General features: G+C 42.0%; 1 non-coding gene across 1 annotated transcript; it reads left to right on the top strand.

The window, feature by feature from the left end:
• The first annotated feature begins 33,619 nt into the window (after positions 1 to 33,619).
• TRNAT-AGU lies at positions 33,620 to 33,692 on the top strand. The gene has a single exon. It is a non-coding gene; the product is annotated as a tRNA-Thr (tRNA).
• Positions 33,693 to 72,089: the final 38,397 nt, after the last annotated feature.

Below are 72,089 nucleotides of genomic sequence, written 5' to 3'. Positions count from 1 at the left end.
AAATTCCAAGTTTGAACTCTTTTTGCATACAAGCATAATTACACAAAATGGCTACTACACAAATGTTCTGCACTTGTTTGCTTTGTGGAGCTATGTCCTTGATTACCAAAATCTTCCACTAGACTAAGAGGCATAAACAGCACAGTACGGTAGAAATGTTGATTTTTATTCTAATATTTAAACTGTAAATATGAAGAGAAGAACCTAGATTTACTTTACATGAGCATCTGTTTCAAGCTTACATTTAAGATATGATTTGCTTTTTCAGCTCTGCACATTTATAAATTAAGCTTTCTTTGCAAAAAAGAAAAAGTGTTTCTAAGCTACCATGTGGAAAATGGAATGTGCAACAAATGGAACACCAATATTTCTGATCAAAGCAAACCTATATAACACAATGATGGAAGATAAAAAATTAAAACTACTGCATGAAAAATACTTATTTATGTCTGTGCTATTCTTCACAGCTCTGCCAATCAGGAATTCAACAACTCCTTTCAATGTTTTACAGGAAGTCAATGAGACTGTCTCAGCACATTCATCAAAATGGCTAGACTGCCATCCCAGAATCACAGAATAAGATTGCAATCTGTGTCTGTGTGTCACTCTTGGAGTTAGATGTAAAACTAAGCTTTGTTTACCGATGGCTAAAAGGTTTTATTAAAGCATGCTTTGTAAGCTAATTAGTCAGCAGATACTGAAGCAGCAGAAGGGGTGAAGTGGATGAGAGCTGCACTGTTTCAATCTCATAACTGCTTGACTGCAATGCAGAATGGACATGGTATAGCTGGAACTGGACTGATACATTAAGGGAATGTTATCAGTCTCTGGGGACAACGCTGGGCATGCTGACAGTACAAATTTGAGGATAATATATTTTGTATGGATTTGAGTACTGGCTGAATTTTCAAGACTCTCCCCGGGATTCACGAAGCTTGCACCAGGTACAGGAGTAGCGTTGGTGTTCCAACACCAAATATGCCCGGCGAGCGATCCAGGTACGAGCTGTTTTCATGTGCACCACCTGTGTACGCTACACCAACACATCTCCTGGCTCCTGTATGCCAATCACCCCATTTGCAGCAGTGTAGCATGCAAATGAAGGTATTTAGCGATCCATGAAGTGGTGCAGGCATAGCATAAGCATGTATAAATGTAAACCGTAAAAAATGGTTTACATTACTGCAAACATAAAATCGAGCCATGTCAGCCAGCCAAACCCATGCATTATAATGTTAATATATGCCAATGGCTAAATATATAGCCACTGGCATAAAAAAACATGTACAAAATGTAAAAATAAACAAAATGTTCTTTTTTTTTCGCACTACCGCAAAGTTTAAGCGTAGGAAAGTGGTGCACAAACGGAGTCGTAAGAAAAATAGAAAAAAAAAATAAAGGTGCATTCTAACACAATTCATGTTTTCCCCATAATAGTCAATGGCAGGCATGTTAAACTACACCATGGTGCAAGGGCTGCTAAGGGGCTGCGTCAGTGTTATGCACGGTTTCTAGGAATTAGTAGGCAATCCTATGCAAATGAGAGGAGTAATACTGAATCACAGATTCCCCCCTGGTGTAAGGATGCACCTCACAGCATAATAACACCGAGGTATGACCATGCGATCACATCAAGAGAGGGATGTGTCACCTTTCCTGTAAGTACATTGGAGCATTGCTACCCCAGTTTGCCCACAGCTAAGCAAAGCTGAATGAAAGGGGTCTTGAACTGGCTTTAGCTTTGCTTAGGTAAGAGCACACAAGGTAACCAAGTATGCATGTGAACAAGATTAAAATGCACTTAAACTCGGTAAACGGGTTTGTGTGGCGTGCACCGGAGCTGAAACAGGAAGGATATAAGGAAAAAAAAGGAAATGCTGCAGCAGTGAAATTGGAGTACAAATGAGTAATTAACACCTAGGAACCTAAAGTGAGCCACTGACAACAGCTAAGAAGGCTGCTAGCGGCTACCTGCGGAACAGCAAAGGGGAGGGGCCGTACTGCAAATGAAAGCAGTAAAATGTCACAGCAGAACAAAGCAGAGCTGCATTATATCAGCTACATAACACATTTTGCAACACATGACTCGGTAGGGAAAGTACAAAACAAGAAAGCTGGCAGGTGGATGCAAGCCTGACAATGGCAGGGGATCCAGGTTTAAAAGGGAATTAAAGGGCAACAGATTAATCAAGACAGGCAAGCATAACTCCACACTTCAGGCCCTACACTTGCAGTACTCACTGTAAAACCCATAATTAAGATACCTTAAAGCTGGAATTGCTCATACACAGCCAGTGACATCAGCAGCATCTATACCGCAATAGTATAAAGTGTGAAAGCACCTCACACACACTTGTGTATTCCCATACACTCTGCACCATTGGTGTATACATACAGGGAAGTTTTAATATGTACATGTTAGGGGCTGCCGTAGCTTTGATCCACCAGCATGTGTTGGAGACTGAAGGTGGTGTGGAGGATGATGCTGACAACCACCTCAGGCACCAGAGGAGGAGAAGACTGTTCAGACCCAGGGTAACCTACCATGGGCTACATGACTTGGAGATAGTACAGCGTTACAGGGTAGACAGAGACACCATACAGCAACTTGTGGAGCTGTGTCGGCCACACCTCAGAGCCAGAACAAACAGAGTGGAACACATCCCAGTGGATACAAAGGTATATGTAAGCTTGAGAATACTAGCCACAGGTACCTTTCAAAGGCCAACTGGGGATATCATAGGGATCTCACAGGCATCAGCATCCAGGGTACTCCACCAGTTCCTGGATGCCATGTTACCACATGCCAATGAGCACATATACTTCCCCCGAACACAGGAGGAGTTGGCCAGCAATATGAGTCTCTTCCACCATATGGCAGAATACCAAGAGGTACTGGATGCAATAGACTGCACGCACATACACATCAAGTCATCACCTGGTGAGCAGGGTAGGCGCTACATAAACCACAAGGGATAACCCTCCATCAACTTCCAGGTCATGTGCAATGCCCAGGGCATTATCATGGATGTGTGTGCTGGCAGCCCTGGAAGCTAACACGACTCCCACATCTGGCATGCCTCACAGCTGTATCAGGTATTTGCCAGAGGGGACATCCTATATGGCCACCTGGTGAGGGGTGCTGACTATGCACTGGAACTGTGGATGATGACACCCATCAGAAATGCACACACACACATGCAAGAACGCCATAATGAGGCACACACGCAAACCAGAATCATCATACAGTGTGTGTTTGGGATGCTTAAATCATGGTTCTGTTGCTTGGACATATTTGGTGGAGCCTTGCAGTACTTTCCAGCCACATGTGCCCACATCTTCATAGTATGCGCCATGCTACACAATATGATCCTGTGGAAACAGCTTCAGCAGGAACAGCATGGGGTAGGGCCACACAACCCCCCCACCATTGCCAAGGCCTGCACAGGCACAGAGTGACTCAGATAAAGAACAACCTGAGCCTGCCTCAGTAGGCAGAAGGAGGTGTGCCCAGTATGCCCTGGCCTTGGCAAAGAGGCAACGCATAGCACATGCACTGACACAGTAGGGACCCGGGGAATGACACCTCTCTCCAACTCGCACATACAGTAAAAGGGATGCCAAACATGACACTACATGTGCTTAACCATGTATAGAGAGTGTACTATGTACATCTGACATAGGCAGCCCTGCAGCACCACCCTCAGTACTGGGACACCCACAAGGTAAGTGACTCACACATGCCAGTTGGGGGGGTCACATGCCCAACAATAGTTACAGCCAGCAGGATAGGTGTAGACAAACACAAAGAAATGCTGTACAATGGCCTCTGAATGAGTCCTATGGGTAACCCCACCCACAGGCCTACACAGACGGACTAGAGCAGGCCAGGAATTTGGATGTAAGATGTGAAGGCTGGGAAGTCAGAAACCAATATGTAGGTAATTAAAGGTAGGATCTGTAGTACATCGGTATGGTTCTAGCCAGCACGATAGGCATGACTACAAACTGAAATGGAGTACCCAACATACCAGTTCAGTCATAGCATATGTGTATAACTGTCAGGTGTACCACCCCCATTCTACGTACACTTATAGTAACAGTCAGGTGTGCCTTAACACTCCTGTGTAGAAATTTCGAATCAGTCAGGTGCCCCCCCCCCATTATGCAGAAATGTAGGAACAGTCAATGCCAAATGACTGATGGATACCTGTAGACACAGCATGCTACCTGTTGGTGTACAACACAAAGGTCAGCACTGCAGTACAAACTACCTGGACTTGATCCACACATGCAATACAGATGGCCATACTGGGCATGCTCACACACTTAGAGGGATGAAGGCAATGTCAGTCAACAATATACTGAAAGGTCATACCGAGCATGCTCACACACTTAAACACATGAAGACATGTCTGCAAACACTAGTGGACCTGACAAATCTGGCAGTCACAGTTCTTTGTGCAGGCACAAGTCAGTATGCACCTGTCACTGCCTTGCACACACAGTGGATAGGAATACAGAGATATATGTAAGGAAAACACACTATAATAAGCCAAAGGTAGATGGACATAGATGTGTGGCAGAGGGTGACTGTGACAAGGAGCCATCTGGGCCTGTCCCACCCAGCTCACAGCCAAAGGGTCCCAAACACATGAGGTGCAGATGTCTCTCACTGCAGATACTAGCCACCAGTGTCTGTCAGCTTGACAGACTATCGTGGTGCACGTGTCAGCTGTACAACATGACTGTACAAGGAAGTGGTTATCTAGTAGCTGTATACACTTACTTGTGACATATGACCCTGTGTGTGTCCACATGTGGCATGTCAAACCCTACATGAATGGGATATGGGCCATGCACACCGCCCTCCACGTAGCAGTATTATGACATGCCTGCTGAGGTCATCCAATGTGAAATACACCTCTGGGAGAGCTGTAGATCAGTAATCTCCATGGTGCGTCTCATAACTGCGTAAGTCTGCAGTGATAAACTAGTTAGGTAGTAGTGCTAACCCCAGACTTGCCAAATGTGTGAGTGCGTTTGTGTGTCTGTCCGTCTGTCTCTGACTGTGTAGAGAGAAATGCTTAGTTGGCTACTCACACTCCATACAATTCATATATTCAACATTGGCAAGGCTGCTGATGTCACTCACCTAGAAATACACCTCTGGGAAAATCATAGCCTACTAATCCTTGTAGCTCATCTTGTAACTGTGTACTCCTGTAGTATGATATAGTAGTTAGGTAGGTGTTCTAACCCCAGACTTGGAAACTGTGTGTGAATCTATGTGCGTGTGTGTGTGTGTGTTTGACTGAGGAGAAGGCAATGCTTTTTAGGCTGCTCACACTCTGGACAATTCACATACCCAACTTTAGCAAGGCTGCTAATGTCACTCACCTAGAAATACACCTCTGGGGAAGTCATAGCACAGTAATCTCTGTAGTATGTCCTGTAACTGCATATTGCTGTAGTGTGATAAGGTAGGTGTTCTAACCCCAGACCTGACAACTGTGTGTGTGTGTGAATCTGTGTGTGTCTGTCTGACTGAGTAAGGAAATGCTTTTTAGGCTGCTCACACTCCGTACAAATCACATACTCAACTTTGGCAAGGCTGCTGATGTCACTCACCTAGAAATACACCTCTGGGGAAATCCTAGCCCAGTAATCTCTGTAGTGCGTCCTGTAAATGCATACTCCTGTAGTGTGATAAAGTAGTTAGATAGATGTTTTAACCCCAGACTTGGAAACTGTGGGTATTTGTATGTGTGTGTCTGACTGAGTAGAGAAATGCTTTTTAGGCTGCTTGCACTCCGGACAACACATACCCAACTTTGGCAAGGCTGCTGATGTCACTCACCTAGAAATAAACCTCTGGGGAAGTTATAGACCAGTAATCTCCATAGCACGTCCTGTAACTGCATACTCCTGTAGTGTGATATCGTAGTTAAGTAGGTGTTCTAACCCCAGACTTGGAAAATGTGTGTGAATCTGCGTGTGTCTGACTGAAGAGAGGAAAATGCTTTTTAGGCTACTCACACTCCGGACAATTCACACACCCAACTTTGGCAAGGCTGCTGATGTCACTCACCTAGAAATACACCTCTGGAAAAATCATAGCCCAGTAATCTCCGTAGCATGTCCTGTAACTGTGTATTGCTGTAGTGTGATAAAGTAATTAGGTAGGTGTTCTAACTCCAGACTTGGCAACTGTGTGTTTGTGTGGGAATCTGTGTGTTTGTCTGACTGAGTAAAGAGCAATGCTTTTTAGGCTGCTCACACTCCATACAAATCACATACTCAACTTTGGTAAGGCTGCTGATGTCACCCACCTAGAAATAAACCTCTGGGAAGGTCATAGCTGTGTACTGCTGTAGTGTGATTTACAACCGTGGTAGGGTTCCATCTCCACCCATGGGAGTTCTAGGTGTTTTGTGTGTGTTTCAATGTCTGTGTAGGGAGCAATGCATTGTAGACAAGTCACCTGCAGTACAGATAAAACACCCTTCTTTGGTAGTCCTGCTGATGTCATTCATCATGAAATACACCTTTGGGGAAGAAGTACTCCAGTAATGCCCATGGCATGTATTATAACTGCATTGTGAAATATACTAGTTAAGCAGGAGGTTCTACTCCCAGGCATGACGTGTGTGTGTGTGTGTGTGTGTGTGTGTGTGTGTGTGTGTGTGTGTGTGTGTGTGTGTGTGTGTGTGTGTGTGTTTGCAACTCGTATCCTGTGTAGAGGTGAGTGTGTGACACCTGTGGAGGGGGTTTTGCTCATCACTTTTATGGTGGCCCTAATGTCAATCATACAGGGATAACAGATGTAAATTAGCTGAGAGGCTGGGGTGCAAAGCCATATCTATATATGTGGCATCAAGACCAGTCAATCACAGTTAGCAACCCTACTATTATCCAGAGCACACACATAACCCATGTGTCATACACACACACACACACATGCCTAGGCAACAGCCAATATGTCGGTAGTACCCTGCATATTGGCCACTGAAAGAAACTATACAGTGATAGCAGTGGGCTACAGAGGCCATGTCACCCTGCCCATCTGTCCAATGTGCACATACATGCAGACAGTGCACCTCCACCTTGTTCCCCAAAGGACACCTGCACCACCTTTGGTGCCTTCACATGTGATTCACAATGGACATACCATGTGTGACACCATGCCCTGTATGGACAGATGACACTGGCATCAGGGAATGCTGTTAGCATGCTATCAATGTAGGTGCAGGGTAAACCTGATGCCCATTACCAGTTCCTGCCACAGGTGGCCAAGCCTGGCACATCTGATGATAATCTGTGTTCACATGGGCCAGACACCCCCAGGTACACTTCCACATGTCACTGTACATGCATGTGGGAGGTGTGCACATCCCAGACATCATCCATGTCATGGACTAAGGAACACATACATGGCAAGTGATGCACAGCATTGGCCGCACACAATAGTCACCCAAGTGACTGAATGGGGGATGCAATACCCACCTGTGTGGGCAAATGCAGAAACTACAGGCCTGGCCCACAATGCAGACCATTGTCATGTGGCCTGATGCCTAGATATAGCCATCACCTACCCTTGTATACCCTGCTGGCACGGATGACCACCACACATCCGTGCAGACATGCACCCATGCATGTCAGAACTGGCACCCTGTGTGTTCGTGTGTGTGTTGTATGGTGCGTATGTCCACATCCACACTCACTACAACCTCCCAGGGCATACTGAAGCATGCTGTCTGATGTCTGACACCTCCTCATACTCCTTGCCCATATGACCTCCATATGGCCCGTGGGGTGCATGTGATACCTGCACATTGATGTGGTGTGGCAATCCCACTAGTGATGAGTTGCACTCCTGGTCCTGCTAAGTGTGTCAATGTGTGTGTGTGTGTCCCTGTGTGAGTGTGCCTGTGTTGATGCTGGCACCTGTTCATGCAGACAGGCACATGTACATCACGTACCATATATCTACCATATCCCTCTTGCAGATGTCACTCACCATCACAAATATGTTCTGAGTGGTCCACAGCAGGTAACCTATGTGGCGCATCCAATAACTGCATCACACTGTAATAGCACTACATAGTTGTTGAGGGTTTGATACCCTGTGCTGGAAGGTATGTGACACAAACATGCTTCTGTTTTACTCACTCACCCCTCCCTGACATGTATTCGCCTCAGTCTGCTTCCCCCACTCACTCTCTGGTGGATGTGGAGACCCATACCTGCGATGCTTAGGCATCAGCATGTGGATTTCAAGTGATGCTCATGATTAGCTGATGGCCTCTGCACAAATTGCAACCCTCCCCTAGCTGATTGCATGTGGAACAGCTGTGGTAACATTCACATAGCCAGTTTGCTTGGAAACACACTCCAATACCTAGGAACATCATGGTGGTGTTGGTCCATTTCACTCACTGTGAGCAGGAACTAGATCTGTTGTTTGGCAAACAGCATCTCAGATGGATTGGGGATTTACCTCTAACAACATACACTGTGGAAAGAGGCCAGCAAACAGGAGGGGGATGTGCCTGACCTGACTACAGACTGTAAGTGCTGCCATACTGCATTTGGAGTAATGTTGGTTTAACAGTGTTTGTCTGGCTACACCTGTTGTACTTGTTGCAATACCTACCATGTCAGTTCCATGTATATGAGGAATCCCTATCTGCAGGGTCATCTGCAGACTGGGCACTGTTGTGCCTTTGGTTTCATGTGTTAGCCACAGTGCATCTATCTGTGGAATGCAGAACGTAGTGTGAGGATTGCAGTCTGTAGAAGGTGAATGCCGTGACATTTACTGACTCCATATCCCTCCTAGGACATATGTTGCAACAAACCCCGTTACAATGGTAAATGTACAAGGTTATCACAGCAACATGTCTATGGTGGCCCTGTGTATGTGCTGTCAGACACACCTCTGTCAACCATTGTACAGATGATGTACACAAAGTGGTGTATATGCACTTTACACCATAAATAGTGTCATCATCTCTGCTGACAAGGCAGTGATATATCAGACTGCTACACATGTCATGTACAGTAGGGGTCATATTACATAACATAACCTGGACAATCTGTGGAGAACCTGCACACTCAGAATGGCCACATATTTATAGGAGGAGCAGGAACTACACACAGACTGTTGGCATCACCACACCACACAGGCCCTGTGTCAGATATTACACTGGCAGTGTGCGCTTTGCATGCTATCAGTACATGGCTACTGAGGGCTGTGTAGTGATGGTGAATGTCAGCAGTGTGTGTATTGCTAATATGTACTTTAGCCTGTGTACAGAATGTGGTGGATGTAATTGTTCTAGCTTCCCTTCCATGTGGTGTTACATGCTGCCCCACTGTATGGTACTGTTTTGCTGTACATGTTTGTATGGCCACACACACACATCCCATACCACAGACAGCCATCAGACCAAACTGTGTAGCAGCCCAGTATATGTAGGGCATTGTTTGAGTGGCACATACGAGGATGGTGTAAAACAGATACCATGTGTGTCTGTGTTCACATTGGTTGTGGTTATGCACTGTCATGCAGGTGTATCTTACCCTGTGCTGTGACATGGCTGTTGAGCCTGCTATATATGCAGGTACATGTGCATTCCCCCATAGGAGATGTAGGCCAGTGTTGAGTCAGTCTGCATGCAGCCAGCACAATGCATTGTGACATGCCTAGCAGCATAGTGTACTTACCCAGTGAGATGTCATGTGCAAATACATGCCAGATGTACTGCTGCCAGTCCTTCCTTAAAGGTCATGTATGTCAGACAGAGCAGTGGGATGCTGTACAGATGTATGTCAATATCTAGTGGGTAGTATGTGTCCATGGCACCCCTGTACCAGCATTCATTATGTGTCAGGCCACACAGGAGTGTGTGAATCCAAAACCTATGGTGGCGAATGTATATATGTCGTTATGTCGTCTACCCATCTACATGGTTGTCTACATCCATAACATCAGGCCTGGTACACATGTACAACATGTAAACCTGTGGACTGTACAGGGTGTGTCCAAAGTTCCACATATTACATGCTAGCGGCGGTACTGTACAATGAGTTCCTTAGGATGTCGGTCACTAGGCAATGGCACACATGTTACGAGCAGATACCACCTTCCACACACACCATGTCTGTGAAGACAATCCCAATGACAGTAGCAATAGTCTAGTAATGTACCTGCTATACATACTTGACATCCCCTTGCACTATGACTTTGGGACTATAGGGGCTGGGGTATGGCTACACATCAAGTCCAGGACATGTGATGGAAATATATGTACATAGACTTATCCAGATAGCCATATATATAGGTTTACACATGTTTAATGCTTCCAATTAACACTGTCATGGCAACCACCCACTATAAATCCTTACAGCATGTGGATGTTGTCCCTTTATATATCCTTTGTGATGGACATCCTTCCTGTTCGTGGGCATCAGTGTTACAGCCAGCAGGTAGCAATACCTCTTACAGGAGAACCTGCACACTCAAAATGGCCACATATTTGTAGGAGGAGCAGGAACTACACACAGACTGTGAGTAGAGTTGTATTATGCTTTGCATAGTACCGGTGTTACAGTGTGTGTGTGTGTGTGTGTGTGTGTGTGTGTGTGTGTGTGTGTGTGTGTGTATGTACATACTAGTGGACCTTGGAGTGCAGTCTGTCTGCACAGCTCACTACTGTGGGCCTATCCTCTTGATGGACAGAGGTATGCCTATCATGTGGTGTCCGTCCACCACACAGGTCCTGTGTCAGATATTACACTGGCAGTGTGTGCTTTGCATGCTATCAGTACATGGCTACATCCATTTCTGTGTCTAACCTCAATTCCCTGACTAAGGGTATGCTGCAGACTATCCTGTAAAACCAGCACCTTGCTTAGTGTATGGCAACAGTGTTCCACATATGTGCCTGTGTTCCAGCCTCTGTCCTCCATCTGCAAACCAAGCTATGCACATATATGATGCTGCTTGGGGTTGTTCTGTAGTAGGCTGTGAGTATATCACACTGCCATTGCTGCCATTAGTCCACTGCTACTGTATCCCCCACACATGCAGTGGGGCTGGGGCCATATATGTGTTGGCATCACCTACACAATACATGTGCGCCTGTATGCACTCCAGAGGCCAGTGTATGTAACTGTGGTATATGGGCCTCTATTATTGTGCGTAGGTGGGGAGCACCATAAATGACCTAGGCTGTTGCTAAATGTAAGGGTAGCAGGGGTGAGCTGCAACAAGGTAACTGGATGTACAGTACCGTATACTTCACCTATAGTGACATTACTTACATGAATTAGGGTACTGCAAGCCTACTGTCCCCTGCCATACAGACTGTCCTGTTTGTCATTGTGCTCGTGATGGTGTCAGTTATGCCTTGTTAAGTACCAGTTGCAACCCATTAGACCACAAAACGTCTTTACCTCCCTCCTAGTGAGTTTGTACAGAGTGTAGATAGAGGCTGCTGAACTATACACCTGCAGTACATACTGTTGATTGTATGGTATCCTGTCGGCCAGTCTGTCTTCACTATTGTACAATTTGAAGGGATTGGCCAGGACAGCAACATTTGTGAACCTTTCCAGTCTACTGTAGTAGTTGAACAGTTTCACACTTGCAGTACTCTGTTAATATGGTTGTCAGTATCTGAGCAGCTATATGACATGGCATATAGAATTGTTATAGTACACAATTAAAGGATTCCCATGTCTGCAAACCTGTGTGTGGTGTCTTTCCTATGGTCTTTCTATGGGTATATGTTGCAGGCAATGATTGGCAGTTGTATGGGTGGCACATACAGTGTCCAGTTGTTCAGGTGTTAACAGTAGGCATAGTGACTGTTCCATATTGTGTGCACCTTATACATATGCATCTTCCTGTACATATGTCTGCATGTCTATGTGTAGTCACATGTAGATTTTATATATATATATATATATATATATATATATATATATATATATATATATATATATATATATATATATATATATATATATTTGTATCTGCATATCTGTGTATGTGTATCTGTATCCTGGGGATGATGATGGCTTCCACATAGTACATATCCTATGGGAGGCAGACTGTACTTGGTAGTGTATTGCAGGGCACACGTGTTTGGCTGTGGGGGGATGCCTATCCGTACAAGACATATAGTGTGAGGGGCCTCTCAACCCCAAAAATGGTGCATGTGCACATATGTGTATTTGTTAATCTGCCATTGCTATGTACAGATGTATGGCTATATATATATATATATATATATATATATATATATATATATATATATATATATATATATCTGCTAACATATATATGACTATATCTGTATATACCTACATAAATACATATCTGCGTACATATATGTAACATGCTGTGCATACGTAGACATATAGGTGTAGACACAGATATGTGTCGATTTAGGGATATGCATGTATATTATGTGCATATATATTGATACATATGCATATAGCTTTAGACATTACTATATATATATATATATATATATATATATATATATATATATATCTAGAGAGAGAGAGATAGCTACATAGCTAGATATGTTGTATCTGTTTAGAATTTTATATATTTACACACATATACACCTAGATGTTAATATACATTCTCTGTACTGTTGCATGACTGAACTGGATGATATGTTTCTGAAAATATAAAATATCTTTGTATCTGTGATGGCTTAGTGGTAAATCACTTTGGCTATGGAGTGCAGGGTCCTGTGTTTAAGCCTAGCAGAGGCTGTTTATTTTGTTGCTAGGCAGAACAAAGACCGCTGGATAAACACTTTTAAGCAGTTGTGAGCAGTTGTGTGTGGGTTTGCGCGATGGTAAGCATGGTTAACCCCTGGTTAGACTTCCTTATACTCAGTTAGCATCTACTTTGCTTAATCTGTGTAGGCGATGCTTGCTCAAATGCAAACACACTTAAACACACTTACCACTGCTTGTATAGCTTACATCTAAGGGTTAAACTTATATCCAACCTAGGTAAGCCTCGATGCATAATTAATTACCCATGGTTCAAAGCTCCCCAAACACCCACTCCTACACTTTACTGACGCAGCAGTCATCCATTCTCCAGTTGGAAACATGGTGTAACCACAACTCTACATATTGGCCACTCCCTACTCCTCTGGATCCATCCTATAGGTTGACTCACTCCAAGCATCCTTAGACATCCCAACCTTTTAGTCCACACACATTGGTGAAATGAGTTACCACTAAGACACTATTCCCAATTTTTGGGTTGTCCCACCTGGGACAAACATGTCTTTGTTTCAAGATTAGACTTAGCAGATCAACTCTGTTGCTCCTATGGGTGGTAATACACCAGTATTTCTAGAAGCAGTGTTTTGGTCAGACCTCTGCCCATCCTCATTCCCCTGTTCTGTGGTACAGATGACCCAGGGTGGGCATTTTGATTCAACTGCTCTTGTACTACCACCCGTGGGACAGTGTTATAATGGTTGCTTTTATTAATGACAAATGTCTTTCTGAGCAAGTCTTGATATAACCTAAGACAAAAGCAATACAGGGGTTACCAGTGTTTTCCTTTTGATAATGTTTTACATGCTTATTTTGTCAAACCATTCATTCTTGCTTACATATATTTATACATACATATATATATATATATATATATATATATATATATATATATATATATATATATATATATAAATATATATATATATATACACATCTGTATCTGCATGAACACACATACATGTAAAAATGTAAATGCATTTTCTGTACTGTGGCATGACTGTGCGGGATGCTATATTTGAGGTAACATCGTATTTAGTTCATGTCTGCCATGGCTTAGAGGTAAATCACATTGGTGGTGGTGTGCCGGGTCCTGTGTTTGAGCCTTGCAGGGGCAGTTTAATTTGTTGCTGGGCAGGACAAGGGGCGTTGGATACAGAGTGGGTAAGGCACTTTTAAGCAGTTGTACGCCGGTGTGCATGGGTTTGCGCTATGGTAAGCAGTGGTAACTTTTGGTTACAGTTCCTTACACTCAGTTACCTTCTTGATTGCTTAACCTGTGTAGGCTGTGCTTACCCCTGCGCAAACAGGCTGAAACCCGCTTACTGCTGCTTACAAGTGCTTACTCCCACTTACCTCGCACTCATTTCTTTAAAAGAAATGAAAAAAGGAGTGATAGGAAAGTGGTGAAAAAGGGGCACAAAGAGGGAAGGACAGTAGGCAAGGTAGCTAGGGATGTGCAAGAAGGGTGTAGGGAAGGTCCATAGCTGTCCATTTCTTCCACAGCAATGGCTGTGCATATGCAATGAATTTGAATTACATTTGGACACTCATACCCCTGAGATAGGGGTGAGGACAACAATAGTATGTTGTGATGCCAATTAGAAACGTTACATGTGTCCAGTGGACATGTGTGCGAAATGGACACCTATGTATGGGGCGTGCTTTTTTTGGGGGAACAGATTGCCCTTTTCTTCTTTTAGTTTTAGGTGAGAGTGGGATGTTGGGAAAGGAGATTAGGTATGATCAGGGAGGATAGGTTAGGTAGGATGACAGACAAGACATACAGGACGCATACAGGGGCGGTATATGACACGTGGGGGACACCTTGGACGGGGAGAGGTGTTTGGAAGTCGCAAACCCATGAGCCCACAAATGGATACAGTGGGACTGAGGTCCCCACCCATGGACAGTCACCACTGCACCTTCACAGCCCAGAAGGTGGCTGTGCTGGGGGCTGTGGAGGAGGGGTCAGCCTCACCCTCTAGTTTCACCACTCAGCCCTCAAGCTGGAGTAGGCGGTCTCAAATCTCCCTGTTAAGCTCTCTACACACCACGGCCTGGACCATACCACGGGTGACAGGCTCCTGTCCACTCCCGCTCCCAGGGAGGGTGAGCCCCATCCCCTGTGGCGGTTCCACCCAAAGGTGGTGCAGGGCCAACGGATGAGGAGGTCCCAGGCTGGGCCCCAGATGTGCTGGTGCCCAATGTCATGGCCAGCTGAGGTGGGACAGGTGGGTCCACTGGGACCAGCCTTCCCATACGAGCTATGTTGTAGCATGTTTAAGGTAGATATGGGTTAGTAATAGTCAAAAGCATTCAGGATTAGTTATGACAGCATGCATAGGTATTCCATTACCCAGGGCACCAGATATAAAGTAGTTGCAGAGCAGGCAGAACACATGCATATTTAGGACAATGGTGGCCATTACAACAACATACAGGTTTCACTGATGGCAACAGGCCACCAGTATGGGAGTATTTGAACATGACACATGCATAGAAACAGATGTGAATATTTATAAACCAATAGGACATATGTCCCAATAAAGGTTAGGAGTGTAGACATACCAAATGAGTTGTGTAAATCAGTTATTTTTGCACATATGGTAGGGGTGAGAGAGTTCAATTAACAACTAATAAATCCTTGTAGTTTTCACAACATTCATAGTCACTGCAGTGGTCTGTCCCTTACATGTATTATTACACTACCCAATGGCCTTATATTGTACGATGGTTATGTTTTGTAGATTAGTATGTACGGGACCTATGTCTTACATACAGGCTTGACAAGAGGCAGGTGTTAATGCAACATGTTTTGAGATTGCTCTCATACACTTTGGGTGAGATGCTGGGATGACAGGTTTGTTTGCATGTACAGTCTCTGACTATGTACAAGTCTATCAGTTATATGTCATTAACAGCTGCCTACATTTCTTGGATCATCACACTAATTTGTCAGGGGAGCAGGGCAAAAGGCAGGTGATGTGGGCCATTTATCTGGACATACTGGGCAGATTGGAACAGTTGAGGAGTATGAATATGCATACCACTCTCTATTTGAGCATTCTAGCAAAATCTGTACAGTTGTTAAGTGTTAATATGCATACAGCTCTCTCTGAACATTCTAACAAACACAGTTTGTACAGTTGTGTGGAATGATTATGCATACAACTTACTATCTCTCCTGGGATTCAAAGCTCTGCTATGTTTGACAAAAGCATTACAGTTAAGATCACTGTACACTATGCTATCAGGCAATTGTTGTGAAGCTTTGCAATGTTTTCTGTCTAATATGACTGACCTGTTTGCACTTCCAACATTGTTGTACAGAACTTCATACACATTTTATCTGCATACCACAGTGTGGGTAACACTGCTTACTACAACGGTACTATTTAATAACTGCAACAGTACAACAACATATGACTGCAGAGTAAACAGAAGCAATGCAGGGGTTATACCTTTACTTGCAGCATATTACACAATTCTGTATACTGGCACAACACTTTCTGAGGCTCTTACATTTATTTGTCATGACAGTACATGCAGGCAATTTACTAACCTGCCTCACAATGTATCATTTGCAGCCTAGCAATATAGGCTTGCTGGCTCACAGCACGCTCATCTGCAGCTGTCAGAGAAATAAAGTGATATTTAGCCATACCTATCCATAGTATACACAAGCTAGGCAATTATTAACTACTTAGTGGAAGGACTACTTACTCAGTTCTGGGGCATTCTGCATCTGCCTTGCTTCCTGGATCCACTTTTCCAGGACATCCCCCCTCCACCGCTTCAGGTCTGCATGGTGATGCCTGACCTACTCACCAGTCTGGGAGATATCTGTGGCACTATATTTGCCATATGCAGCATGTACTAAGATGACACCCAATCAAGCTGCATACCTTATTTATTATACCGTTGTAGTCAAAACTGCAGCTAGTTGGGATCATGCTAGGAAATATCTAGCTGTTTCAGAGGCTGGATACACCTGCATTGCATCTGTGTGCCACCTTTTTCACAAAAGAATGAAAATAACTATATAAATATATATATATATATATATATATATATATATATATATATATATAGTGACATAGTAATTATCAGTGTGTGCCCATAGTGTAGGGGTTAGCGTCTATCAACCCATTCTCGGTTCAAGCCTCACCAAAGCCTCTGAATCTGCATGTGTTAGGGCTAAGGTAGTTTGCAATATTTTGTGATAGTGAATGAAACAGGCTTAAATACAACTGACTCCTATTTTACTTTGCCTTATCTAATGGCAAATGTTATTAAAACAGGTAAGAAGTAGGCTTAACATAAGTGTGATTAATAATAGTTAATGCTTTGAAGAGGAATGACACCAGTATCATGACAGCCACGTGGAAGTTGTCACAGTTGTAATCCTTATCCTGCAGCTAAGTGTTGCTCCCACAGTGAGAATCAATGAGTGTGCAGTAAGTATATGTTGTATCAGTGCCTGGTGCATAAGGCCTTTGCAGAGTTGCCTGAGGAAGTGGAAACAATATGACTGCATATGGACTGTATAATCCATGTCAGTATTATGAAACTAGTGGAGCATTAATTATAAACAGAACATTAATTTCCCTATAGCTGAATAAAGTATTGATTAATTCACAGATTGTTATTACAGTACAAAGAAGAATTAAAAGACGCAAGTGTTGTCAAACCCAAACTGGGTAAACTAAAACAAAAATAAAAATAAAAAACACAGTTCAAAAAGTACTCACAAGAAAAAACAAATAGTAAATTTAATAATCACTAAGATAACTAAGAAGTATTAAGTATAATATGAAGATAGGTCCACTGACAAGATGCATATGTACTGAAACTGCACAGATGTTACAGGTTGTAAAACTAAAAGGAGGTCAGCCTGTGGTAGGAAGATAAACACTTAAGTGCAAATCTTTGTTGAAAAGAAGCCCAGACTAAATGTGTAAAGCTAGAGCTAAATTATAGGAAGTGGTGATTCTGTTCAGGAAAGGAAGGACCATAAATTCAAGACCTATCATAACCTGAGCCTGGGGAGCTTCATTACAAAAACTTAGTGGTAAGAGTCTGGTTGGGTGACTATGCGGAAGTAAAGGAAAATGTATAATTTGGCCTTGAGAAAAAAAAAAAAAAATATCAGTTTATTCCATTTTTTATTTATGCTTGTAGATCAGTGGTAGCAAATGGTATCAAATAATTCAGCCTTATCTCCTCCTGATATTGAATCACTCACTTGAGAAAGAGATGGCTGGGATTACTCCTTCCCCTAACTGAACACTTGATAATTTGTTTCTACATGTCTGAGAGGAGTTACAAAAGTAGTAGCCAGGACCTTCAATGGTTTTCAACATACTATGCTATTTTAAAGTAGAACATCTTTGCAAGGGGCAGCATATATCAGCATTTCTATAAACAGAATATTATTTCTACGGAGCCATATAGGTTGAGTTCCTTTAAAAGGAGTGTTGTCTAAGCAAACTACAACTGTTGATATCCTATTTTGTCTGGTGTAATTAAGCTTGTGGTTGTTTTATGCCTTTCTTTTTTCTTTACAGTAGTACTGCATTTTTGTGAATTTCTGCCTAATATTTTTAGTGTGCCTTTTCTTTTAATAGATTTATAGGTTTTATTTCCAGTTTTCATTTGAAGTTCTTTACAGTGAAGCAACCTGTTGCAGACATGATACACAGATTATTTTTCTGTGATAGTCTTGCCATTTCTCCATATTTGTGCAATGGTGGAGTTAATATACACTAGAGAGTATGGGAATGATATCCCCCACCTCTGGGATTCAAGGGAGATTAAAGCTCTGCAAAAAGATTTGTTTTTGCCACCATTTTCTTTGTATTTTTTTTTTTATTTCACATATTGTGTTTTTTATGTACAATTCCTGTTAACTGCCATGAATCCATAAATATTATACCCCACATACATCTCAAGATTAGTTTCTTCTACATTAAAATGTGGCTTTGGCTGTTATCCTGCTGTTTTTTTTTACTTCATACCTATAAAAAAGATCAGGCCTAGAATGCTAGTTTCCACATTTCCTAGAAACCAGGACACTTTGAATACTGCTGCAGAGGTCTTAAGAATGAAACCTTCTTGAAATGTAAAATAGTCTGGAAAAGTTATGTCTCTCAGTGCTGTGACACTTTTACTTGGATAAGGAAACACACAAAAGACAAAATCTAAAAAGGGAAATGCCTCAGTAATTTATGGATTCCTTTTATCTAGAACTAAGTTCACTTAAGCCTCAGAAAGTCTTTCACCTGAGTTATGAAAGATCACAGATTATGTGGAAGAAAGTTTAGGCAGATTCTCCTTTGGTGGTCTTTCACAAAGAAAAAAAAGTATTCAAAAACAATTGCTAATTTATCTCCTGCAAGAACTCCTATCCCCACACAACATGGCTTCCATCCTTCCTATAGTAATTACATTGCACTTTTAACTATATAGATATCGTCACTAAAGCTAGAAATAACATCAAAGTAGTCTCCTCCTTATTTCTTGACTTGTCTAAAGCTTCTTCACAGTTTGTCACAGCAAACTTCTACTTCAGATGTCCTCATTATGTCTCTCTCAGCCTAACCTTCTATGGTTCAAAAGCTACCTATGCAATATGTATCAGTGAATAAAATGGCACTCCACCATCTTGAAATACCTCTCAGTCATCACCGGTGTACCACAAGGCTTTATCCTTGGTCCTCTACTCATTAACGTTCTGACCATCACCCTCCACACATCCACACAACAGGCCTCCCTAATACAGCACGCAGATGACTTCGCACGCACATCTGACAACATTGCATACCTCAAAAAAAAATTATCCAGGCAGCTTTAACAGCCCCTGAAGCATGCCTTTGTAATTCACAAGTCATGCTAAACCCTTTAAAAAAACCTACTACTTTCGTCCCCAAATCCCTCTCTCATGAGAAAACAAAATTTAAAATCCTCTCTCTTGATAATACGACCACTGAAGTCACTTCTTATAGCAATTATAGTTGATGATAATATTAAATTCAACCTGCATATACAAAATTGCATGACAAAAACTCAACAAAAACTAGGGCTGCATTACAGAGCCAAAAAACATTCTCACCAATGCAACTGAAACTACACTTGTCACTACTTATCTCCTCCTCTCACTGCCTTATGCTGCTCCCATCCTTACTACCCTCCAGACTTCACAAAAAAACAACATTTGAACAATACTATAAGAAAGTTGCTAAATTTGCAGCAAATACCTCTTTCAGAACCCACTACTGTATAGCACTAAAAAGCTAAACTGGTTAGAACTACCCCATCGACTAACATTCTATACAAATTCTTACCACCTAAAATTATCCAGCATCCACTTGCTTGTCCAACACTAAAGACTGTTCTGTACTGCTTTATTACCAGTTGCTCATTATGATCCAGTGACCAAAGAGCCCTGTCTGTCCACAAACCTATGAAATCTGTTGGGCATTTTCTGTACTTGTATCATGCTGCTAAGGCCTGGAAGTCCCTTCCTGTATCCATTAGGTAACATCCTTAATCCAGTCATTCAAAACCATTCTGAAAGACTTCCTAGCTAAAAGCTGGTTCTGTTTTTGCTCAACAGCAAGATAAACTACTATATCCATATATGTTAATAAGTACCTGTCCATACCTTACATCTCCTTACTCTCCCTTCTTCACTCACTTCCATACTTTTAACAGTTTCTTTCTCAACTTGATCTCTAAATATTTTGTAATCCTGCTTTTCTCTCACTTTATATTGTAATTTTGTTTGTATTATACTAAGATACCTTTAATTTCTGTATAAGCTGGCTAAAATTTCTCTAAATATTAAATCATCGTTGAAAACTTTGTATCTATTGTTAACCAATGTTTAAATTTGGTATAATTATTTATATTTCTAGATTTTTTTGTATTATTTTTTAGAGATTATAAAATTATTGTTCTTAAAATGTTTGTAATACTTTGGAGCTTTTCTCTCCAAGCCTCTGATGCAAATACACTCCTATCCAGTTGAACTTTCCCAGTAATCAAATGTCAATAAATAAATAAATAAATAACTAAATAAATAAATAAAAGAGCCAGGACTGCTCCACAACCCTTCCTGATGGGCTTATTCTGAAACCCATGTCTCCATGTATGTGTTTGTTCTTTCAAGGATTTGGTAGAACATTTGCACCTCTGATAATGGACAAGGCCAATTCTCTAAGAACAAGTTTGTTTGGTGTACTGGATAAGTAAATCATCCCCCAAAACAGTACAAGAGTTTTGTAGAGCAAAAAGATTCCTCTACATGACGTGTGTACCATATGAAACCAAAAAACCTCAGGAAAAAAAGCTTTCAGTTTAAAACTCAATATTTTCTAACTTTGCTCATTTATTTATGTCACAGATGATTCCTAGAGTGACCCCACTACTTGGCCTAAACTGTCTGCATATTAACAGGTGACTGTTCTGGAAAGACCCAGCAAACCAGCTCTATGGCTCTATACTCTTATTGCACAGCATTTCTCTCTGATTACTGCTAAATCATGCAATTATTTAAAGATTTTTTGTGTCATGGATGTTTCATACTTAGCCAGGATTCAGAAATGCATAATACATTGCACAATCCTGTTTGTTGCAGCACTGGTCAGTTTGTTATGCCAGAGTGGTTCAGAGACTGCTGTAGTGCTAAAGTGGTAAGAAAGCTTCTGACTGTAGCACTACATGTGTCCCACTGGCAAAGGCCATGTGGAAATGCAGTACTCTAGGGGCAAGGCTAATGCTAATTAGCCCAGTGCGCTTCCCTGGTACTTTTTGCCAACATCAGAAAAGAACAGCAGGATGATTCAAAGAATAGCTGTACGACACTATTAGTGAAGCAAAGGGGAAATGTATGCTGCCTTTTGATGGCATACATCTATTCATTCATATAGCAGTAGGGAGCTGTTAGTGTCACAGCGAATAAGGATTGTAACGACATCCTTGTGTGTGGGGGTGCATACTAATGTGAGTGTGTGTGTGTGTGTGTGTGTGTGTGTGTGTGTGTGTGTGTGTGTGTGTGTCTGCATGTTTGTGTATGCAGGGGCATGACTGCAGCCACTGTTTTTTTGTGTGTGTGTGTGTGTGTGTGTGTGTGTGTGTGTGTGTGTGTGTGTGTGTGTGTGTGTGTGTGTGTGTGTGTGTGTGTGTGTGTGTGAACCCTGGAGTGGTTACCTGTAACAGTGCAGATTTGGATTCAGAGCTTGATAAGGAGACCATAATGAGATGGTGATTCATGCAGTTTTCTCATGTCCCTTATCTGAATTATATAATTGTGGTGTTACTGGGCAATATGGCATTACTTAAATAGCACCAATGTTGATATTTTTTATGGATTAAGGCCTCTGGGTTTGCATCATTGTATACAAAATGTCATATATGTATAAAAATGTAGAACTTTAAGGTATTTAAAATAGTGTAGACCTGGTATTGTTTTTCTAGTCAGTTTTTTTTATTATTCTTCTCTTCTGCTGTTGTTATACTTCTCTCCAGTTCCTGAAGACATGCAGAGGTTAGCTATAACAAATACAATAAAATATGCCTGAAAACTATCATCATCAAGTAACACAAAGAGCTACTAAATGTGTTTTAACCTCCGTTAATCCCATCAGAAATACATAAAAATCTTATCATGTAGTTAAATTGTTACAAAGTCTAGCAGATTCATATAACCAGTCATGAAAACAGGAGTCAAAATGTAGTTTCTTTAATAATAAAATCATCTGTAGCTCAAAAGGTGAAATTACTGTCAATGCCTCACCATGGTGGAATAATAAAATCTGAGCTGGAACTGACAAAAAAATCAGACTAGTGCATAAAGCACAGAATGCCTTAAGGTTTTAAATATTACATCAAGTCATACAGCTAGCTGAGCTATGGATAGGCTGGCTTGATCTAATTAGAAGGGAAGTGCTGACTGCAGCCATTATACACTGCTGAGTGATATTCTACAAGGTACAAAAACATATCCATACTAAGTCAGTTTGAAAATGACACCATGCCTTAAGGAAAGAGAAGAACACGTGGCATATCTGAAAACCTTTCAAAGGAAAACATGTCTTCAGAGATGTCAGCTTATCTGCCAAATCAATACCTAGCATGTCATCATTTTCCAAAATGTAGCTTGGCAGTAAAGAGGTGAAATATTTCTCTTTCTGCAAATCTCAAAACTTTAATAAAATACTTGATCTGATCTGTTTTACCATTCTGCGGGATATATTTTTCTGAAATTCTCAGTGATAATATTTAAGGATAAGCACTTCTTCTGTGAAAATATGCACTCCTCATAAATTCACTGTAATGATAACTGAAAAGTCATATTAATACACAATAATTGCTTGAATGCTCTTATTTTATGAAACTGTATTTTTGAGAAAACAGAATTTTATTGATAAAATAGAAAATTATGTCTTTTAATTTCACAAGTTTGCAGCTAAAGACCATTTCCTCAGTCAGACCTTTGTTCACGGGAACTGAATTACCAATTTATAGTATTACTGCTGCTCTAAAAGCCTGGACATTCTGGGGCTCAATCTTCATTACTACAAACAGTTGTTTTGTGTTACAATAACAAAGTTCCAACCACAAACAAATAAATCATTACTTTCACTATATAAATCTGTCAAACTACTTATTTTTCGACAATATTAGTTGTTTTTCATCACCTGTTTTCACTGCTACTGCTAAGTGATGAAAATGTGAGGAAGCCAGTCCATAACAATAGGGCATTGTCCTTTTTGCCTGCTCCTTTAATCACAGTGTAAGACAAATTTCCCCTGCAACTACTTTACTGTATTATAGGAACAGCAGAATGAATTTAAAAACATCAACATATGAACTACTACCAAACTCAACCATCATCATCATCTTCTTTCGGCTGTTCCCATTAGGGGTTGCCACAGCGAATCACCTGTTTCCATTTCTTCCTGTCCTCTGCATCTTGCTCTGTCACACCAACCACCTGCATGTCCTCTCTTACCACATCCATAAACCTTATCTTAGGCCGTCCTCTTTTCCTGTTACCTGGTAACTTCATCCTTAGCATCATTTTCCCAATATACTCAGCATCCCTCCTCAGCACATGTCCAAACCAACGTAATCTTGCCTCTCTGGCTTTGTCTCCAAACCTTCCAACCTGGGCTGACCCTCTAATATACTTATTCCTAATCCTGTCCAACCTCGTCACACCCAGTGCAAATCTTAACATCTTTAACTCTGCCACATCCAGCTCAAACTCCTGCCTTTTTGTCAATGCCACTGTCTCCAACCCATATAACATAGCTGGTCTCACTACCCTCTTGTAGACCTTCCCTTTCACTCTTACAGGTACTCATCTGTCACAAATCACTCCTGACACTCTTCTCCAGCCACTCCATCTTGCCTGTACTCTCTTCTTCACCTCTCTTCCACATTCACCGTTACTCTGAACTATTGACCCCAAGTATTTAAACTCATCCACCTTCGCCACCTCTACTCCTTGCATCCTCACCATTCCTCTATCCTCCCTCTCATTCACACACATATATTCTGTCTTAGTCCTGCTGACCTTCATTCCTCTTCTCTCTAGAGCATATCTCCATCTCTCCAGGGTCTCAACCATAATATTAGCAATTAGTATACATCCCTCTGAGAACTCAGAATTCTGGACAGCTTTCTCCATATGACATAATCTGCCTCCTGTTCTGGCCAGCTTGTCTGCCCTAAGCCGAGTGATGTTACCTAGTGACCTCTCAGCTACTGTGTAGCTCTCGCACAGTGTTACACATGTTCAACCACCTATCATAGCCCTGAGCAGTGGGCCCTGGAAAGTGACTAGGGGATAAAAGAGGGGGCAAGGCAAGTGACAGCAATCCCACACAACTACTACAGAAAAGGGAGGATGGGCATGATATTAGCTGTTCTACCGACCTGGCCTAAAGCCACACAAACCCTATTCAAATACCCTATGTTGATTAGCCACATGCATGCATAGTACAAAATACTTTGCTAGCAAAGTGCCTTTGTCCCTTTTACTTACTCCAATAACCATACCATCAGACAAATTGTCATTGTGACCACTTTATTGTATTATAACGGCAACAGACTGAACTGATAACCATCAACATATGAACTACTACCAAACTCATCCAACATATTTGTAATTGTTAATACCTCTGAGGCCATAGAATGCTCTGAAACCAATTTCTGAGGGAATGTTAGTATGGTTTTCATCTACCTCTAGCACCAACTCGCAGAACCTGATCATCTGGAATTGAGAAAAACAACCAGCTATCATACTGCATTTGCCTGGAAGGTACTTGGCAGAAAACAGTAAGCTGACTGTAAGACTGTGGAGAATTAGGAGCCTGAGGACAGATTGCACCTGGTGTGGGGGGGGGTCCCTAGATGTATTCTTGAACAACATGCTAACCACTGCCTGGTGATCAGAAAGAAATATCTCCTTTTGATTATGAAAACACTGCTGCCAGACTACAATAGCCACCCATATTTGAATCAGCTCTAGAAATGTGACATATCTGCATTTTTCTTTAGACCATGAGCTTGGCCAGAGCATGGGAAATCTACACCCATCTAAGTAGGCCCCATCCCATACCCTATGGCTGCATCTGCACATAGGTGCAGGGCCTCAAATGAGACCCAGTTGTCTGGTCAGAGGAAAACACCATTGTAACCACCTAAAACTATATGAAATAATCATGTCTGCTTTCCTCCTCCCTGATATTCTCACTAAATGATGTTTCATCTGCCCTCCTTTTAAAAGTTGGACAGTGATCTAAGGAATGTTCTGCCCACAGACGACTCTCAAAAAGAAAAATTAAGCAGCCACAAGAATTCTATTATTTCTCAAACCCAACTTTGTGAGCCTCCAGAAACACATCAATGGCCTGTCCCAACCACAGTAGTTTAGTCTCTAGCAATCCAAAAGATGAAGAAGAAGCCACTTTGATTTTCATCCCCATAAAAGAGGGATCTGAGTAGGCCCTCCATCTTGTCTGCAGCTAGTGGTACCCCTAGATCATGGCACAACTCCCAAAAATGTAACATGCCTTCTTTGGTGTGCTGCTCACCATTGTCCATAATCATAAAATCTTCTAAGCAACAAATTGCCTATTGATGGGGAATTCTTTTTCTGCTAGCTCCACTAGAAAGTAGTGCTGAAAGTCTCAAAGGTGTCACCAACCACTAGTCAGTTCATGGGTATAGCTTTGTCAAAATAAAATTGCCCTTTAATAGTCATGCTTAAGAGAAGTCTCTCTTTGTCACAAATGGGGAGTAAGCAAAAAGTGGGCTCTATATCCAGTTCAGCCATTCACTGGATCCTGAAATTACTTAATGGTGTCCATGCCTCATCCAATAATGCATAATACACACACATAATTTCCGTTGATGTAATCTTTAATAGATGACCCTTGTAGGAATGATAACTGATACATTATTCTGAATTCCCCAAACTTCTTTTTGGATACCAACCCCAAGAGAGAAGCATAGAAATGTTCAAACAGTAGGTACTGAAACAGGCTGAAATGAGTTTCCTCACCACTTTCTCCTTGCCCTTGACTAATTTCAGACTTCTACATAGCTTCCCTCCTGTGGAAGCCTTGGACCTGATGGAAAAAACAAGAAAAAAACTTGAATTAAAAATCTAGCAGCTTGCACAATAGGATAGTCATGTAATTCTTGCACCAGGATCGTCATCTTGATGGATAAGAGGGTACAACAACTGCTGGATATAGCCGTACAAGGAATGGGGGGGGGGGTTCAAAATCCATGAAAGGATGTCAGCCCTTTTTGGGAGTTCTGGTGTATTGAAGTGCTTCCTCCCCCAAAAATAATATTGGCCTGGGTTCTGCTCCTCCTTTTGACAACACTTAGGAGCATGGTTGCTTAAGCCATCATTACACATTTGCTATTATTGAATATCCAACATGCTTCCTCTTTGATCCTAGAATCCTTCCATCCACTGATGGTGGATGGTCAGACCTATCAATCATAACGCTGAACCACATATTTGTGTGCCACTCTTCCAAGTAACGAGCTTTGTGCACTGCCCTTATTTTCTAGAATTTCTGATCATACCAAATCCATACTGATCCATCTCTGACATGATTCTTCTCATGCCAGACACTCTACTGAACTAGCCCAAAGGTGTACCTAGTTCAGCCATACATGGTTTGTCCCCCCCCCCACGGTTGCATGCATGTGACAAAGTACGTTTGGTAGCAAAGTGCCTTTGTATACGGCAGCAAGCATAACTACAAATATGCTAGTTTGAACTGTATTAATTTTACAACAAAGAAGACTTGGGTGCATAAATAGCTGCCACTAGCTGAATAGAGCATGACTGAATGTACTATGATAAATAATCAGAGGCGTGCAAGTTCAAAGATATGATTTGTGGGATATAAGATGATGTACCACTATCAAAAACTTCTAGCATATTATTGTGAACAAGAATCCTATAACTCATAGGTTCATAGGTGTGCACTAGACTAATGGCCCTGAAGCCTTTACAAGCCTAGCCCATAAAATTACCCTGGCATCATGCTACCCGACCTTAGTTTCCAGTGCCTCTGTCGAGTAGAGCCACTGGAGTGATCCCCAGGGTGAATTTTCTATTTCCCATCCATTCATCAAGATTTCTCTTGAAAAGGGCCAGTGAGGTGCTCTGTTTTGACATGTATGGGAAGTCTATTCCATAGCATGGGCAGTCTCTGGGTTATGAACCTGTCCCTCCAGCACATTCTGTTGATTGTGGTAATGAGGTTGAGGTCTCTGGACCATGTGGTGCGGAGGGATTGGGATTTCTTTAGATATAGCATTTCTAACAGAGCTGGGTCAGACATGGCTTTATAAGACAAGCAGAGATCACCTCTAAGTAGGCGATATGAGACAGAGAATAGTTGGAGTTTTTGAGTCTGTCCATATAGGACAAGTGTTTAAAGCCTAGGATCCTCTTTGTGAGGTACTTTTGTGGCCTCTCCAGTTGTTGCAGGTGTCTAGTGAGGTACATGTCAAATAAGGCATTGTACTCGATGATTGGCCTAATGAGAGAAGAGTAGAGGGAGACAATGACCTCTTTCTTCCTGGATGCAAAACCCTTAGTAATGAGATGTGCCACATAGAAGGACTTTCTGACCACAGTGGCAGTGTGATGGTCAAAAGAGAGGTTGCTGTTAACCTGTGTTCCCAGATCTCTTAAAATGCCTTCTGTGTTCAGTGGACTACTATCGATGTGGTAGTTCATGGGAACTGGGTTTTTCGCAAAGGGGATGATGACACATTTTTGGCATTGAGCTTAAGGCCATGGTTCTGACACCAGATGTTGGTCTCAGTGAGGCCTTTCTGTAGGATGTCAACATCATCTGGGGAGTTAATAATGGCTCCCAACTTGCAATTGTCTGTGAACTTTGTCAGCCAGAGTCCCTTCATGTTGGACTGGACTTCTGAGAAGTAGATACCAAACAGGAGAGGACCCAGGACTGATCCCTCTGGGACTCCACTCATGACTGGTCAGCAGTCTGACTTGGAGTCTGCTACTTTCACACTGTGGGTTCTATCTGTGAGCCAGTTTGCAACCCACCTAGTGATATAGGGGTTTATGCCTAGCTTAGTGAGTTTTTCTACGATTCCTTAGTGGGGAATGGTATCAAAGGCCTTGGCCAGATCAAGGTAACCTGTATGAACTACCTTGCCTTCATCCACAACTCTGGTGACTGACTCAAAGAAGTCAACCAAGTTGAGAAGGCATGATCTACCCTTCACAAAGTCAAACTGTGTAGGATCCAAAGTTTGGCGATTCCCTATATCCTTGTTTATTAGGTCCATGATAATGCATTCCATAGCTTTGCATATCAGACTTGTCAGGCTAATGAGGTGATAGTTCACAGGGTCTGTAGTCACTCCTCCTTTGTGGAGAGGGATGAATATAGCAGTGTGCCATTTGGTAGGTACAAAGCCTGAGGTGAGGCTGTGATTGAACAGGGGACACAGGTGAGGTTCTAGTTCACTCTGTAGTTCATGCAGAACACAGCCAGGGATATTGGCAGGTCCCATAGAAGCTGTATTCTTGGCCTTGAAGTGCTGTTTTAACCTGTGCAGCAGTAATACTGGGTGCCTGGCAATTTACTGGTATTGTGAGTGGTCCTTTGGGGGGGAGAGAGGGGTAAAGTTGGCACTGAATCTGTCGACCAGTATATTGGCAATATCTGTTGGCTTGGTATAGGAGGTACCATTGTGCAGTAGCTCAGAGAAAATCTGGGTATTGCCATGGAGGTTCTTTACATAACTATAGAAGGCTTTGTGGTTGTCTTTACTATCTGCTGCAATTCCATTTTTCATAGCTAGCTTTAGAGGATTTGATGAGGGATCTCAACTTTTTGTTGAGGCTGATAAGGGAGTTTTTCCAGTCTTGGGACTTCACCTTATTCCACATCAGTTTTCTCCTTCTGTTGTAGAGTTTGTTTATGGCAGGAGACCACCTGATTGGCTTCCTTTTTTTAGGAGGAGAACGTCTTGGTTCTTTGGGTATGGCGAGATCCATGCATTTGTGGACATGTTCGTACAGTGCACTGGTGTATGATTTGGCAGTCATGCAGCTATTCTCCATTTGCATGGGTGCTGTGAAGTTAGCCACCTCTGTTCTTTGGTGCACAAATTTAGCTTTGGAAAAGTTTTTCATGGTGATTACCTTTACAGGTGGGGGTGGGGGTGGGATGTGTGTGTGTGTGTGTGTGTGTGTGTGTGTGTGTGTGTGTGTGTGTGTGTGTGTGTGTGTGTGTGTGTGTGCCTGAAGAAAAGCATGAAACATCAGACACTGATTACTATCTGTTTATGAAAGAAATGTCAGACAGCAGACACCCATCACAGATAGGCCTGGATGGTGGGAAATTGTCAAAGGGCACAGATCACCAACATGAGAGATGTAGTGACAATAGTGACCCAAATGACAATGAGAACCAATGGCTACCATGTCATGAAGGGTACATCTCCTGTTATAAGGGCATGGGTGAACAAGATCAAAAACCTGCACTATAACAAAGTCTGAGTTTCAACGTAACTATACCTTGCTTGTGGTATAACATTTGGAGGCGTTTTCTGATTTGGGTGACTACTAAAGGAGGCAGGTCAATGTAAGCTATGTATGTAGATATGTCTGGCATACTCTGAATATATACATATACACATACAAATATTTCAAGCACAGGCATTAATGCCCTTCTAGGCTGACAATATACCAAAACAGTTGTTCCCATAATAATAATTGTCCAGGATGTTATTTTAATATCTAAACTAGCAATTGTTTTAATATAATTTGATAGTCTATTTCATGCATTGGCTGCTCTCTAATTGCTACACTTCTCATTCCTACAGAATCTTCTATATAGGCTGTCTGATGATTCTCTACTACTTTTTGATAACCCCAAACATTCCCAGTGGTAGTTGTCTATAAATGCTCTACATACCTGAATAAAGTCAACTGTTAAATATCAGTATGAGACACTGTACAAGCTCAGATATTTTACTCTTTCATAATAACTTAAATTTACACATAGATTGATGCCCTTGGTATATTTCTGCTGTACTCTCTCCAGTTTGTTCATGCTTGTTTTTTTATAAGTTTTCCATATTATTATTCTAAAGTTTGGGTGCAAGTTAACTAACAATGACATTATCATTTCTGATTTCCTAGACTTTATAAATTGTTTTATAAAACTTGTAGTTCTATAACTATCATTAACCAATTTTGTTAATACAATTAGAAAAACTCAAGGCTGGATCTACTGATATATACATGTCCTTAAATGAATTTACATTTTCAATTACTGTGTGTTGTATTAAATATTCACCTTTCAGTTTATGTCTCCCAAATCTCATATGCTTAGTTTTTTATGTATTTATCAGCATATTATTCTCCTGTGCCTAAATTGTTAATTTAGTCAAGTTCTTTGGCAGATGTACCCTATCTGTAACACATGTAACCAGTTTACTCAATTTCAAGTAATCCACATACAAAATATAGAACACTTCAGATGAAAATGACTACTAAATGATACAATCTAAAGAAGTATGGGCCCAGACAGAGCCCTGTGGAGCACCCTTACTGTAACTAAGTTTTTTACCTGTCCAATTGCTGTATTGTGCTTGCATTGTCCTATTTGTAAGCCATGCAGCCATCCATCTTATCAAGAATACATCAATACATAATTGTTCTCATTTATTGATCAGTGGTTTGTGAATGACTCTACCTAACTCTGGAGTTAAATCTATATAAATTACATCACAGCACATGTTTTCATTTATAATTACTATGATATTGTTATAGAACATCATGGTACAGGTGGTAATAGATTTATTTTCAACATATGCATGCTGATATATGGTTTCAAGTCCCAACCTTTCTATTTCTGACAATAACTTATCTATTATTACCTTCTCCATTATTTTTCTACAACTTGTATGTAGACTTAAGGTTCTGTATGAGTCTGGGTCTGTCCTACTCCCCTTTCCCTTAAAAACAGGTTTAAATAAGTGCATGTCTCCAATCTTGAGGATCTTCCCCATATTTATACAATCTAGTACATAATAGAGATAATACTACTGTAAGTTTTTGCTGAAGTGTTCTCAGGTCATTGTTACTAATTCCATCTCTTCCCTGTGCTTTGCTTGGATCCAGTTTGCATAGTTCTTTTCCAATTTGATTTCAGTATCTGAGGTTACTTGGATGTCACTAGGACAACTTAAAACAAATTTAGAATCTACATACAGTTTAGAAATGTGTATGTCTTGACTCCTTCCACATCTTATATATCTATAACATGGTTTCCGATTATGCTCAATATCTTTATATACATTTTCTTGAAAATTGTCTTCATCTTGTCTCACATTGTGATACTTGTTTGCCCAGCTTGTTTATTTCAGTTTCCAAAGTTAAAGTCTGACCTGTTTTCTGTTTCTTATATTTTTGTCTCTCACCTTAATCAAGTATATTGTACTTATAGAAATGTATCCTCTTGATGTTGTGTGCCTAGATCCTGTTAAACTTTTTTTTTATTTGTTTGCATTCAAACTATTTCTCTTTCAAAACTTTCCACAATCCTTCTGCAGTTTTTCCACTGAACACCTCTTTCCAATTAGTTTTACATGGTGACTGATTTGCTTCCAGATATCTGTAATTAAAATTCTGTGCATTGGTTTAGATTTCAGTTTGACAGAATTATCTAGCTACAAATTACTGCACATCAACGATGGTAAAACTTGACATGAAGTAACAGTAATTTCTTTAGGAACACAATGGGCCTGATTTACAAACGCTTGCACGGAGTGCAAGAAGAGTGTAGGAGCTCACGGAGGCAACATGTCTGCCGTGTGATCCAGGTACAGCCAGCAGGGGCGTGCACGAGAGCTGCTAAAGCTACTCTTGCACGGACAACATCATGGTATGCAAATGACCTCATTTGCTGCTGAAAGCTATGCAAATGAGGTAAATTTGCAATCCAGGAAACACTAACCTGTCCGTGGAAGATTAGTGTTATCTGCAGAAATGTACTCCATTGGTAACGGAGTACAGTTCGGCAAATAGCTAAACAGAGCTATGACAGTTCCAAATAAAGGATGCATACAGTTGAGGAAGCATGTCAATGGCCAAATATAAGGCCATTGGCATTTATAAATGTTTAAAATTATTAAAATCTAACTTTTTGTTCCCCCAATCACCGATGTTTAAGCATAGCGCAGCACCGTGCAAACGTGCAGTGCTTTAAAAAACAAGAAAATAATTTAAAAATAGCCAAAAATAGCCATTTTCACTAAAAAGCTTATCCTGCCATGCAGGTCAATGGCAGGCTGAAGACAACATGGCCACTGAGTAGTGGTTGCTGAGGGGGGGAAGCTCAGTGCGAGAGATGCATTAGTAGGCAATCCTATGCAAATGAGGATAAAGTTAGTGAATCCCAATTTTCCCCAGCATGTGAGCCATGTCCCAAGAGTGTAAGTCTAGGAGTAAGTGAGTAGTAGAGTAGAATATAGGTAACATCATGAGGGGGTGTGTCAGAAAGGCTGTAAGCTTATTGGAGCACAGTGTCTTGTGTTTGCCCTGAGTTGCTCAGGATTGCAAGAGGCGTGTCTACAGTTGTCCTTTTTGAAAACCAGAAACCAAAGGTGTACTCCATGAATATATCTGAAATTTCTTGCAAACGTGTGCGCACATGTGAGCTCATTTGCGCGGCACCGCCCTGGGTGGAAACAGAAAGGGAAAAGGAAGGAAAAGAAGTAGTAGGAAGTTAACCAAGGAGAACTAGCAGAGCTGCCAGGTGAAATATATCAGAATCAGCCAATTACACAGGTAGCAGACTAGCCCAGCCCAGCACAGCACTTTAAACTCTGCAAACAGCATTCTTCCCTGTTTTTTTCCAAAGAACTCTGCAACACTGCAGTATACAAAGAGGGAAAGCTTAAAAATTTTAAAGTCAGACAAAATGTTAGAGGCTGATCTTGCTATCATAAACCAACATGTGCAAGGTGTTGAGGGTGGTGATGTTGTGAATGCTGCTGAGCAACCCACAGTGAGGAGATGGAGAAGAGTGTACAGACCCAGGGTAACCTACCAGGGGCTACAGGAGCTGGAGATAGTGGAGCACTATAGGGTGGACAGAGACCTCCTGCAGCAAATTGTTGAGCTGTGCCGGCCACACCTTACACATAGAACCAACAGAGGGGAACCCATCCCATTGGATACCAAGGTATGTGCTGGCCTAAGAATACTGGCTCTGTAGCTCAGGGGTTAGAGCACTGGTCTAGTAAACCAGGGGTCATGAGTTCAAATCTCATCAGAGCCTGTGTTTCCCTTCTTCTTTAGGGGGTGGGAGGTTGGCATAATGGTTAAGGTAGTTACCTTACAAACACAAGGTACAGGGTTTGACTCTCACATGGGATAACTGACTATGCTTAAAATGGCCCACAAGGGTAGTTAGCCTAGTACTAATCTATGAACTTATGAACCTATGAACTAGCTACAGGTAACTTCCAGAGACCAAATGGTGATATGATGAGGATTTCACAGGCATCAGCATCCAGGGTTCTGCACCAGTTCCTGGATGCCATGTCAGAACATGTTGGCATGTATATTTCCCCAATTCCCATGAGGCATTGGCCAGCAATATGCGTCTTTTCCACCAAATAGCAGAATACCCTGAGGTAGTGGGTGCAATAGACTGCACGCACATTCACATCAAAGCACCACCCAGTGAGCGGGGTAGGGTCTACATCAACCGCAAGGGCTTCCCCTCCATCAACTGCCAGGTCATGTGTGATGCCCAGGGCATAATAATGAATCTGTGTGCTGGCTGCCCTGGAAGTTATCACGATTCCCACATCTGGCATCTGACGCAGCTGTACCAGAGATTTGCCAGTGGGGACATCCCTGATGGTCATCTAGTGGGGGATGCTGGATACACACTGGAGCCATGTCTGATGACACCCATCAGAAATGCACATACACCCAAACAAGAACTCCATAATGAGGCACACGCACAAACAAGAAACATAATTGAGCGTGTGTTTGGGATGCTCAAGTCACGGTTCCGGTGCCTGGACACATCTGGTGGAGCCTTGCAGTACTCACCAACTACATGTACCCAAATTGTCATGGTATATGCCATGCTACACAATATGATCCTGCGGAAACAGTTGCAGCAGGAACAACATGGGGCAGGGACAAACAGCCCCCCACCATTGCCAAGGCCTGCACAGGCACAGCGTGACTCGGAGGAGGAACAACCTGAGCCTGCCCCAGTAGGCAGAAGGAGGCATGCCCAGTATGCCCTGGCCTTGGTAAAGAGGCAACGCATAGCACATACACTGACACAGTAGGAATCCTGGAAATGACACCTCTCTCTGACTCGCACATACAGTAAAAGGGATGCCTAACTTGACACTACCTGTTTCAAACATGTATAGGGCGTGTAATATGTGCATCTGACATAAGCAGCCCTGCAGCACCACCTGAGGCATCAGTCCCTATTTTAAGCAATATAAAGCATTGCTAAGCAAATTTTACCAGTATTGAGCATATTTAAATACAATTGCACGTAGCTGCGCACAGTGCTAACCAGCGCAACGTCGGGCAACGTTGGGCAATGTTGGGCAAAGTCGGGCAAAGTGAAGCAAAGTTGGGTAAACACGCTCACACCTGTTTTACTGTTCCTTAACCAGTCAGGTCTGCCCAGCAGGAAAATAAAAAGCAGCGCCAGGGCCCGAACTCAGGATACTGTGCACTATAGTCACAGTACTGAACCACTAAACCATGACAGCATTTAACTGGCACAGACACAACTTAAGTCACTCACACATACCAGTTGGGGGGGGGGGTCACATACCTAACAGTCACAGCCAGCAGGACAATTGTAGACAAACACAAACAAATGATGTATCCTGCCCTCTGAAGAGGCATATGAGTAACCTCCCCCCAGGCCTATGCAGACAGATAACAGCAGGCCGGGCAGTGTGATGTGGGTTGGGTAGGCTATGAAGTCACAAACTAATATGCGTGTAATTGGAAGCTAAGGTCTGTAGTACAGTGATATGCCTCAAGCCAGTATGATAGGCAACAGTACAGACTGAAATGGAGTACCTGACAGAGCAGTGCAGGCCTAGCAAATTTGTATAAGTGTCAGGTGTACCCCTCATCCTATGTACACCCACAGTAACAATCAGGTGTGCCCCACTAGGTAGAAATGTACAAATAATTGCTGTCCCCCCTGTATGTAGAAATGTTGATAGGTCTATGCAAATTGACTCATGGAAGCCCTGCAGGCACAGCATGCTTCCTGTCGATGTACAACACAAAGGTGAGTCCTGAAGTAAAAACCAACTTGATTTTTCACACACATATAGTATATATGCCCATAGTGGGCATGCTCACACACTTAAACAAATTTAGCAAATTTCAGTCAGCAACATACTGAAAGGTCATACTGGGCATGCTCACACACACAAACAAATGAAGCAAATGTCAGTCAACAACATACTGAAAGGTCATACTGGGCATGCTCACACACTTAGGCCATGTCTGAGTAAAGCAGTGAGCCACACATATCTGATAGTTGCAGTTCTTACTCCAAACACTTGTCACTATTCACCAATCCTGCCTTGTGTACACAGTGATATGAAAACAGACACATATAATATATTGGACCCCTGTCATAATCAAACTATGTACTACAAGTACTTAAGTTGTTCAATGAAAGTGAAAATGCAAAGAAGATCAATAAATCTCCGATCAGTATCATCAAGAAACAATGAGCACTCCTAACATTATCCAAGCCATGTTCTGGCAAAAATATTGCCAAAGAGTCCATAGAGAACCATGAAGCTTTTTTTCGCTATGTCATAAATATCAATGTAAACTCATATATGTTCTGAGTCAGTGCAAAGTGTAAATGAATACATGTACATGACTGACATTGCCAACATCTTGTCAGACAGGTTCATACATATTTACCCCCCTCTCACTGAAAAAAGGGCCCATTACCATACCTGGAGATTGTGAAAACCCAGAAATCACATATACAATGGTTAAACAGCTCTATCCAAACCTAAAAACATGGCGTCTATATGATGACATGGTTTCCCTGGCTGTGTCATATGTGAACTCCAAAACAAACAGACCCTGCACCTGAACAGTCTGTTGAGACTCACCCTCTGTACAGGATATGAAACTGCTGAATGTGTTACAGCAATGTTTGGCACACTCCACAAGTGTCGGTGCACAACAGACCATGGGAACTGTAGTCTTATAAGCCTATTAAGCCTGATCTGCAAGGCCATGGAGTCCATCATTATGGGACTCATAAACAGAGCTATTGGGAGCCTACAAACTCCCAACCCTACCCATTGCTGTTTGGTCAGGGGCAAATCATGGTTCCTAAACCTGCTAGACAGTTTTCAAGGCAGTCACCCAGGACATACATCAATGAAATGAGCTCCACATGGCCTACATAGACCTTGAAGAGTCCTTTTCCAACATCCCACACACATGTCATATCCACAAAATCAACAACCTGTGCATAAACACGTATGGCATCTGATGGATTGCCAACTGGGGCACAGATAGATCCCACAAGGTAAGATTTGCGGTCTCCTATTCAAGCTAGTAACAACTGCTGTCCCCCATGGCTCAGTCATGGGACCCCTCCTGTCTGGTGTATACTTTTCAGAAATACAGTCAAATACACGAGGGCTATGTTTAGCAAAATTTGTGGATGACTGCAAAAAAGTTGTCATAATCGATGTTTGGGACAACAGAGACATTCTTAAAAAGGGTCTCAGTCAGACAGATGTGGTGTAAAAATTATGGCCTTGAGCTACAGTCATACAAATACCACATAGGTGCCACCACCCTAAATATGGAGGTAATAATAAGGGATCTATGGACACATGTGGATAGTCATCTCTACTTCCAGAAACACATTCACAAAGTGGTTAGAAAATCATGCTATGTGTTCCCACAAATTGCCAAGGTCTTTGCATGTAGGTTAAAGGAGGTTCCCTCTACTCTACACATCAGAGAGTATCACGGCACACTTGCGATGAATCTGACTAGGCACCTTCAGCAGCTGGAAAGACCACTGAAGTACTTCAACAAGAGGATTACTGGCCTCAAACAGTTGCCCCGTGCAACAAAACTGAATTTAACTCAATCTGTACTCTGTTGCATGCTGTCTACTCAGGTGATCTCTGCCCAACAGACAGGTCCATGTCCAATGCAGAAATGATGCACATGCACTATCTGAAGTAAACCCAAGCTCACTGTGCCACATACTCTAGCGATATCATCATTACAACAATAAATAGAACATGTTGGAGGGATATATTACTAACTCACAGACTTTCCTTGCTTTGGAACAGGCTCTCAACCTACATTAAGCTGAGTCCCTAATTGACACTCTTCCAGAGGAGCCTTGATGAGTGTATGTGAAACTGAACTGTCACACCATGGATCACTTCATCAGCTCTACTACACAGAGGCCTAGGGAACTATATATATATATATATATATATATATATATATATATATATATATATATATATATATATATATATGTGTGTAGGGGGAACACAGTATAATAAGCCAAAGATGGATGGGCAGAGATGTGTGTAAGAGGGTGACCATGACAGGGAGCCATCCACGACTGTCCCACCCAGCACACATCCCAATGGCACAAAAGACATGAGGTGCACATCTCACCCACTGTACATAACAGACACCAGTATCTGTAAGCATTACAGTGTATGTGGTCCATGTGTCTGCTGTACAACATGACTGTACAATGAAGTACACATCTACTATCTGTAGACATGTACCTGTCATATAGGTTCATAGGTATGTAGTAGACTATCTTCACGAAGGCATATATTAGCCTAGGCAAGTTGTGCAGCTTTCACCACCCCATTGGGTAGTCTCCCAAGCCCTAGTTCTAATAGTTAGTCCCCTAAGCCCCTTTCTAGTGGGGCTGCTGATGTGATGCCTGGTGTGAATTGCCTGTTTCCCATCCACTCATCAATGTTCCTATTGAAGAATGTCAGCAAGGGGCTCTGTCTGATGTACACTGGGACTCTGTTCCACAGTAAGGCAAGTGTCTGGGATGGTACTCTATCCCACCAACATGTTGTATTCATTGTTGTGATGAGGTTCATATCCCTGGAGTGTGTAGTGCGACTCAATTTTGTTATCCGTAGATGGAGCATGTTCAACAGTTATGTGTTGGACATGGCTCTGTATGTTAGGCAGAGTGTGCCTCTGAGTAGGTGGTACGCAACGGAGAACAGATTTAGTTTTACCAGTTGTGTTGCATAACACAACTGTTTGAGGCCAGTAATCCTCTTGGTACCTCTGTGGTCTCTATAGCTGCTGGATATGCTCAGTTGAGTACATCCAAAATGGTGCATTGTACTCAATGATGGGTCTGATGACTTAAGAGTAGAGGGCCACCACTACCTCTTTTATCCTGATGCAAACCCTTTGTTGATTAGGTGGGCCACATAGGATTTCCCAATCATGTTGGCAATATGGTTGTCAAAGGAAAGATGACTATCTACTTGTGTCCCCAGATCCCTTATTACCTTGTCAGTTTTAAGGGGGTAACACCTATGTGGTAGTTTGTGGGTACTTTGTTTTCACCAAAGGGGATTACTATGCATTCTTTCACATTGAGCTTGAGGCCATGATTCTGACACCACACATCTGTCTCATAGAGTCCCTTCTGGAGAATATTTGTGACATCCGGGGAATCTATTATGACAAACACTTTACAGTTCCCAGCAAACTTAGTCAACCACAACCCTCCTGTGTTGGCATGTACTTTTGAGAAGTCTATACCAAACAGGAGGGGCCCCAGGACTGAATCCTGGGGGACGCCAGTTGTTACTGGTGTAGAGTCTGACATGTAGCCAGCAACTCTTAATTTGTGGGATCTATCTGTGAGCCAGTTTGCAATCCATCTTGTGATGTTTGGATTCATGCCCAGGTTTGTGAGTTCATCTATGATACCTGACTGGGGAATGATGTCAAAGGCCTTAGCGAGGTATAGGTAGGCTGTGTGGAGCTCATTTCAATCATCTGTAGCCTGGGTAACTGTCTCAAAGAAATCCACCCAGTTCAGGAGGTGTGATCTGCATTTGACGAAGCCAAACTGGGTATGCTCAACTATGTGAAGGTTCCCAATGTCTTTATTGTTGACTTCCATTATGATTGGCTCCATTGCCTTGCAGATCAGACTTATCAGGTTCATAGAGCGTAATGCCAAGGGTCTTTTGTGGCCCCCACCCCTATAGAGTGGGAAAAATGTTGCTGTGCAACATTCTATGGGTACTTATCCTGTAGAGAGCATGTAGAGAGAGGTGGAGATATCCTTGATGAATATGGATAAATCCCCACCCTATGTGCTATGATCCAGGTTCTGATGCTGGAAGGTATGGAATGAGTAGTATCCTGGTAGTGCTGGTGTGATCTCTGGAGCCTTGAACTAGGTTTCTGTTACTGCACAGATATCAATATTCTCTATACTGAGAAGTGCCTAGAGTGTGTGCATCTGGAGGCTGAGACTTCTGGCAATGAGTAGCATTTAGCTCACTTTGTGGTTATTTGTGTTGGTTACGGGGTTTGGTTTGTCCTGAGTGATCAGAGTTCCACACCTGAAGTCAATGCCTCATTGGTCCGATCTGACCATAAGCTAATTACCCTACATATCCACATTCTGCCTCCACCCCCCCATTAAGGAAACCATGTTAAAAAATATCTCTAAAGACAACTTCATGATTCTTAAGACAGAAGTGGTGAACTTCAGGGCACCCATGCAGATGGACAATACAGTTACGACTACTGAATCCTACACAATTGCACTTTATAAGTACTTACATGAGTGCATGGATCATGCTATCCTAAACAGAACCAAGACTCTATCCTCCAAGAAAAGGAAGCCAATCTGGTGGTCCCCTGCCATAAACAAACTGCACAACAGAAGGAAGAAACTGTTGCAAAAGAGGGTAAAACCCATGAGTGGAGGAGCTCCCTGGTCAGCCTCAGTAAGAAGCTGCGATCCCTGATAAAATCCTCCAAAGCTAGTTATGAAAACAAAATCGCCACTGATTCTAAAGACAACCACAAAGCATTCTATAGCTATGTCAAGAATCACAATGGCAACACTCAGATCTGCTCTGAGTTACAGCACAATGGCACTAAATATATAGACTCAACTGATATTGCCAACATCCTGGCAGATAGGATCAGTGCTAACTTTACCCCCCTTTCACCCATGAAAGAGCCCATCTCTATACCAAAAGAATGCAAAGTTGTTGTCATCACGGCTGCACAGGTAAAAAACATTCTCCAAAGCCAGGAACATAGCATCCATGGGACCAGATAACATCCCAGACTGGGTTCTACATGAACTACAGAACAAACTGGCACCACACCTAAGTACCATGTTCAATCATAGCCTCACCTCTGGCTTTGTGCCTGCTGAATGGTGCACAGTGATGGTTATCCCACTACACAAGGGGGGAGCCACCACAGACCCCGGGAACTAGCGCCCCATTAGCCTGATGAGCCTGGTCTGCAAGGCCATGGAACGTATCATCATGGAACTTATAAACAAAGACATTGGCAATCTCCAAACTCTGGACTACAACCATTTTGGGTTTGTAAAAGGCAGATCATGTCTCCTAAACCTGATAGACTTCTTTGAAGCAGTCACCAAAGCCATAGACAAGGGTAAGGTGGTTCACACAGCCTATCTAGATCTTGCCAAGGCTTTCAACACCATCCCCCACTCTGGAATTATAGATAAACTCACTACACTAGGTGTAAATCCCTATGCCACAAGATGGGTTGCCAACTGGCTCACTGACAGAACCCACACTGTGAAAGTAGCAGACTCCAAGTCCGACTTCAGACCAGTGACAACTGGAGTACCACAGGGTTCAGTCCTGTGTCTTGTCCTGTTTGGTATCTACCTCCCTGAAGTACAGGCTATCACAGAAGGTCTTTGGCTAATGAAGTTCCCAGGTGACTGCAAACCAGGAGCCATAATTGAAACTACTAACGATGTGGACATCCTACAAAAGGGCTTCACTGAGACAGATACCTGGTGTCAAAGCCATGGCCTCAAGCTCAATGCCAAAAAGTGCATTGTCATCCCCTTTGGTAAAAACTCTGTACCCATGAACTGCAACATAGGCGGTAGTATACTTAACACTGAAAGTGTGATAAGAGACCTTGGGACACAGGTGGTCATTACACTCTCCTTTGATAATTACATCACCACAGTAGTCAGAAAATCCTTCTACATGGCACACCTCATCACAAAAGGTTTCTCATGCAGAAAAAAATGAGGTCATTGTTCCCCTCTACTCATCACTCATTAGATCCATTATAGAGTACAACGCCCCTTTTCGTATGTACCTCACAAGACATCTACAACAACTGGAAAGCCCGCAGAAGTACCTCACAGAGGATTAGCGGCCTAAAATACATGCCCTATGCAGACCGTCTCAAAACACTCCAGCTTTACTCTGTCGCATATCGCCTACTCAGAGGTGATCTCTGCCTAACATACAAAGCTATGTCAAACACAGAGCTGTTGGACATGCTCCACTTAAAGAAATCCCAATCTCTCTGAGCTTTGGCCCCAAAACTCAGACCAAAATACAAAAGGAGGGGGTGTATCCATTTTCATAAAGGATACCCACATCTCCAGGTTAGTGGCACAGCATGTGGCCTCGGAGACCATCCAAGTGCAACTAACAGTGGGCAAAGCTGCTTATCAGATCGTAGCCTGCTACAGATCACCTACCTTGTCTCAGGACCCTCGCTCAGCATTCCTGAGAACACTGGAAAATATAAAGATCCTACCAAGCACCATGATATTAGGAGATTTCAACTACCCAAACATTGACTGGGAGAATTACTCAAGTACAAACTCTTTTGCCCAATGCTTCCTAGAGTTTATAAACTCAAATGCCCTGGAACAGCTGGTCACCATGCCCACTAGAGGTGACAACATACTGGACCTGATCATTACCAACATGGGGGATCAGTGTTCCACACCAGAGGTAAACCCCTCGCTGGTAAGATCAGATCATAAAGTAGTCACACTGCACATCCACATCCCAAACCCACCCCCAGTCAAGAAAAACACTGTGAAAAACTTTTCAAAAGCAAACTTCACACTTCTCAAGACCGAAGTGGAAAGTTTCAAAGCCCTCTTACTACAGGATAATGCTATCCAATCCACAGAATCCTTTACAAGTGCATTATGTGAGCATCTACAGGGATGCATGGATTGAGCCATGCCAAGTAAAACCAAGACTCACTCCTCCAAAAAGAGAAAACCAGTCTGGTGGTCCTTGGCCATAAATAAGCTATACAACAGAAGGAGGAAACTACTACATGATAGAGCAAAATTCCAAAAAGGAAAGGCATCACTGATCATTATTAGCAAGAAACTACGATTGCTCATAAAATCATCCAAGGCCAGTTTCTAAAGAAAAATTGCCAAGGAATCTAAAGATAACCACAAAGCCTTCTTTAGCTATATCAAACATTTAGGTGGCAACTCTCAGATATGCTTTGAGCTACTGCAAAATGGCAAAAGATACAATGAACCAACTGACATTGCCATCATCCTGGTGGACAAGTTTAGTGCAAACTTCACCCCCCCCCTCACTCCCAAAAGGGCCTGTGTCCATCCCAGAAGAATGCAGAGCCCCAGACATCATGGACATGCAGGTAAAAACAGCCCTCTCCAAAGCTAAGAACACAGCATCAATGGGACTGGATGGTGTCCCAGGCTGCGTCTTACACGAGCTCCAAAAGGAACTAAACAAACACTCACCTAAATTCACTGTTTAGACTCAGCCTTACCACAGGCTATGTACCCAAAGAATGGCATACAGCAACAGTCAACCCACTCCACAAAGGTGGTGCCACAACAGAACCTGGGAACTATCACCCTATAAATCTGACCAGCCTGGTCTGCAAAGCTATGGAGCGAATTATCATGGAACTCATAAACAGAGACATTGGGAACCTCCAGACACTGGACCCTACCCAATTCAGCTTTGTTAAAGGCAGATCCTGCCTCCTAAACCTAGTTGACTTCTTTAAAAAAGTTACCAAGGCCATAGATGAAGGGAAGGTAGTCCACACAGCCTACCTGGAGCTCACTAAGGCCTTCGACACCATTCCCCACTCTGGCATCATAGACAAGCTTACCAGCTTGAACATTAACCCCTATGTCACGAGATGGGTGACCAACTGGCTCACGGATAGAACACACATGGTCAGAGTTGCGGGTGCCATGTCCGACTCTAAACCAGTCACAAGTGGCATCACACAGGTCTCGGTCCTGGGACCCCTCCTGTTCAATATATACTTCTCTGAGGTACAGGCAAGCATGGGAGGACTATGGCTGATCAAGTTCACAGATGACTGCAAACTGGGGGCCATAATTGACTCTCTGGCTGACACAGACATCCTCCAGAAGGGTCTTACAGAGACAGATACCTGGTGTCAAAACCATGGCCTCAAGCTGAATGCCAAAAAATGCATAGTCATCCCCTTTGGAAAAAACAAAGTGCCCACAAATTACCACATAGGTGGTAATCCACTAGGTACGGAAAATGTAATTAGGGATCTGGGGACCTAGGTAGATAGTAACCTCTCCTTTGATAATCACAATGCCAAAGTGGTTAGATATTCCTTCTATGTAGCCCACCTAATCACAAAAGGGTTCACCTCTAGATCAAGAGAGGTCATTGTGCCCCTCTACTCATCACTCATTAGGCCCATAATAGAGTACAATGCCCCATTTGGTATGTACCTTAACTGGCACATGCAACAGCTGGTAAAACCACAGAAATACCTCACCAAGAGGATCATGGGCCACAAAGAGATGCCCTATGCAGCTCGACTAAAGAAACTCCAGCTCTACTTGGTTGCTTACTGCCTGCTCAGAAGTGATATATGCCTGATGTATAAGGCCATGTCCAACCCAGAATTAATGGACATGCTCCACCTCAAGAAAAACAAATCTCTTAGAGCCACACACTCCAGTGAATTAAACCTCAGCAAAGCAATAAACAGGACATGCTGGAGGGATAGCTTCCTGCCCCAGAGACTTCCCTCGCTCTGGAATAAAATCCCAGTTGAAGTTAGGCAGAGCCCCTCACAGACTCTCTTCAAGAGGAATCTTGACGAGTGGATAGGAAATTGTAAATTTACCCCTTGGGATCACTTCAGTGGCCCTGCTAGACAGAGGCCCAGGAAACTAATTTAAAAGGGAGGCGAAAGCCAACACATTCTGGCTAGGCTTATAAATGCCCTTGGGCAGATAGCCTAGTACCTATCTATGAACCTATGAACCTACACGTTCTAGGGACCTAAACCTTGTCACCACAATAAACAGAACATGCCGGAGGGATAGATTCCAGTCCCAGAGACTTCACATACTCCAGAATAAACTACCTATCTATATCAAACAAAGCTCCTCATTAGCACTTTTCAAGAAAAATCTTGATGATTGGATGGGAAATAGGAAATTCACCCTGGTGATCACTTCTGTGTCTCTACTCGACAGTGGCACAGGAAAATAAATTTTTTGGGTGGCAAAAGCCAGGGTACCATTTTGGCTGGGCTTGTATAGGCCCCATGGCCGATAGCCTAGTACCTACCTATGAACCTATGAACCTTTGAGCCTTGCCTAAAAATGGTAATATGGGGACAGCAATAGCCTTGTCCAGTATTCAGAAGCATAGGGGCAACAGGTGCAAACCATCTGAAGCGAAGCAACAAGGCTTGTCTATCATGTCATCACAGGCAGACAGAGACTGGATCCCCTTTGAATGACACCAGAAGTTCAGCCAGTTGTTGAAGTTTATCATCTTTCTGTTATAGTGCAGTATCATGTAGGTTTAGGTAAGATGCTACTCAAGGTTTGACCCTGTGTGTGCCAGCATGTGGTGCATCAACCCATATATGATATGGTCATGGTCTATGCATAAAATACACTCACAATGCACCTACTATGATAAGCCTGCTGAGGTTAGCAAATGTGAAAAAAAAACCTTTGTGCAGACTGTCAGCAAGTAATGTCTGCATTGCACCCTGTAACTCCATATTGCTTGCTGAAGTGTAAAGATGTACTTAGTTTGGATCAAGAACACCGCACTTGCCAACTGTGTGTGTGTGTGTGTGTGTGTGTGTGTGTGTGTGTGTGTGTGTGTGTGTGTGTGTGTGTGTGTGTGTGTGCGCATGTGTGTGTGTGTCTGTCTCTCCCTGGGGAGAGAGCAACCTTTTTGGAGACTACTCACACCCCTTAAAAGTGGTATACTCATCTTTGTCAAGTCTCATGATGTCACCATCCTACAAATATACCTGTGGAAACATAATATCCTCAGTAATGTGTATAGTGTGTCGTGTAAATGCGTACTGCTGTAATATCATAATGTAGTTAGGTAGGGGTTTGAATCCTGCACTTGCTAACTGTGTGTGTGTCTGTTCCTCCCTGGGGAAAAAGCAACCTATTTGGAGAATACTCACACTCCTTAAAAGTGGTATACTCATCTTTGTCAAGTCTCATGATGTCACCATCCTACAAATATACCTGTGGAAAGGTAAAATCCCAGTAATGTGTATAGCGCGTTGTGAAAATGCGTACTGTTGTAGTATCATACTGTAGTTAGGTAGGGGTTTGAATATTGCACTTGCTAACTGTGTGTGTGCCCCCTTGGGGTGAAGTATCCTTTTTGGAGACTACTCACACCCCTTAAAAGTGGTATACTCATCTTTGTCAAGTCTGATGATGTCACCATCCTACAAATATACCTGTGGAAAGATGAAATCATAGTAATGTGTATAGCGTGTCATGTAAATACATACTACTGTAGTATCATAATGTAGTTAGGTAGGGGTTTAAATCCTGCACTTGCCAAGTGTGTGTGTCTCCCTGGGGAAGTGCAACCTTTTTGGGGACTACTCACACACCTTAAAAGTGGTATACTCATCTTTGTCAAGTCTGATGATGTCACCATCCTACAAATATACCTGTGGAAAAATAAAACCCTACTAATGTGTATAGCGCATCGTGTAAATGTGTATGCTGCATTATCATAATGTAGGTAGGTAGGAGTTTAAATCCTGCACTTGCTAACTGTGAGTGTGTGTGCCCCCCCTGGGGAGGAGCAACCTTTTTGGAGACTGCTCACTCCCCATTAAAAGTGGTATACTCATCTTTGTCAAGTCTGATGATGTCACCATCCTACAAATAGACCTGTGGAAAAGTGAAATCCCAGTAATGTGTATAGCGCATAGTGCTGTAGTATCATAAATGAATATTGCACTTGCTGACTGTGTGTGTGTCTGCGCTCCAGGTGTGTGACACTGTTGGCCAATGTGGAGTGGGTTTCGATTTTTCTAGTGTATGACATATCACAATGACAACTGTATGTGCATTACACATGTAAGGTAGCTGTGGGGCAAATCCATATACATACATGTCACCTCAAGTATTTCATAGGTTATACTTTGCTTTCTCCATGAACGCATGTGTTATCTTTGCCAGAGTGTGCTGGCGCCTTCCAGACCTTAGGTCACTTCTGTATGCTTGTGACAAGCTTAGCCACTGCAGTGATCCCTGGGCTATGTCTTCCGTTTTACATCCATTCATCACGGTTTCTATTGAAGAGTGTGAGTGAGGGTTCATGCTTGAGGTATATTTGAAACCTGTTCCAAAGCAAGCAAAGTCTGGCAAAGATGACTAATCATTATAGGTGTGCAACAACCTCTGTGGATCTGCATGCAAACCCTTTATTGCTTATGTGCTCCACAGAGGGATTTCCAAAACCCTTTGGTAATGTGATTATCAAAGGAGAGATGACTTAACACATGGCTCTGTGTATACATTAGTACCTGTTACACATTTTGGGGGCTACTACCTATGTGGTACTCTGTGGATACTTTGTTTTCTAAAAGTGGATAACTATGCTTTCTTAGGCTTATAGCTTTACAGCATGAGTTTGACACCAGGTATATGTCTGTATGATACCCTTTTGGAGGATGTGTGTGTCATCTGGAGAATAAAGTATAGACCATAGTATGCATTGTCATCAAACGTGGGCAGACATATCCCTACTGTGTTTGCTTGTACCTAAGAAAGCTATATGCCAAACAGGAGTGGTCCCAGGACTGAGTGCAGGTGGATACCACTTGTTACTGGCATAGAATAGTACATGGAGGCTGCAAATGTTACTGTGTGTCCTACGTCTGTGCATCAGTTGTCAAGCCATCATCTAACAATTGTTTATGGTCAGTTTGTTGAGGTTATGTATAATACCAGTATGTGGGATGGGTATGAATTGCTGGTGAGCTATAGCTTGGCTGTGTTGACCTCCCCTCCCTCACCTATACCGTTGTTGACTGGATTGAAGTCTACTAGGTGTAGGAGCCATGATGTGGCCTTTAGAGATAGTGGGTATGGTGCAGTGTTTGCAGGTTAATAATGTCTCTGTTAATGAGTTCCATAATGCTGTGCTCCATAGCCTTCCAGATAACATTGGTCTGGCTTATAGGGTGAGAGTGTTGTAGTTCTACCCTTAATCAATTTATGTTAACATTTGCACTGGGTGTGATGAGGGTGGACAGGTTTAAGAATAAGTATATTAGAGGGTCAGGCCAGGTTTGAAGGTTAGTAGACCATGCCAGATAGACAGGATTAAGTTGGTTTGTACATGTGCTGAGGAGGGATGCAGAGTATATTATGAAATAGATACTAAGGATGAAGCCACCAGGTAACAGGAAAAGAGGAATGCCTAAGATGAGGTTTATGGCTGTGGTGAGAGAGGACATGCAGGTGGATGGTGTGATAGTGCAAGATGCAGAGGCCAGGAAGAAATTATGTACTGTGGTGACCCCTAATGGGAGCATCCGAAAGGAGAAGAAGAAGAAGACTGTGAACACCATTACAGTGTGTCATTCCACAAGTATTTACCTGTATAGAGGCTGCATCTGGACAGAGAGTTTAGGTGAGTGGTGATTTCATATATCAGCTTGTGTATGACACAGCCAGGGACACTGTCCAGTACCATTGCCACTGTGGTGTGTACTTTGTTAAAGAGATGTTTTAACTAGAGTGTCTGTGAATCATCAGGTTTTACATTCTTCAGGTCTGGAAATGTGGCCCTTGTGTAATGACAGGGTGGTGAAATCCGCATTCAAACTGTCTGACAAGGAATTGGTAATGTCAGTCAGATAAGTGTACTTTGTGACCATTTACATTAACTGTGACCAGATCTGAGATTTCCTCTGTAGATTATGAACACTGAAGAAAGCTTTAGCATTGTCTTTGGAATCCTTGCCATTTTATATTTTGAAGCTTGCCTTGTATGTTTATTGAGGGATTGTATTTTCCCAATGATACTGACCAGAGAGGTTATCCCTTCTTGGTATGTAACTCTTTTGGTACAACTTGACACCTTCTAGTATATATTTAGTTTATGGCAGGGGTCCGTGAGACTAATGCACTTTTACTGTATAAATGAGAATTTCTTGTGTTTGTGATAGCACTGTCCATGCAACCCTGTAGGTGAACAGTGTGCATTAATAAAGGATTATGCAGCTGGGACAGTGTTAACTTTAGTAATGCAAGCCAATGACAGATAACAACAACAGCATCACCCACAGCACAGTGTCAACCCATGTCTTACGCACACATGTGTACTCAAGTTCCAAAATGTGTGTAATACAATGCATACTGGCCACCAATAGAAAGTATGGAGTGTTAACACTGGCCAATACAGGGCATGTCACCCTGCCCATGTGTCCAATATGTACGTACATGCAGACAGTGCACCTCCATCATGTTAACAAATGTACACCTGCAGACCTGTGCTGCACACACCCCACACATACTCTCCACTGTATAACACATGCTGACACAACTACATACATCAGCCAAGTGGCACATGAGCAAACAAAACACAATTGGAATAAACACTGGTGGAAACAATACAACATTGCTAATTACAACTTTAATGCATCATGCCTGCTCAGCTACACCTTCAAGGATATCTTTAAACTTTACTGCTGACAACATGATACACATTCAACCATTGCTGTACTTTATTAAAGTCACCCTGTGCATCAGCACCATGTTAGCCTGTTCCTGCATCAATGTTACAGATGTCAGGAGGTGACACAGGTTTCAGCATATGCACCGGGTGTGTTGTTGGTTTGCCAGAGGTCTACACTGAGCCATACAATTAACATGTGTGTGTGTGAGTGTGTGTGTGAGGGCCATGAGTACTGTTATGGGCCAGTGTTAATGTAATGTGTGCAGGTATGTGTTTGCCCTAGGTTTCTGGTTTATGTGTGTGTGTCTGCATGCACACAGTTCCACCATGTGGCTGCCATATATGGGGATTTGTGAGACAGCTACAGACTGTACCTGGCAGGCTTTACAGATCACCATCTCTGGCCACAGATACGGAACCTGTGCCTGGCAGGGGTGCTACAGACAGTATCAGGTACTAATCCAGACTGGATACTATCCGAAGAGGTTGACATATGTCCATTGGATCCAGGTCCCTGCTGGGACTGGCCAGAGTCATGTGCACGTGGTCTTCTAGGATGGTCTATGGACAGCCCCCCCAACATTGCTGGGGCTGGTACTGGCACTACGGGAGTGGCTGTGACTTGCTGGGTGTCCACTGTGACCTCCAGCTGCTGATGTTGCTGGCATACATCCATGTCGATATCTCAACTATCCCGCACTGTCCTGACACATGGACATGACATTGTGGAGGACATCCAATGTCTCACCCCAACGTCTATCAATGACCTCAGTGTAATTATGTATGGCACCTGCTAGGTCACAGATACTGTCATTTAGAGAGGTGTTATGAGCCCTCTGTGACCTTAGTCCCTGTCTGGTGTACTGCTCCGTTCGTGTCTGTGCCTCCATGACAGCCTGGAACATGCGTCTGGTAGAAAGAGGTGTGGCACGTCTGCCAGGGGCATGATGATCAGCAGTGCTCTGATAAGAACCCCTGGGCATCTGCCTATGTGGTACCATTCCAGACATCCGGCTATGGCTACTGTGTCCTGATACATGTGCCATAGATACCACACTGTCCTGGCCAGTGCCAACCGTACACTGTCCCTCAGCTAAGGGCAATGGTGATGATGGATGTACAGGCAGCATGACTGTGTGCATGGATGGGGTGGAGACTTGTGTACTGTTGATTGGGTGGCCCAACAACAGACCCTAACAAACCTGCCTGTGCCTCAACACACCTATCCACATGATCAATGTCTGTCTCAGTGACATCAGGTTCCCTGCTGTACTGAGCCAGCCCCACCTCGGCACCTATGAGAGGAAAACAGGAATCACACTTTAAGACCCGAGTATGATGTCAGACCACATGCACACATGTGCACATGCACACATGCACACCTGCGCACATGCACACATGCGCACATGCACACATGCACACATGTGCACATGCAAACACACAAAAATACACTCCTCCCTAAAGCAGACACACGCAACACCAGCAATCTTAGAACATACACAATAGCAGGTGATGGTGGGGTACAGTATCACAAGCAAAACAGTCATATCACACATATCAGATGCAGGACATGTGTTGCTCAACAGCATGCAGTGCAAGTCTAGACATTCCTTGTTACTAGCAGTATGCATGGCTTTGATGCATGTGTTTTGTTATTAGGTGATGGGCCTCCTCCTGGAACATAATGCATACATGGACACAACATTGCTGTGCAGGTATTCAAAACTCTGTAATGTACTGTGCACCATAACAAATAGGTGTACATACCATGGCTGGATGTGTATCTGTGTGTCAGATAGGTACCCAATGCTGATTACAGCCTCTGTGTCTTTAGTAAATAATTGTAGACACATTTTTAGCACATGCATGATGAGTATTCACACAACATCATCAGTGGTGCATGGATAATTGATGGAATACCATTCAGCCACATACCCAATGTTCAGTACTTATGGAGAGTGTATATCATATTGTGGACATGCCAGTGTCATCCATGACATGGCATGCTAAAACACAACTGCATATTTAAACACTACACGTACCCAATGTGTGTCATATGACCTAGCCACTCAATAGCATCACAAGACATATATGTGTTAGTTGTGCAAATGGTGAATGGTATGCATATTGTTTAGAGGTGCATATGTGTGCACACATGCAACATTAAGGTGTATAGCAAGGTGTATAGCAATGAAAGCTATGTGTAGTACTGTGGTTACAATACCTGGATGGGGTATAGTACCATAGGCCATCATCATGAAGCATCATGTGGTCACTCAAGGCTACAAATGATTCCTAAACCAGCAATACTCATGCTGTACCAGAACTGTACTACCTTGGCTACATTCACAATTTCAAACCAGTTGTTACATGAGTTTGTAAGGAGGCCAATAAGGAGCATTCCCTGACATGAATGTGTAGTGTGTTGCAGAGTGTTTAAATGCCCAATGATAGGCCTCTACCCCTCAGGTATATTATATGTAATGTGTGGATGCGATTTTGGATACTGGAGTGTGTCCTTATAGAGGGTTTGGGAATCCTTTATGTGTAGCATGTTCAAATGCTCTGTGTATGACATAGATGTCTATGTTATGTGCATGTTGAGTATCAACTGTGCCTATCCAATGATCATTACAGTCTAGCCACATGTTTTGAGGTGGTCTGGGTATTGCATGTGTTTGAGGCAGCTAATCACATTAGTGAGATGTGCATGGTCTTACACCAAACATGCACAGCATGCATTATGGGTAGGTGTGTTACATGTGTACATGGCCTACAGATTAACTATGACATGCACTTTTTATTTACAATAATAAATGTAGAACACACTCACCAGCATCTGTCCACTGCCTTGATGTCATCCCAGAGGGACCTACATAGAGATGAGACAGTTTGTTAGTGGCCACAACTGTGGCATTGCTACTGTGTGTTTGCAATCTTACAGTACAACAACAGTTTACATTTACAGGGCTACAGATTATCTTCCAAATGATCAGTATTGCACAACAACAGGCTCCACATCTTTTAATGACACACTCCATATCTGACATATGCATGATCTACCAATACAGATAACAGTAGTCTACAGATATGCCATGTTACCTGCATGCTCCATGTGTGCTTGCTGGGTGGCTCCAACCTCCATCATGGTATATGTCTGCTGCTGTTGTTGTTGGGCAGGTGCCACCAGGCTCAGGAGCAGCTCCTCCACTCTGGTGAGGGGGGGGGGTGGATATTAACACCACCTCCTGTTGCAAGCTGTTGTCTCCACACATCAGCAGCATGCTGACGGACATGTCTGAGAAGATCACTGCAGAGGTGGCGTACCTGCTCATATGTCCGGTTATGCAGGCCTACTTCATTTACCCTGTGGACAACATCTTGCCACATTGCAGTATGCTCCTGCTGGTCCTGGCTGGTTCGTGAGAACATGAAACTGTAATGCTGAATCATATTGGTAGTAATTATGTCATCTTCAGCACTACTGTAAGTGCAGTTCCTGTAATGTGCCATGATCCCTGGAAGACATAAATACGAAAATATGTCTGAGCAAGTCATATGGCACATTTAACATTATACAGTACAGATATCACTGAATTGCCGTATATAGCAACCTATTAGATAACCAAGAGTGAAACACTTTAACTGCCACTTATCACTGCTCACCCCACAACTGCTTGGAAGTGCCTGGCTCACTCTCAATCTAATGGACCATGTCCTGCACAGCAACACAATAAAATCACTATATAAGACTATACAAGAGTACCTGGCACACTGTATACAACACAATGCACCACCTAGCCACAGCAGATATACATCAAGCTGATGTGTAAAAAAATATATCATCCATCACAATGAATGTAAGGTCCAGTAAATGTATTATTATTATAACACACTACTTGTTAATGGCAAACCCGTGTCCAAAATATGTGCACAATTGGAAATATAGGTTGCATACTGCTGTAGTACACTATGAATGTTTCTAGATATGCAGTTATATGTTTTACCACACATATGTCAAAGGACATGTTACAGACATACCCACACACACATCAGACATAATTACAGGACACAAAGGTATGACAACCCAGATAAGCTTTCAGTGTGTACTATACAGTACTGTGTGTCAGTACTTACACAACCTTAATCTTGAGAAATGTAATCTGTGATGAATACAGTGACCACACAAAACAGTGGATGCAAGCAATGTGGACATACACCATACTTTGCTGTATAGGCCCAGAGCTTCAAGTAGTACTACAGTACACACAGGATTTGGATTCAACATCAGTACCAATCAATAATTATAGATGTAGTGCTTTAGCCTCCAATGACACACCCTAGTTAAAACCAAGGGACATAATCACACTGAATGCAATAGCACTTTTTCTGCCTAGCAACAGAATACACAGCTTTTTCTAGGATCAAAGCAAGGACCCATAATACCATGACATAAAGAGTTTCCCACTAAGCTATCCCACAGATACATATCTTCGATGTATTCACAAACACCTTGACCATCACAGTCAGTTATCACTACAGAGAATCTATTGCAACAAGTAGATGTAGGTGTGTATGAGTATATATAACTATATATATATATATATATATATATATATATATATATATATACACACATATACACATCCATTGGTGTACATATATATGTAGGCACATATACATTTCACCTTTCATAGTGAGAATATCAATTATACAAAGGATGTGAGGTGTACAGTAATGTAAAGAAATCGCACAGTCTTGGAATAAATGCATTGAAGGTGTTCACGGCCCAGGTAGCTTTAGCAGGCCTCACTGGCTTCAACATTGCAAACTAAACAAACCACCCACAGTGTTTAATCACCACATGTCATATATCAGCACTGCATGCTGTCTTGTTTGTCACACACTAAAACCTACATACAAATATGCGCATACTAACCTTCACCATCATATATATCTCCACCCTTTACAAACAGTTGCAATATGTCTCCTGCTCTATGCACATATACAGATTTGAATATATATGACACATATATATTTCTCTGTATGTGTGTGGCATACACACACAAGGTCCACACTGTTGTAAGTCCCTGGACCTCACAGCTGAACTGTTGGGCCTTGCTGCAATACAAACAGGTGTCACATATGAACACACACTAACATTAGGGGGTATATATGGCTACAAATGCTAGATAAGCATACTAGACTGCTACAGCAGTTGCCAATGCTAAGCTACACTTTAATATGACTATCATGCATGTGTTGTTTTGTCACACCCATGTTTATATAATGTCAGCGCTAATCCCCCAACAGCCATTAGCCACACTACTGTACAGAACACAGATAACATGGATCAGATCTTTGACATTTAATGCTGAGCTACACATTTCATAGGTATCTCCCACTGCCCACAGACACACACTGTATTGTCCATAGCAGTAGTTAAGCAGAACATCTATGCATAAAGAAGTACTGCTGCCACATATGAATGTTTCACATTATGTAGACTATTCTTCAACAACATCTACTACATGCCAGTAAATACATATGTGTCACATACCTTTCCTTTGAATGATTTGGTAATATTTCTTTTTCTTTTTCCTTTTATGTGTCTCTCTCTCTCTCTCTCTCTGTCAGTCTCTGCAATAGAGTGATTGAGTTTGTTGGCAGAGATTGCAGCCTGCTTTTGTAGGTATTTGCACATGAGCATGTGATGGCCTCTGAACCAGTTAGTGTCCACCACTTGCTAACTGCATGCAGCCTGCTTTGTAGTAATTGCAGTAATCACTATCTTAGCAACCCAGTACTATAAATTGCTAACTCAGGTAGGCGTGACCCTTTCAGCTTTCCAAGATGGAGATCATCCTTGTTTGCTGTGGACATCATTGTTTAAGACAGAAGGTTGGTATAGTTCTTATATCAGAAGTGAGGGGTGTAGCCAGAGATTTACATTTTGTACTCAGACCTAATGTTGCTGCTTCCAGTACCCACTTGTCAGTGGAGAAATGTACTCACCCCTCAAAATGCTACCCCAAGATACATTGAAAGATGTACTTTATTTTCAACTTTTACAATTAACTGCCATACAAAGCTAGTTATTGAGATGTATTCCTTTGGCACAAGAATTGTTTGTGAACTGCTATACTGTGAACATTCATTTACTCAGTTCTAAACAGTTTGTGCTTTTTTAGTGTTGACATCAGCACAATCCGCTCAGAAAAACTGGACACATGTCAGTACTATGCGTATGCTTACCTACATCCTTGGTAGACCCTGCACGCACAGGTATATTCTACATTTGGGTAGGGGTGCAGAAGTACAGAGAGCGTAAGTATTATTGTGTGGATTTTATCTTGCTGGACATACAGGGTTTCTGTGTACATGTTAGTTTACCAAGGCAAGTAGTCTGTCTGCATAACTCCCAACTGTGGACCTATCCACATGGTAGCCAGAAAATAGCCTGTTATTTTTGTCTGTGCACCACACAGGTATTTTCAGCAATAGAGCAATGGCATTGTTACAGTTGGTTGCTACCAGTACATGGCTACATCCATTTGTATTTCAGTGAGATATTACCCCTATTTATTGTAAATATTACATAACTCATTATAGCAAAAAAAAAAAAAAAAACATTTTGTGTATTATCTACCATGGTTCAAAACTACCTTTTATACACTTTATGATTTGATACCCTATTATATTGTTTTGCTAGGATTGTTCTGATTAGTTAAAATCTATAATATTTGTATGTTCATTTTTTTTACCTTTGTATAATTACATTTACTATGTCTTGTTATGTATTTCCAATACTGTTTTAATCTGTGGAGCTTTTCTCCCCGGGCCTCCACTGAAAATGGACATTAATCCAGCTGGACTAGCCGGTCTACAAATGTAAAATAAAATAAATAAAATAAAATAAAGTGTTGCATTCCTACATAAGGGTATGCTTCCGAAACTCCTTCCAAAGCTATTTGTACAGTGTGTAACAGCAAGGCTGATATGCCTCTGTGCTTCTGCCTCTGCCTCTGCCAGACCTCTCAAACATTCAGGTACATATTTGAACAGACTCAGGGAAAAGTAAGGAAAAAGTCAGGGACACCTTTAAAATATTAGTGCCATTAAGTTGAAACATTGAGAGAATTAGAGCATATGAATGAATACACCTTTTCTGAAATAAAAGAAGTGTATAACTCTTAATTATTGTCATTATTCATTAAGTGTAATTCACCACATTTATGGCCAAAGTCAGTAGTTTTAGGAGGGATTCAGCGGGACAGAGCTAAAATTTGTGTCAAAATCAGGGACATCCCTGAAAATTAGGGACAGTTGGGAGGTATGGCCTCTGCCCTAAACATATATGCCAGTGTTTATTCTGCTGTGATACTGTGTGGGGTTGTAAAGTGATGGTGTAACATTATTTCCTGCTAGAATGGCTGCTTCTCTTATCACAGTCATGTAATGTAATCCCACAACAACTGTTGGTAAAGATACACAGAACAAGTTGTGTGGTATGGCATTCCTATTTTTCCTTTACATTCAGTCATTCTGATGCATGATATATTTATTTCAGCACCAGCTTGATGTATATCTACCATGGCTTAGTGGTACTTCATGTTGTGTAGTGTGTACAAAGTCTGGGGTTCAAGACTGACAGAGGTGTTTTATTTTGCTCCTGAGCAGAACAAAGACCCTCACATACAGAGTGACTAAGGCACTTTTAATAAGTTGTAAGTGGGTTTGCATGGGTTTGCATGCTTAGCAATGCTTAGCTAAGTGCAAACAAGCGCACACACAAACCCGCTAACTACTGTTTAATAGTGCTTACTCCAGCTAACCGCCTCCTCATTTCTTTGAAAGAAAGAAAAATGGGGAGATAGGAAAGTGGTGAAAAAGGGGCACAAAGAGGGAAAGACAGTATGGAAAGTAGCTGGGATGTGCAGGATGGGTGTAGCAGTCCTGCCCAGCATGACATTGTGGAGGACATCCAATGTCTCACCCCAGCGTCTATCAATGACCTCAGTGTAATTATGTATGGCACCTGCTAGGTCACAGATACTGTCATTTAGAGAGGTGTTATGAGCCCTCTGTGACCTTAGTCCCTGTCTGGTGTACTGCTCCGTTCGTGTCTGTGCCTCCATGACAGCCTGGAACATGCGTCTGGCAGAAAGAGGTGTGGCACGTCTGCCAGGGGCATGATGATCAGCAGTGCTCTGATAAGAACCCTGGGCATCTGCCTATGTGGTACCATTCCAGACATCCGGCTATGGCTACTGTGTCCTGATACATGTGCCATAGATACCACACTGTCCTGGCCAGTGCCAACCGTACACTGTCCCTCAGCTAAGGGCAATGGTGATGATGGATGTACAGGCAGCATGACTGTGTGCATGGATGGGGTGGAGACTTGTGTACTGTTGATTGGGTGGCCCAACAACAGACCCTAACAAACCTGCCTGTGCCTCAACACACCTATCCACATGATCAATGTCTGTCTCAGTGACATCAGGTTCCTGCTGTACTGAGCCAGCCCCACCTCGGCACCTATGAGAGGAAAACAGGAATCACACTTTAAGACCCGAGTATGATGTCAGACCACATGCACACATGTGCACATGCACACATGCACACATGCGCACATGCACACATGCACACATGTGCACATGCAAACACACAAAAATACACTCCTCCCTAAAGCAGACACACACAACACCAGCAATCTCAGAACATACACAATAGCAGGTGATGGTGGGGTACAGTATCACAAGCAAAACAGTCATATCACACATATCAGATGCAGGACATGTGTTGCTCAACAGCATGCAGTGCAAGTCTAGACATTCCTTGTTACTAGCAGTATGCATGGCTTTGATGCATGTGTTTTGTTATTAGGTGATGGGCCTCCCCCTGGAACATAATGCATACATGGACACAACATTGCTGTGCAGGTATTCAAAACTCTGTAATGTACTGTGCACCATAACAAATAGGTGTACATACCATGGCTGGATGTGTATCTGTGTGTCAGATAGGTACCCAATGCTGATTACAGCCTCTGTGTCTTTAGTAAATAATTGTAGACACATTTTAGCACATGCATGATGAGTATTCACACAACATCATCAGTGGTGCATGGATAATTGATGGAATACCATTCAGCCACATACCCAATGTTCAGTACTTATGGAGAGTGTATATCATATTGTGGACATGCCAGTGTCATCCATGACATGGCATGCTAAAACACAACTGCATATTTAAACACTACGTACCCAATGTGTCATATGACCTAGCCACTCAATAGCATCACAAGACATATATGTGTTAGTTGTGCAAATGGTGAATGGTATGCATATTGTTTAGAGGTGCATATGTGTGCACACATGCAACATTAAGGTGTATAGCAAGGTGTGAGCAATGATGCAATAAGCTATGTGTAGTACTGTGGTTACAATACCTGGATGGGGTATAGTACCATAGGCCATCATCATGAAGCATCATGTGGTCACTCAAGGCTACAAATGATTCCTAAACCAGCAATACTCATGCTGTACCAGAACTGTACTACCTTGGCTACATTCACAATTTCAAACCAGTTGTTACATGAGTTTGTAAGGAGGCCAATAAGGAGCATTCCCTGACATGAATGTGTAGTGTGTTGCAGAGTGTTTAAATGCCCAATGATAGGCCTCTACCCCTCAGGTATATTATATGTAATGTGTGGATGTGATTTTGGATACTGGAGTGTGTCTTTATAGAGGGTTTGGGAATCCTTTATGTGTAGCATGTTCAAATGCTCTGTGTATGACATAGATGTCTATGTTATGTGCATGTTGAGTATCAACTGTGCCTATCCAATGATCATTACAGTCTAGCCACATTTTTTTGAGGTGGTCTGGGTATTGCATGTGTTTGAGGCAGCTAATCACATTAGTGAGATGTGCATGGTCTTACAACAAACATGCACAGCATGCATTATGGGTAGGTGTGTTACATGTGTACATGGCCTACAGATTAACTATGGCATGCACTTTTTATTTACAATAATAAATGTAGAACACACTCACCAGCATCTGTCCACTGCCTTGTTGTCATCCCAGAGGGACCTACATAGAGATGAGACAGTTTGTTAGTGGCCACAACTGTGGCATTGCTACTGTGTGTTTGCAATCTTACAGTACAACAACAGTTTACATTTACAGGGCTACAGATTATCTTCCAAATGATCAGTATTGCACAACAACAGGCTCCACATCTTTTAATGACACACTCCATATCTCACATATGCATGATCTACCAATACAGATAACAGTAGTCTACAGATATGCCATGTTACCTGCATGCTCCATGTGTGCTTGCTGGCTGGCTCCAACCTCCATCATGGTATATGTCTGCTGCTGTTGTTGTTGGGCAGGTGCCACCAGGCTCAGGAGCAGCTCCTCCACTCTGGTGAGGGGGGGGGGTGGATATTAAGACCACCTCCTGTTGCAAGCTGTTGTCTCCGCACATCAGCAGCATGCTGACGGACATGTCTGAGAAGATCACTGCAGTGGTGGCGTACCTGCTCATATGTCCGGTTATGCAGGCCTACTTCATTTACCCTGTGGACAACATCTTGCCACATTGCAGTATGCTCCTGCTGGTCCTGGCTGGTTCGTGAGAACATGAAACTGTAATGCTGAATCATATTGGTAGTAATTATGTCATCTTCAGCACTACTGTAAGTGCAGTTCCTGTAATGTGCCATGATCCCTGGAAGACATAAATACGAAAATATGTCTGAGCAAGTCATATGGCACATTTAACATTATACAGTACAGATATCACTGAATTGCCGTATATAGCAACCTATTAGCTAACCAAGAGTGAAACACTTTAACTGCCACTTATCACTGCTCACCCCACAACTGCTTGGAAGTGCCTGGCTCACTCTCAATCTAATGGACCATGTCCTGCACAGCAACACAATAAAATCACTATATAAGACTATACAAGAGTACCTGGCACACTGTATACAACACAATGCACCACCTAGCCACAGCAGATATACATCAAGCTGATGTGTAAAGAAATATATCATCCATCACAATGAATGTAAGGTCCAGTAAATGTATTACTATTATAACACACTACTTGTTAATGGCAAACCCGTGTCCAAAATATGTGCACAATTGGAAATATAGGTTGCATACTGCTGTAGTACACTATGAATGTTTCTAGATATGCAGTTATATGTTTTACCACACACATGTCAAAGGACATGTTACAGACATACCCACACACACATCAGACATAATTACAGGACACAAAGGTATGACAACCCAGATAAGCTTTCAGTGTGTACTATACAGTACTGTGTGTCAGTACTTACACAACCTTAATCTTGAGAAATGTAATCTGTGATGAATACAGTGACCACACAAAACAGTGGATGCAAGCAATGTGGACATACACCATACTTTTCTGTATAGGCCCAGAGCTTCAAGTAGTACTACAGTACACACAAGATTTGGATTCAACATCAGTACCAATCAATAATTATAGATGTAGTGCTTTAGCCTCCAATGACACACCCTAGTTAAAACCAAGGGACATAATCACACTGAATGCAATAGCACTTTTTCTGCCTAGCAACAGAATACACAGCTTTTTCTAGGATCAAAGCAAGGACCCATAATACCATGACATAAAGAGTTTCCCACTAAGCTATCCCACAGATACATATCTTCGATGTATTCACAAACACCTTGACCATCACAGTCAGTTATCACTACAGAGAATCTATTGCAACAAGTAGATGTAGGTGTGTATGAGTATATATAACTATATATATATATATATATATATATATATATATATATATATATATACACACATATACACATCCATTGGTGTACATATATATGTAGGCACATATACATTTCACCTTTCATAGTGAGAATATCAATTATACAAAGGATGTGAGGTGTACAGTAATGTAAAGAAATTGCACAGTCTTGGAATAAATGCATTGAAGGTGTTCACGGCCCAGGTAGCTTTAGCAGGCCTCACTGGCTTCAACATTGCAAACTAAACAAACCACCCACAGTGTTTAATCACCACATGTCATATACCAGCACTGCATGCTGTCTTGTTTGTCACACACTAAAACCTACATACAAATATGCGCATACTAACCTTCACCATCATATATATCTCCACCCTTTACAAACAGTTGCAATATGTCTCCTGCTCTATGCACATATACAGATTTGAATATATATGACACATATATATTTCTCTGTATGTGTGTGGCATACACACACAAGGTCCACACTGTTGTAAGTCCCTGGACCTCACAGCTGAACTGTTGGGCCTTGCTGCAATACAAACAAGTGTCACATATGAACACACACTAACATTAGGGGGTATATATGGCTACAAATGCTAGATAAGCATACTAGACTGCTACAGCAGTTGCCAATGCTAAGCTACACTTTAATATGACTATCATGCATGTGTTGTTTTGTCACACCCATGTTTATATAATGTCAGCGCTAATCCCCCAACAGCCATTAGCCACACTACTGTACAGAACACAGATAACATGGATCAGATCTTTGACATTTAATGCTGAGCTACACATTTCATAGGTATCTCCCACTGCCCACAGACACACACTGTATTGTCCATAGCAGTAGTTAAGCAGAACATCTATGCATAAAGAAGTACTGCTGCCACATATGAATGTTTCACATTATGTAGACTATTCTTCAACAACATCTACTACATGCCAGTAAATACATATGTGTCACATACCTTTCCTTTGAATGATTTGGTAATATTTCTTTTTCTTTTTCCTTTTATGTGTCTCTCTCTCTCTCTCTCTGTCAGTCTCTGCAATAGAGTGATTGAGTTTGTTGGCAGAGATTGCAGCCTGCTTTTGTAGGTATTTGCACATGAGCATGTGATGGCCTCTGAACCAGTTAGTGTCCACCACTTGCTAACTGCATGCAGCCTGCTTTGTAGTAATTGCAGTAATCACTATCTTAGCAACCCAGTACTATAAATTGCTAACTCAGGTAGGCGTGACCCTTTCAGCTTTCAAGATGGAGATCATCCTTGTTTGCTGTGGACATCATTGTTTAAGACAGAAGGTTGGTATAGTTCTTATATCAGAAGTGAGGGGTGTAGCCAGAGATTTACATTTTGTACTCAGACCTAATGTTGCTGCTTCCAGTACCCACTTGTCAGTGGAGAAATGTACTCACCCTCAAAATGCTACCCCAAGATACATTGAAAGATGTACTTTATTTTCAACTTTACAATTAACTGCCATACAAAGCTAGTTATTGAGATGTATTCCTTTGGCACAAGAATTGTTTGTGAACTGCTATACTGTGAACATTCATTTACTCAGTTCTAAACAGTTTGTGCTTTTTTAGTGTTGACATCAGCACAATCCGCTCAGAAAAACTGGACACATGTCAGTACTATGCGTATGCTTACCTACATCCTTGGTAGACCCTGCACGCACAGGTATATTCTACATTTGGGTAGGGGTGCAGAAGTACAGAGAGCGTAAGTATTATTGTGTGGATTTTATCTTGCTGGACATACAGGGTTTCTGTGTACATGTTAGTTTACCAAGGCAAGTAGTCTGTCTGCATAACTCCCAACTGTGGACCTATCCACATGGTAGCCAGAAAATAGCCTGTTATTTTTGTCTGTGCACCACACAGGTATTTTCAGCAATAGAGCAATGGCATTGTTACAGTTGGTTGCTACCAGTACATGGCTACATCCATTTGTATTTCAGTGAGATATTACCCCTATTTATTGTAAATATTACATAACTCATTATAGCAAAAAAAAAAAAAAAACATTTTGTGTATTATCTACCATGGTTCAAAACTACCTTTTATACACTTTATGATTTGATACCCTATTATATTGTTTTGCTAGGATTGTTCTGATTAGTTAAAATCTATAATATTTGTATGTTCATTTTTTTTACCTTTGTATAATTACATTTGTACTATGTCTTGTTATGTATTTCCAATACTGTTTTTAACCTCTGGAGCTTTTCTCCCCGGGCCTCCACTGAAAATGGACATTAATCCAGCTGGACTAGCCCGGTCAACAAATGTAAAATAAAATAAATAAAATAAAATAAAGTGTTGCATTCCTACATAAGGGTATGCTTCCGAAACTCCTTCCAAAGCTATTTGTACAGTGTGTAACAGCAGAAAGGCTGATATGCCTCTGTGCTTCTGCCTCTGCCTCTGCCAGACCTCTCAAACATTCAGGTACATATTTGAACAGACTCAGGGAAAAGTAAGGAAAAAGTCAGGGACACCTTTAAAATATTAGTGCCATTAAGTTGAAACATTGAGAGAATTAGAGCATATGAATGAATACACCTTTTCTGAAATAAAAGAAGTGTATAACTCTTAATTATTGTCATTATTCATTAAGTGTAATTCACCACATTTATGGCCAAAGTCAGTAGTTTTAGGAGGGATTCAGCGGGACAGAGCTAAAATTTGTGTCAAAATCATGGACATCCCTGAAAATTAGGGACAGTTGGGAGGTATGGCCTCTGCCCTAAACATATATGCCAGTGTTTATTCTGCTGTGATACTGTGTGGGGTTGTAAAGTGATGGTGTAACATTATTTCCTGCTAGAATGGCTGCTTCTCTTATCACAGTCATGTAATGTAATCCCACAACAACTGTTGGTAAAGATACACAGAACAAGTTGTGTGGTATGGCATTCCTATTTTTCCTTTACATTCAGTCATTCTGATGCATGATATATTTATTTCAGCACCAGCTTGATGTATATCTACCATGGCTTAGTGGTACTTCATGTTGTGTAGTGTGTACAAAGTCTGGGGTTCAAGACTGACAGAGGTGTTTTATTTTGCTCCTGAGCAGAACAAAGACCCTCACATACAGAGTGACTAAGGCACTTTTAATAAGTTGTAAGTGGGTTTGCATGGGTTTGCGCAATGCTTAGCAATGCTTAGCTAAGTGCAAACAAGCGCACACTCGCACAAACCCGCTAACTACTGTTTAATAGTGCTTACTCCCGCTAACCGCCTCGCTCATTTCTTTGAAAGAAAAGAAAAATGGGGAGATAGGAAAGTGGTGAAAAAGGGGCACAAAGAGGGAAAGACAGTATGGAAAGTAGCTCGGGATGTGCAGGATGGGTGTAGGGAAGGTCCATAGCTGCCCATTTCTTTAACAGCAACAGCTGTGCATATGGAATACATTTGGAGGTAGATATGAAACCTTCAGCCCCTGAGAGAGGGGTAAGGACAACAAAGTATACTGTAATGCCAATTAAATTACATTTTATGTGTCCAGTGGACATGTGTGCAAAATGGGCAGCTATGTATGAGGCGTAATTTTTTTTTTGGGAGCAGACTGACCTTTTTTTTTAGGTGAGAGTGGAATGTGGGTAGGGGAAGTAGGTATATTTGGGGAGGTAGGTTGGGGAGGTAAACAGACAAGACAAACAAGATGCATACAGGGGCAGTATATGACACGTGGTGTGTGAACACCTTTGACGGGGAGGGATGTTTGGAAATCGCAAGCCCATGAGCCCACAGATGGAAACAGTGGGACTGAGGTCCCCACCCATGGGCAGTCACTACTGCACCTTCACAGCTCAGAGGGTGGCTGTGCTCAGGGCTGTGTAGGAGGGGCAGGCTGACCTGGGAGTTGCACCACTCGTGCCTCAAGCTGGCATAGAGGTTCTGCAACAGAACATTCAATCTCTCTATGCACCACAGCCCGGACCATTCGAAGGGTGATAGGTGGCCTCACCCACGCTTGCATGGGGGGGGTGAGCCCCATCCCCTGCAGTGCTTCCACCCGAAGGTGGCACAGGGCCAGTGGAGGAGGAGGTCCCAGGCTGGGCAGTGGACCTGCTGGTGCCAGGTGCCATGGCCAGCTGAGGTGGGACAGATGGGTCCGGAACTGGCCTTCCCTTACGAACTATGTTTTGAAGGGTTTAATAAAGATATGGGTTATTAACAGTCAACAGCATTCCCAATTAGTTATAACAGCATGCAGAAGTATTCCCATTAACCCAACACACTAGATTTTCAACAGTTGAAAAGCAAGCATAACACATGCATATACAGAATAATAGTGGACATTACAACAGCATGCAGGTTGAATTGATGGCAACAGGCCACCAATATTGTGGTATTTTAACAGGGCACATGTATATAAATAAATGCAAATATTTATAAACCAATAGGACATATGTCCCAACAAATGTTTTGAGATTAGACATACCGATTGAGGTGTGGAATTGCATTTTTTATGCACATACAGTAGGGTGGAAAAGGATAGCTCAATTAACAACTTATATATCCTTCTAGTTTTCACTGCATTCCTATTAACTGCAGTTATATGTCCCTTACATGTATTATTACACTACTCAATGTCCTTATATTGTGCAATTGGATTTTGCTAGATCATTATATACATGAGCTGTATCTTACATAGAAACTGTCCAAGATGCAGATGTTACTGCTACATATTTTGAGAGTTGCTCACACACACTACTGCTAAGATGGTACACTGACAGCTCTACTTTCATATAATTATCTAGATATGTTCAGGTGAAAGTATCAGTTATATGTTAACAGCTCCCTACATTTCCGGCAGCACACTGACATTTCTGGGGAACAAAATACCAAGATACTCATGTGCCAGATTAACCTGTACATGCTGGGCATGAACCAACAGTTGAGGGCTGTAAATATGCATAAAAGCTACTGGCACTCCCTTCATCCACGTTATATGGGCCTACCCAAGTGAGGGTTAACCACTGCTTAATACAACAGTACTATTTGTAAAATACAACAGTACAACAACATATAAAAAAAATGACATGGATGCACTCCAGGAATTATACGTTTATTAAAGGATTATTATACCTTTATTTATTGGGTTAAAACACTTTTTGAAGGCTCTCTCATTCATTTTATGTAACAGTACATGCAGAATAATTACAAACCTGCGTGATGATGCAGCCTTTGTAACCTATCTTTGTGGGCTTGCTGATTCATAGCCCGGACACCTGCAGCTGTGAAGTAAATGCAGTGATATTGAGACATACCTATCCATAGTATAGACAAGCATAGCAATTCTTAACTACTTAATACAATGGCTACTTACTCAGTACTGGGGCATTAGGCATCTCATGAGACACCTGAATCCACTGGTCCAGTTGATCCTCCTTACATCACTTCAGGTCAGAATAATGGTCCCTGACCTGCTCACCAGTCGGAGGAATGCCAGTGGCACTGGTGAGATCATGAGCTAGACTGTTCCAGGCCTCCGTTTTATATTGGGTGTCCTGGTACTGGCCCTGCAAGAGTCTTTCCTCATGATTGTGGACAAGGAGCCAAACCATTACTTTGGTCTCCTCAATGCCCCAGCGTTGTGCTCGAAATCGAGTGCCTTCACCAACACCGGCTATGCTGACTGGGAGCCACAACCAGTTATGGCAAGTATTCCCGCCTGTGGAGCTTAAATATGCCTCATTTCCTGCACTTATTTGTGATTGGCCAGTTTTGAAAAAAAACTCAGCTGTAGGCACACCTGTTTAGCTAATGTTAGCAATGTTTAATATTCCTTTGATAGACATGTACATGACTATGAAATGCTGTCATGGCTTAGTGGTTATGTACTGTGATTATAGTGCACAGTATCCTGAGTTCAAGCCCTGTCACTGCTTTTTATTTTCTTACTGGCCAGACCTGAATGGTTAAGGTACAGTAAAGGAGGTGTGGCCATGTTTAGCCGACTTTGCTCAACTTTGCCCGACTTTGCCCAATGTTGCTCGACATTGCTCAATGTTGCGCTGGTTAGTGCGGTGCATAGCTATGCGCAAATATGTTGTGATTGCGCTGGTTAGAGCGGTGCGCAGCTATGCACAAATACATTGCGCTTGTTAATGCACTGCTCAGCTACGAGCAATTGGTTTTAAATATGCTAAATATTGCTAAAATGTGCTTAGCAGTGCTTTATATTGCTTAAAATAAGTTACTAATGCCTCAGAATGCATAACAATTTCACCTTCATATATATATATATATATATATATATATATATATATATATATATATATAATTCATTCACTACTATGTATAACATTTGAATGCTTTTTACAAAATATATACATAATAAATGTCAGGAAATATTTTTGTATACAGATTTCTAACACAAAATGGAACGTGCAGTAGTGGGACTCGAACCGGGAATGCCTTCTCTTTGTGCGAAGGCTCTAACCACTACGCTATCACTATTTTGCTTAATTTGCATATTTTTTCTTATTATCCTCTTCAGTGTCTAAGCTGCTAACTGTAGCTAAGCAATGGAAAATCCTGCATAAACACGTGCAAATATGGGCAGCTATATCAGAAATAAAACAAAAAAAAAATAAATTTCTTTTAATTTTTAAATTTGTATGAGGTTTAACATATGGGGGAGTATAGTGTTACAATGTGCACATGTGAGTGGACTCGCTCATGTAACTCAACATTTCTTGGGTTTTGTCAATGCAGGGGCATGGATTTTTGGACTGCTCGGTAGTCCGACACACCCCCTACACTCTTCCATGCTCCATGTAAGCTTTAGAGTTGAGGCAGCACGCCCTCATTGATATGCATGGTACGCTGCCGTCATGCTCTTAGACTGGTGTTTCCGTGTAAGACTAATCGAGTCCTACATGGAAGATTAGGAAATCCTGGGAAATGTCTAGTATATTCTATTTTCTGGTAGGTTTTGTACAATCTGAAACAATTGTTGTTCCTGAACATACATTGTGAATAAATTCCTTACTAATGTTATTGAATCAATATTATTCCACTCTTGTTTCTGGTAAATTTAAATCTCCAGCCACTATTATCCTTCCTTCTTGTGTTTCATGCAAGAAATGTATGAATTCCTTTAGGTCATAATTGCATGACTTTGATGGTCTATTCACTCCAACAGTTGTTATATGTTCCAGGATTGTCTTTATTGTCACACTTACACAATGTATATTAGTAGTGTTACCACTGGACATGTAATAATCACAGGTCTCATGACTATCTTTAATCCCTGTCATAACATGTCCACCTGTTTTTTATTAGAATGTCTGTTACAGTAAAAGCATTTGTACCCTAATAGTATTGGTTTCTAGTCATTATTCTTTAATCATGTTTCTCAAACAATAACATCAATCCTGTGGGAACAAAGTAAAGGTCTGGATTCAATAAACCATACATGGCTCACTAAAATTGTGTGTGTGTTGTGCCATGATGCACACACGATTGCTTGCTGATTTGTATTTAGTAAGCAACTCTGTATGGTATGCAGAGCCATGCAAACATGGTAAACATCGTAGCATAATCACAGCATAAGCAACTGAATTGCATGCTAATCAACCAGTCAAAAATGATGGAGCTATTCAACAAGCTATAAAGCAATTGTATACATTTAGTGTAGGTTTTGCCTTGAATTCCAAAACATATTGGAATATAGCCACAGAAACTACACTAGAGGGAAAGAATGTTAGGGGCTGCTGCTGCTCTTCTACATCTGTATGTACAACAGGCCCAACGTTATGCTGCTGACAGACCTCAGCCAAGAAGGAGAGGGGTGTTTAGACCCCATTTATGTTTTCATGGTCTACATGAGGTGAAAATACTAGAGTGCTGTAGGGTGGATAAGGACACACTCCAGGAATAATACAACCTCTGTGGTCCTCAGCTGACAGCAAGGGCAAACTGAGGGGATCTAATACCAGTGAAGACCAAGGTATGTGTAGCACTCAAAATTCTAGGTAAAGGAATCTTCCACAAACCAGCAGGAGGCATGCTGTGGATGTCACAGGCATCAGAATCTAGGAACCTAAATAAATTCTAGAATGCTATGCTACAGCATGCCAGTGACTATATAAATTTCCCCTCTACACCTGAAGATAGAGCTACAACTATGTAGGATTTCTACCCAATAACAAAATGATGTATCCAAAGGCTCAACAGGAACAAAAAAAATTCAAAATGACTTGAATAAAACTCTGTTTTAATGAAAAGATAAAAAATTCCACATCAAGCACTTTCGCCTAGAGGCATACCAGGCTTTTTCAAGATGAACCATGATTAAAAACTCAAGGCTTAAGTACTTTCTAGCCCAAATCATGTGACTAGAATAGCAACTAATAAAATATGCAAATCAGATGTGAAAGTGCCAACAGCAATTCATTCATTCAATGAAATTATACAATGTCTAATAACCTACAAAATTGTACTAAATAATGTAAAAACATGTGTTTAAATTACAACTCATAATAAAGCATGTATGACTGTTTTATAAAGCTACAAACCAGCTTAAAAAACTTAAAAACAGTCTTAAAAAATTAATTTTGTGTCTAAAAAATCTATTAAGAACTATTGGTTTCTAAGACCTGTGTTAATCATATGAAAAGTTAAACAAAGTTTAAAACATCCACTCAAAACAAAATGTTGTCCAAAATAACTGGAAATGAACAACCCATCTAAAAAAATTTTTATAATGAACAAAATCATAACTTGGCCCTCCTCAGTTTCAAAACACTCATAATACTAATACTGTCATTTAAACCAGGAGGCTTAGTTGCGCTCAACTTGAGCTGCCACACCAGTTCCTTGTATTCAAGCCGGGTTTCCCAATCACCCCCAAAATTTTTTAGACTTTTTTAGACAGACTTGTCCTCCCAGCCACTTCAGCACTGACATCAAGCACACAGTGAGCAGGCTCCCCTGAGCAGTCTGGATCTCTGACAGTGGACAAAAACTCATTTGGTGTCCGTGGTGTCTCAGTAGTAGGTTGGCACCCCATATAGCCAGCTGTCTTCAGGCAACTGTAGCTGCCCTCCTCTGGGCTGATGAAATCCTATCAGGGGCATGATGCTGCACCTGATCATAATTTCAGATACAATTACAGACTGTACTGACTATGTTGACTAACTGGTTCCGTATCTACTTTCTGGCAGCCATTTTCCCATGGACCATCTCTCAAGTAGGAAGGATCCATGTTGCCTCAGAGCCTGGATTATGATCTCATTTTCCACATCAAAAACAGGGGTTTTCATGGATTTGTAGGCTTTCATGTCATAATTCTTTCTGACATAAAACAGAGAATGATAAAACAGATAAATATCACATAACTAATGTATTTCTTATACAAATAATCAGTCTGCATATGCTTTTGTCTACATTAAGCACTTGAAACACACTTTTCATTTGGTACAATTGAATGTTAGTTGGTTTCCCCACTTCCTCCTCACACCCAAACAAAGGTTTGTACACACCAAGGAATACCACATAAGTAACATGTATATATATATATGTGTTTCCCACAGAAATATCAGGATGCCTGCACATTTTCAACAGAAAAGCACTTGAGACACACTTCTCTTTTTGGACCACAGAATGACAGGTAGCTTCCCCAACCCCAAAACTTCAAACAAATGAAGCTTTTTACAAACCAAGAAGTACCACAGAAATAATGTTAAGTATGCTTTCCACACGGAATAATGATAATCACCTCATTTGCTATTGGTGTCCTCACAGGCACAGGGGGACTTGTAGGAGAAACCCCCTGAGCCTGCTCCTGAAGGCAGACGGAGGCATGCCCTGTATGCCTAGGCCTTGGCTAAGAGGCAACACATAGCACACACACTAACACTGTGGGGACCCAGGGACTGATACCTCTCTCTGACTGACACACACAGTAAAATGGATGCCACACACACACACACACACACACACACACACACACACACACACACACACACACACACACACACATGCATCACACTACCTGTATCTTACCATGTATAGGCTGTGTACTGCATGCATCCGACAGAGCCAGCCCTCAAGCAACATCCTCACAACTGCCGCAGCAACAAGGTAAGTCAGTCTTCTTAACAATAAATGAATGGAGTCATATGTTGTGGTAGCATAGCTATGGTATCACTGCATGCATGCAAGGAAATGGGGTGGGCTACCCGGATAGCAGCAGAAGACTGACAGCTATGTGGGACAACAGGAAATGTCCGCCCAATACTGGCTTCCCCAAAGTATGCAGTAGTCCCCTAGGTGACAAATCTCACTGCAGTATATGTGGGGGGGCTAACTAACTGGGGTGTCAGAGGTCATATGCATGGATGTCAATGTGGGGGTCCCATACTCACCCCTCAGCCTCACCCAGCAAGTCAGCCATAGAAAACCATAAAGAAATGTCTGGCAAAGGCCCATAAATGGGGACAATGATGAAATATTCCCATACAGACTTACACAGTGATATCACAGCAGATCTTGCAGTTGCATTAAGGCTCTGAAGGGTAAGAAGTCTGAAACACAAATATCTGCCATTACAATGCAAGCCGTGGTCTTTAGTGATATGCCTGTATTCTCCAAGACAGACACAATACTATGCTAAATGGACCCAAAATGTAAAGCCATCAACAGCACAGTCTGTGCAAATGTGTACAGTTGACCCCTCCCACACACACACTAATGTTTCCATAGAAGTGCAGTAAAATTAATGTTTGTAGGGTATTAGCAGAGCACACATTCCCA

The sequence above is a fragment of the Protopterus annectens genome, chromosome 1.part0, assembly GCF_019279795.1.
Source record: "Protopterus annectens isolate FY-2018-M chromosome 1.part0, PAN1.0, whole genome shotgun sequence".
In the NCBI taxonomy this organism is placed as follows: domain Eukaryota; kingdom Metazoa; phylum Chordata; order Ceratodontiformes; family Protopteridae; genus Protopterus; species Protopterus annectens.
This window is presented reverse-complemented; position numbering and strand designations above follow the sequence as displayed.